This window comes from Marmota flaviventris, chromosome 7 (assembly GCF_047511675.1).
Source record: "Marmota flaviventris isolate mMarFla1 chromosome 7, mMarFla1.hap1, whole genome shotgun sequence".
Lineage (NCBI taxonomy): Eukaryota > Metazoa > Chordata > Mammalia > Rodentia > Sciuridae > Marmota > Marmota flaviventris.
Genome location: NC_092504.1, coordinates 138,927,279 through 138,999,367, shown reverse-complemented (window position 1 = coordinate 138,999,367; position 72,089 = coordinate 138,927,279).

The following is a 72,089-nucleotide window of genomic DNA, read 5'->3' as shown; positions in this document are numbered from 1 at the left end:
TTGGCAACATCCAAGATGTACATGCCCATTGTTGACACTGGACATGCTTTCTGAGATATTTAAACATGACTCTGATGGTCTATAAATTGAATTTATAATGTAATTCTGGATTCTAGAAGTTTTTACATGTAATTTTGTTAAAAATATGCAAATCACCTGGGACTTATTTATATATTTTATACATAATCATTCAAAGTATGTTATTGAGAAGTGTGTGTGGTTTATGAAATTTTGGTATTATGGTAAAGTGGTATATCAAGGAAAAGGTTAAACAGAGACTTCTGCTAAAGTTCTTTGAGTTCTAAGTAACATAAAATAATGAGGTAATGTAACTAGAAAAATTATTAAAAGGTTGTTATTAAATCAAAATGAGGAGCTGATCCACTAGGCTTCAGAAAGTGTAGGAATGTGAGTCATTTTGCAGTCCTTAGGTATAGAACATTCTGTACTTTTCACAGAAGGATCATTTATGCTTGCTTCAGTGACAAGTCAAACCATGTTTTATTGCTCTGTATATTTAAACTCCAAACTCCTGAAAGGATCAGATTATCTGCCTGATTCAGGTGCCAAATGCTAGGCAGGTCATGTATCATAAAGACTACTGCTTATTGGACCATCTTATGGATTGTGTGGATAGTTATTAGATTTGAAAGACTTAGCATAATAATGATAAAGATGACTCTTATGATTTGTATCTGGTTAATCTATAAATCTCTACTGAAAACAGCCTAATACAATTTTGATAGTAGATTTATGCTGAAATCATAATTTTTCTTGCTTCAATTTTTTTCCCTAAGATTTGTAGTATATCACAGTCACTATACAAACCCAAACCTATAAACATTTATTGTTATTCACCATAGAAAGATTTTTAAATAAATAAAGTTAAATTATTAAAATGCATTTTGTTACTGATGTGGCTCAAGCAATGTGTTTTGTTTATTTTTCTAGGTAAAGCAAGTTTAAGCTATTGGAGTAAGCACTTTATGAAATTATCGAAGCAATACTGTCTGAGTGACAATCATGAAATTTAGTTTAACCATCATGAAATGAGTTTGATGTTTGATTGTTTTGTGCTGTGTTTTGGGAGATTCTGATTATACCCATTCAGCTCTCTTTGTTTGACTCTTCAGAGGAATCTCACAAGATGTGTGAAAAATTAGGAATGATAGGTACAAAATATTATTTTAGCACAAATATTTGAAAAACATTGAAGAAGCTTTATGCCTTGGCTTTCATATTTTTAAAAGTCTAAATTTAAACAAAACACTTATTTTCTTAAAAAACTGTTGTGTTGTAGTATAGTCAAAATACATCTGAAGCATAAACTCATCAGAAAATCCTCACTATAATATACCCTAAAGAATGTACCAAAATTATATAGCTAAAATCTCATGAACACCAAATACAATATTTTTAGTAAAGGTCAACATGAAACCTTATTTTGTGCCTCCACTGTCTTCTCCAACTTACAACACACTATATTTTTAAAGTGAAATGGTTTGATTTGAATTGCAAATGTTATCACATATATGGTTTTATTCTTTTCTATGTGGATGAGTGACAGTGGTATATAAGAGTTAACAAACCTTATCCAGTTTTAAATACATTTCTGGTATTGAAAGCTAACAGAGCTGAAAGTTGAATAGAAGAAAGCTCAGCTCCTGTATTCATTCTTTTATTTGTGTTCTGAAAGGGCCTTATGGAGGAAACCTGATAGAAATGTCATGGCATTACTAAACAGATCCAAGTCCAAGGTAGGAAAATAAAAGCTTGGCTTTGCTGCTTCTTTTGTCATTTTATATGCAGTGGATAGTGCTTTCAAAATGAGGGCCCAAGGCTATACATGTCCTTCAATCCCTTAGACCCCGAAAAGTGAGTCCATCCTTCAATGACCTACTGAAAGAAGCCTTTAAGGAAACTCATGTTCCAAGAACACAGATCCCTTGTAAGGATGACAACAGAATGGGGGAAGGGTGGCTAAGTTAAAGAGGCATACATTCTTGCATGCAAGGAATATCCAAAACCACATGAGATGGTCCAGGAAGATCGTCAGCATGACTACATCAGAACAAATATTCTGTAATGTGTTGTTTGGGGATTTACTGGAAGGTAGAGTTTACTCTATATGTGTCAAGTATGGTGAAAATTTGGGCATCACGAGAGCTTACAGTTGTATTGCTAGCATATGACATTCAAATAAGTAAAAACACCACACTTTCTTCTTAGGAGTTCCTAGGAAAATTAGCAACTTATTTATTCTTTGAGGCCACAAAAATATTACAGAATAGAAAGGACTTTGGAGTTGTGAAGTCTTGATTTTATATCTCAACTCACTTTATTTCTAACTTCCTACCTTGAACAGGTTAGTTCACTTCTGTCCTTGATAAGTTAAGGATAACAATAGGGGCTCTGTTGAGCTTTCTAGAGATTAATTGAGATAACATAGGGAAAGCACCAGTACATGTTAAACTCTCAGTAGGAATCATTTCCATTCCCCCAAGGAAATTAATTTGGTTCTAACATAGATGGTCGCATTTCCTTTAAGGTTCTTTTTTTCTTAAATAGATAACAATTGTCAGTTTCTAATTCTGCCATTTAGAAAAATTAAAAATGGTTAACTATTGCTTTTTACAGAAAATATTAAGTAAAAATAAAGATCTGAAGCTCAAGGCTTATACAGTATAGAGAAAGAAATACTGCAAACTTTCTTTAATCAGCGAAGCTTTTAAGGGGCAGAAAAGCCTAATATACATTTGTGCTACAATCTGACAACATCTTAGAAGACAGCATTCTTTTGCCTAATAGTATAGCATTGCCATTGTTAATGGATGAGAAAGTAGTTTAGAGTGCAAAAGTGGAAGATCTGTGGTTTTAACCTAAGGATAAGCAAAAAAATATATGATGTTGGTGTTGTACCTCTAGTGACTTTATTTTTTATTCTGGGAAAATCCTGGGTTACATTTGAAATCCCAGTGATAATATTAATAAGTATTTCTTTGCTTTCAAAAGAGCAATGATATTAAATTATTAGAAGAAAATGTATTTTTTCTTTTAAAGCTCATTTAGGGTAAACCTTTATAAATGATTCAAAATTTAGATGCAATAAAATAAAAACTGATAAAATCAACTACATTAAAAATAGAACTATTATATGGCAAAACACCATGAACAAAATCTAAAGAAAAATTAAAGACTAGAAAAAATACTTATAATAGACATCATAGATAAAGAGTTAATATTAAGAACTTTTAAAAAAGGTAGAAAAAGAAGGAATCCCCAATTGATTAAGATAGCCAAAAAAAGTTACAAAAACTGGTACAAAGCGTCCTTAAATGTATTAAAAGATGCTGAATTTTACTCTTAAAAGCAATGTATATTAAAACTACCCTAACATACCACTTTTGACCTATGAAATTAGTAAAAATTCAAAAGCCTGCCACCACAGTCAAAATCAAGAGTAAACATTCTCATCAGTGTGCCAAGGATATAGCACCAGTATAACTAGGAAGTCACCCCAAGGACATACCTCCACAAATATAAATGATCTGAACAAATTTATTCACTAAAGGATTATTTGTCATAGCAAAATACAGGAAACAAACTAGCATGATAGATTTGAACAGAAACATAAGCAAATAAGCATATAGAATCTCTATAAAACTGCTATGGAATGATTTCCAACATATATTGTTTCATGACAAAAATAGGAATCCAGTAACACCTCATAATTTACTATTTTGTAAGAAAAAAATGTAAGAAAGCAATGTATGTGCCCTTGTATTTTTGTGTAATGAAATCTAGGAAGAATAAACCAGGATAATTAAAATCACCACCCAGAGAAGAAGTAGAGATAATGGGATAATGTTGAGAGTGAGAATAATTTGTATACAGTATTAATTTTTGAACCTTGTCAAAATTTCATGTATTCAAAAATAAAATATATAAAAGGTAAAATAGTGAATCTCAAATTGCATCTTTATACACATATATCAACAACCTAACTTTATTTCAAATAACACACAGGTTGAATTCAAGTAATGATTGGATAGAGTATTCTATGTACATTTAGTGATAAAAATTTAAAGACAAAAATAATTACAAAGGAATTACTTAGTTGTTTTGTTTATTACTGTGGTGTAAGTGTAGTTAATATAAAGTTCTATGTGTAATATAGGATAGATCTCACAAGTAAGTACAATATGTTAGGAATCAGGGTCTCAGTGTGGAAGGAAATTCAAAAATTTAACTTGAAAGAAAAGGAGGAAGCTTGTTGAAGTGTGTGTGTGTGTGTGTGTGTGTGTGTGCATGTGTGTGTGTGTGTATTCTATCTTCCCCGCTCCAAAGTAGACTTTGGAGCAATGAAATACCCTTAGCAATGTATACATCTAGAGCTCAGATTTCACTTTTAAAGTATCATTTCCTATTAAAAAGAACATGGGTCCTTGAAGAAATAGCCATTCAAACTAATAAATAATTAGACTCCATAGCTTCAGTTTGCATTTAAGATACACATTTTAACCTGTGTGACCTTGATAAGCAAAGCATAACTGTGCTACAATTTCCCCCATTATGAAAAGAAGAATCATTGTAACAGTTAATACTTACATAGCTCTTGTTATCTGCCATGTACTTTTCTAATACAATTTCTGCTTTGTATTGACTTCTTATAAGAAAGTTGGTAAAATAAAAAGCAGAAATTATTAATTTAAAATGGTATATTTTATAAAATTAAATAAATTATTAACACAAATTAAAGAAAAATATATTAAATGAATGTCAGTTAATATGTTTGTTCTAGTATATTTCAAAGAGATTGTGCAAATCCAGGATTATATTAATGAAGGAAAATTGCAAAGGAGTTAAATGAAACTTTATATAAAAGAAATTAAAGTAACCAAAATAAGTGGAAAGGACTTAAACTGCCTCAAAAATTAAAGGTAGGCAGTTAAAATTATTTTAATGTCATTTTCATTAAATGAAAAACAACTAAGTAAATTTAAATAAAAAATAAAATAAAAAACAACTAAGTAAATTGAAATAAAAAAAAACTATTAAGTGTTAATGACTTTTTCGAGATTTAGTCAGAATTCTGAACTGCTACAAGTTTCCAAGCAATTCATATGGGAACCTCAAAAATGTATATGATTTTGACTAATTAATTCCTTTGTTACACTCAATAATTATGATTATAAAGATATTTTTCTAAGCATCATATAATCCCAGAAGTATAACCAAACCATAGAATACCATGTAGCCATTATCAGTTACATTAAAGGAAATTACCTTCACTGTATATCTTTACATTATGAAACATTCTATTAGTCTCAAAAATGTAATCTCGTTTTAAATGTGTTTATAATAAAATAAAATTCTATGAATCTATATATCACAAGGTCAAACATTTATCTCTAAGTCACAGAATTTGCATAACTTTTATATTCTTTTTGGACATTTGCCTGAAAGTAATCATTATATTTAGAATTTTTTCATGGTATGGTATGTCTGTTTTTTCTTTCTTGTTTTTTGTTTTGTAGTGCTGGGGACTGAACCCTGGGTGCAGGGTATCATACATGCTAGGTGTGACACTGCCACTTAGTTACATTGAACATTGAACATTGTTTTGTTTTGTTGAGACAGGATCTCTCTTAGTTGCCCAGGCTGGCCTTGAACTTGCCATCCTCCTGTCTCACCTCCCTAGCAGCTGGAACTATGGGCATTTGCCACTGTACCAGCAGTGTTCATTTATTATTATAAGGTATTTAAAACTTTTGATATGAAGACGAAAATGAGACATAAAAACAAATACATGTAATTGTATATTATCTTGGAAGCAAAAATGAGTCCTAAGAAAAGAATACTTAAGACTTTAACACTTTTTATCAGTAATACTATGACCTTATTCAATCACTTTAAGTTGCACTTGTGAGCATCCTTTCAGAGAGCTGTCTCAACTCAGGAAAAGTAACTGAGTAATTTGAAACCAATTTTCAGGTGTATTGAGAGAAAAACTCACTCATTGAGAGGTGTTTTGAGTCAGAGACAACTGTTCCTGAAATTTACAGAGACAATTTAGGAGCCATAATTTTCTAAATTCTAGAATCTCAAACTGTCACTATATTTGCATATTCTAAAATGAAAATTTTATGAATTTTATGAGTAAACAAATTCTGAGTTTTAAAATAAATTTTAAATTATGAGTTTTAAAATAAGAAGAAAATGAGCAAAGAGTCTGATGGAACTGGAAGGCAGATCTGGCCTCATTTAGCAACTCCAGTCATTGTGTAAAATAATTAATGGGGCATAAATGAAAGTTTCTGAAGATATGCAGAGCATATAAATATTTTAAATGTTTATGTATATATAATACATCTACATGTTTCTATGTATTCACTTCCAAATGTGCATAAAGAAGCTTGCTCTACAAGATATCAAGGAGAGACTTAGAAACTTAAAGCAAACAAAGTAGTGTTAAAGAGAAAAAAAATGAAGCCTCTGGCAACCATTGAGTGAAAGGGGAATCTGGGAAGTGGTCATTCAATCATCCAAAAATGAACAGCATCCTATGGTAAGCTGTCTTTCCTATAAATACATTGTTTTTCTTTTCTGATTGAAGTGGTTTTATTAAGAAACTTTTTTTTCACATTTTTATTAAGTCACATATCTTAGGTTGGTGTTTAAAGCAATGAGATGTTTCCACTGAAAAATACCAAAGTTCATGATCAACAGTTCTAAATTCCTAATGTGGCTTCTTCATTAAAAACCTGCTTAGGAATTCTGAGCAGGACGTACTGTAGGTGCCAATAGCAGTTCCATGAGAAGCAAAGAGTCTTGGATGTTGGCTCCATTGCTTTATACCTGGAAGTCTTTGATATTCTATTTTACAGATTCTTTCATGACATGAGGTTTTTTTTCCCCAGATTTTTGTATTACTTTCTGGTTTTCTTAACGTATAGCTCAATATTTCCTTGTAGTCTTCATTATAAAGCCAAAGAGAGTCAAGTATAAGACAAGCAATATCAATTTCAATGTTTTAAATATCCTATATTATTGAAATGCCCCTAAACTCTGTGGTACATTATAACGCTTATAGATTTCAAAATACTACAATATCCAAACCATGAGTCGCAGCAGCTTGGGCAAGTCCAATCAAGGACTGCTGATGATGTTTCAAACTGTATCCAGCTAGAGACATTTTTATTATTATTAAAGCTAGGATGCACTTTCATATTAACCCAGAAAAACAAGATGGCTACAGCCTAAAAACTGACATTTCTTGGTCTGTGAGAAAATGACAAATTTCATCACCAAGAGAGAAAATGCCAGCAAGAATATTCATGGTGACATCTCTCTGTGGAGGAACCCCTACATTACAGCTCTCTGCTTGGTGCTTTGCTGTTCTTAATCCTCCCAACTTGCTGCCCACAGGGAATAACCCATCCTATTCCCGAAGTAGGTAACTCAATTGTGAAGGGGGCACAGGAATCAAAGGTGGATAGTTTTTATTCCAAAGCCCACATTCTTTTATTCTGCATTTTTATCTCTCCAGCAGATGTAAGAGAGATGAGCATGTTGATACTTCCAAGTTTTTGCAAAAAAAAAAAAAAAAAAAAAAGGTAAACAATGACTAAAATAATTAAAGGCAGTTCACATTTTCAGTTAGATTCAGTCCCACTGTGTGTTGTGGTTCAGTTTAGGGCCATGTGCAGCAGTGACCTGAGAAGACAAACCGGCATTTCAGAACTTTTGTGAGAAATCACATATAATTTGATTTCGGACTCTGACTCAAGTACAAAGACAAATCCATTTCACCTTATTCCACAATTTCTATTTTCTTTTTATTAATTAAATGGATATTGTTTTAAGAACCAAGTATTTTTCTGAACTCCTAATGTTTCTGTGAATACCTTTATGGCTTCTACTCTTGACTCAATAATAATTCATGTAACTACTGACTAATGATTACAATTGAAAGGAGGTAAAAATTCTCTTTTAATGTCACTGTAAAATTTGTGTTCTATTAAAAACTTCTTCCAAGCTAAATAAAAATATTTCATGTTATCTGAATATTATTTTCTCTAAATTTGAACGCTACTTTAAAAACTGTCAAAATGAAGATGTTGTCTTATCTTGAAAAATAAATTTAAAAATTATGAAATATTCCATAATATTTTTTCAAAATTCTTTAAGTTTCTATTGTTCTTTTCCATAATCTTATCAAGTTTATCAAAATAAAAATAGTTTTATTATTAATAAATTTTGTTATTACATAACAAAAATAAACCAAGATATCTAGTTTTAGTTTTACTTTTCTTTCTTTTTTTTTTTTCTTGTACCCTGGTATCCATTTCAATAAAAAGTTGCTGAATAAAAACCCTGAAGTCAGTCACAATGTTATAATCTCCTAAAAGTATAAACAGGAGGCATAATAATCCTTTAAAGCACTATCTGTTGGTAGAAATTTTATTTTAGGGTTTTTTTTAATATTTATTTTTTTTTAGTTTTTAGGTGGACACAATATCTTTATATTATTTTTTATGTGGTTCTGAGGATCAAACCCAGTGCTTCGCACATGCCAGTCAAGCATGCTACCACTTGAGCCACCTCCCCTATTTTAGGTTTTGATGGATTAACATTTAGCTTTAAACTTGTAATCTGCTTCATATTTTGAGTGATCATATAGATACTGAACACACATTATGAAAAGCAGGTTCACAATTTCACAGGCTTAAGAAAATTTTAATAAAATCCCTTTACAAAAGATGAACAGCATCCAGGTGATGCTTTTAATACACCACAGGAGATAAAGCAGTCTTTCAGGGCCTCTTTAACACAGGGATTGCAGAAGAAAATCCTCCACAAAGTTCTATCCAATTTTTGACCCATCTGTTAGGAAGCAGATGTTGCCAGGACAGAGCCTCTAGCTTCCTTTGCACACCCTTGCAGTTAGTAACAACACAGTTTGCTACACAGTCACATGGTGGGTGACATATCTGAAATATGTAAATTTTTTGATAGCTCCATTAGCTCTGGAGCAGATCCATTTTCTGGCTCCATAACTCCTAGAGTCAATATAAATTTTATATTGTTCTCAATGCAATTTTGCAACCCTATGACTTGATTTCAGATTCATAATTCATCTTATTTAGACCTTATTGTTAATATTAATTATTTCTATACAAAAAAGAACAACAGCAGCATTATGAATTGTTCCTGATTATCATATGGCCATATTACAAATTTTGATTCTTCTATTTTGTCACAATATTTAAAACATAGTTTTAAATTTCACTTATTTCTGATGTTCTAAATGATAAGCAGATGAACTTGCTTTGTCTACTCTACATCACTTTAAAATGAAGCTGCTGGCCAGGTGCAGTGGCACAAAACTGTAATCCCAGCTACTCTGGAGGCTAAGGCAAGAGGATTGAGAGTTCAAGTTCAAGGTCAGAGTAGGCAATTTAGAGAAACTCTGTCCCAAAAGAAAAACTAAAAATGTCTGGGGATGTAGCTCAGGGTAGAGCACCTCTGGGTGTGTTCCCCAGTCCAAAAATAAAAGGGAAAAATGATGCTGCTCAAAACCAGTGGCTCTGAAGAGATAATCTGATAAGGCAGACCACATGGAATATTCATTAAAACAAGGTTTGTTTCTTCCACATAAAACATGATACTTGAGTCAGTCTTTAAGATGAAAGAAGAATACAAACATTTGCAATATTTCATTCTCCTTGATCAAATTTACATATTAACTTTATTTCAGAGATACAGTTTAATGGTAGATAATAAGAACAGCCTTTTAAAAATAGGGATCCACATTATGGACCAGGAAACTCTCTTGGAAGAAATTTTCCCAAGGGGAAAAAAAAAAAAAGCTTTCACTAAGGTAGATCTGGTAGGAGATATTTAGTATAGATACTGCATCCTGCTAAATATTGGGCAATTTACCTGATCTTTTGGTGACATGGGTTTTTACCAACAAAATAGGAATATCTACTCCATTAGTTTTGTATTGTTATGCAACAAATAACCACAAGTTTGGTAGCTTAAAACAAACACCATTTTTATTATACATTGTCTAGCACATACTAGGTGATGAAAAATGTTGACAATTTATTAATAAAGATTCATATGTGTTTGTGTATTGAATAAAGAAGTAAAAATAGAGTGAATCAGGATAATGCATAAACATGATTCTGTAATACAAGATGAAGTGTGAGATTTCTTTTCTAAAACGGGCACTGCAAAATTTCTCTTAAAGAGTCACACTGTATGGTAAATACTTTAGGCTTCATATGCCATGTGGTCTTTTTCGAAACCACAGAACTCTACTATGGTCAAAACACAAAATCCACCTTAGTAAATACATAATTGGCCAGGGATGGCTGTACTCCAGCAAAATTTGATATGCAAAAGCAGGCAGCAGGTCATCTCTGACCCCCACCCTGCAGTTAGCCCATCCCTGTTATAAGAGACAATAGGAAATGTCTTCCCTAGTTCCTGATTTTATCTGTACAAATTGATCTTTTTTGGAAAGAATAACCCGCTGCAGCATCACCACCACAGGACTGATTATATAAAGCACTGTGGGCTTTGAAATTTACTTCTATCATAATTAGTTTGCAGAAAATGGATTTTGGTAAAAAACAAAATGAGAAATTTCAAAATGTTAGCTTTGCTGTTTTTCTGGCCAGAACTAAATTACCAAATTCCACTGAAGCCACTGTTTTCACAGCCTAGAAGCTATAGATAGAAAGTTGCTCTTTTATACATATATTCCTTGTTATGACAATGATTCACTGTTGGTATATAACATCTAAAGAAGAGCACAGATTACACCAAAGCAGACCTAAAGCCTTCTTTCATTCAAAATTAACATCCTCTTTCCACTTTGCAAAAAGTATTTTATGACCCTAGACCACTTTTCTTCTTGTGAACAAGGCTTTTGTTTTGAACTCCAATTGGACAATGTTATTCAAAATAAAAATTAGTAGCCCAGAAATAGGATCACCTTATTTTATCATTTGATTTATAGTATTTATTGTTTTTATTTTTACATTCAGTTTGATAAATTAAAAACATAATTCTTTCTTAGCAGCTAGCAAAGTAAAAGGCAGAGTGGGGATAACAAAAAATGAAATATTAAAATTAATCTCATCAGATATTTGCAACAGTTTAGTCTATGTTTAGAGAAAAGAGCAAGTAGGGCTAAATTCTACCATGGTTAAAATCACTAAAAACAATATATTTGTTTATTTTTCAGAGATATGTAATACTTGTTAAGACACAAAGATCAAGTTTTTTTTATATGCACAGTTAATGTGAAAAAAAGCAGCTTTATTTAGAAAATTATAGGGGGTCCTAATATTTATGTTGATCCATAAATTGACAAAATGGATTTGGAAACATTTTAATAATAAACCTATCAGATTTTCTTTATGTCCCTTACTTATTCTAAGACAGTTACTCTTACAGTTGCTTGTGTAATTGAAATTCTTCTCGGTTAACTGTGTATAAAGCAGTCTTGCTGTAAGCACCACAGGTCTCAGAGAAAGAGAGACAGTGCTATGGTGTGTGCACTCTGTAGCCTCCTAGAGAAAGGACAGTGGAGAATGGAAAGTAACACAGGCCTGGAAACTGGGAAGCAAAGACCAAAGGTCTAATTTCACTTATTTTTCTACAAACAAAAAATAAGGATACATTTACAACAGCAGCATAAGGGATTTTGAAGACAAAGCAAATTCTGGTCCTGTTAGCTAAAAATCTTCTTGCATTACTGAAACTTTTAGGCATAATTCTCCTGCTGTTTTGTTTTATTTTTACCCCTGATACAAATAAAATGCATCACATGCAGTCTCTCCAGCCCTTCAGCTACTATCTAAATGCTGTAGAGCTACTTTGGAAAACAATGACATGAGCTACACAACCCACCAACTTGCAAGGACTTCTGCTGCAGAATGTTTCTTTTGTTCTAGGCTAAAAATAATGAAATAATGGACTGAGCAGTTTCAAATTGAAGTGAACCATCAGGAGACTGTTTGAAATTAAACAGGAATGGCTGCAAAGGCAGCAGCAGGAAGAGATAAGAGCCCCCCACCTCTGAGACAGCCCTCACACAACAAACCCTTCTTGTTTACATGCCTATTAAAGGTTCCCAGCAGCTGAAATTATCTCACTCAATTTGATTCCCTCCCCATTCTCCATGGCTCATTTACCAATTCCTAGCGGGGCTATTCATGTTCCTTGGGAGAAAGTGAAGGTGAATATTGTATTTACAAAGGCTAAGCCCAGACAAAAAAGGATTTCAGCAATCGCTGCTACCATTCAGATTCCACAATTCCCTTTAAGACTATCTTCTCTTTCTGCAGCTAAGCATTAGAGTTACTTGTTTCAAACTCCCAATGATCAATGTCAAAGGAGGTCAGGGATAAAGCTTGAGATGGGGCAAAGAGGCCAGGTTCCCAGGTCCGAGGTCCCATTTCCAGAAATGAGGCCTGTGAGGAGTAGCATCTACACTTTCCATTAGGTGATAAGTATATTCAGCATATGTAGCACTGTCTCCAACTTTTATCACCTAGTTCTTCCTTAATTGGTAACTTCTTGCACAATAAAATTGGTTTTAATTAATGGAGATTTTGCTTAACCACTAGCACAGCTCTAAGTATGCACATGGTAGTTAAATCAAGAGCAGCTTTTGGCAAAACTATCTAGAATATCAGAAGTGAGAATAATGTGCAAATTTTGGTGTGAATAGTGATGGGAGGGTGTCCAGGGAGGTGCTGAGGAATTGCCGACCTTGTGCTTCCTGAGGGTGTGCTGACATCACAAAGGCACCCCAAAAAAGATCATCCTGGACCCCAGAGTTGGTATATTTCCTGCATTTGTGTTTTGCCTTAATAAAAAGTTTACTTGCAAATTATTTGCTCTTTCTGACTTATATCAAATAATTGTATGATATGCTGGGCAATAAAAAGCATAATTGCAAATTATGTCACCTGCATGTCCCTGTGATTGTGAGAGCAGACATGTCTTTCACTTCTTAAAGTCCTTGCAATATTTTGCTTTTAAGAAGGATGCAGGCTTATGGGTTGTATTTTACTGTTTGATTACAGAATTACTCATCTTTTAAAAAATGATGGTTACATCATGGAAGGTTACAAATAAATCAAGATGTTTTATAAATTATATGTAGCATGTTTTATATGTAACCCAAATCAACATGTTTATAAATAATACATGTACAGTACTATATACACATAAGTGCACATACATATATTTCTCCAAGCATAGATAATTCCAATAATTCTAACTCTGCTCAGATCTTCAGAGGTAGAATTGTAACTGAATATTCTTGCCTTTTATACTTGTTGACATCATTGCTTGGAAGAAATTGTGAACTAAGAAAAAAAAATAAAAAAGCTCCCTGTTCTGATGCTCCTTTTAAATTGGCCTGGGGTTGAGCAAACCATGTCAGATGTTGCTAAAGTTATTCTTCTTGCCATTACTAATGCCAGAAAGTTTGGTTTTACCCAGAGGAACAAGAAGAACAGAAGTCAACATTATTCCTTCACAGCTGCTCCATGTTCTTCTTGTATGTTTGGTGTGTTGAACAACATCAAGTGTTAAAGATATGTGAGAATTTCAATAATTGTTTAAATGTATTTCCTTCAGATTTATGTTAGTTTTACATATAGATTCTTTATGTGACATAGCACATTTAAAAATGTTTATAGTGATTACATCTATTGAAGGGATTATAATTTTTCTCAAAATTACCCATGTGATGCAATTAAAGCTAATAGCCTTCAATTTTGCTTGACCCTCTCTCAGCCATTCAGGCTTGGTTAGAAATTCAGGTATTAAATAGAGCAGAAACAGACATGAAGATTGAAGTCATTACTGAACAAAGACAGCCATCTAGAGACAACTAATGTGCAGATGACCCTTGGGAGGGACTTCACTATAAATCTCAAGGAAACAACAAAATATACAACTTTTCTCCTATAGAGATAATGATGGCTATTGAAATTCTAATTATTTGCAAGGAACTTTTAACTCCTTGATAACAAAAAAATAGTCATTTTTTTAATTGTAAGTCCTACGTATCCTTATATTCTATTTTATTTCTACAACACTTAAATTTTCTCTTAAAGATGACATAAAATTGTTACAATCTTAGAGCTTTTTTTCTTAAATAAAATTAAATTTGCAAAACATGTCCTACCAAATAAAATAATTGCTTGAACTTAAAACGAAGAATGTTTCACTATTTAGTTTATATCTTTGAAAATGGAACATCCAGAATCACCATGACAAAAATGCTGAAAATATACTTGTTAATTGAACACATGTTTATATTTAAAGGAGAATGAAATACACTGAAATCATCTTGGAAGGGAAGCATGAATGAAAATTGAATGTATAGTTCCAAATTTTACTGGAGTGCTGTCATACAACATAAGTATTCACAATGGAACCTCAATTCCAAATTTCCCACTCATATTGATGTTAATTTAGTATATTCATGACAGAAAGAGGGAATCCCTAAAGTCTGCTGGTATTTTCCTGGTGAATACCTCCCCTACTGAGGAGAAGTGTGGTGGTGTTCTCTGACCTATGAGAGGAAAACCATCCATCTCTGTGTTCTGCTTCTGTTTCATAAATTCATGCACATAGCAATGGGGCAGGAGATAGCATATATATTTACCACCACTGAGTGAACAAAACTCAATAAATGTTGTCATTGAATCAATTTGTAAAAATAGTGAGAACCAATTCATAGTTTAAAATGTTGAAGACAGTTAAAATAAAAATAAGCAACATTTATTGAGAGCTCACAAATTTCAGGTATGTGTTGGTTATTTTGCACAGATCACAACTTGCCTTTACAATGAACTATATGAGTTTGGTGCTGCTATTCATCTCATCTCTATGTTAGAAAACTATGGTTAGATTAGATTTACAAGCTATTAACTTTTAGTGTCTGTATTTGAACCCCCACATTCATTCTAACTTTACAACTTGGCTTCAAACAATTTCAAGATGTATGCAGACTTTGCCATAACAAGATTAATATCTGACTATATTTACACAGTCATCAATAGGCATGTTTATGACAATTTTGACCACTTTCATGTTTTTGGTTAAATAAATAAATAACAACAAAGGAATCTGGAGATTATAGAATTCAACCCTGGGCTTGTGCAAACTCTATGAAATAACCCAATATAATATTGTATTTAGCCAGGTGCGGTGGCATGCACCTGTAATCCTAGCTACTCAGGAGGCTGAGGCAGGAGGATCACAAGTGCAGGGGCAGCCTCAGCAACTTAGGGAGACCCTATTTCAAAATAAAAATAAAAAGAGCTAGAGGTGTAATTCGGTGGTTGAGGAATCCTGAGTTCAACCCCCAGTACCACAAAAAAAGTATTTATTTGTCAATTTTTAAATTTTCTTATATGTCAACATTTTTCATTATACTTGTTTAAAAATTTATTTTACAAAAATAATGTATTGAAAATGGGGGGAAAAAACCCCAAACATTTGAAAGTAGTTTCTAGCTCTTAATTCAGTACAAAAAAAATGAATGAGGATATTTAAAACCCAAGTTTTTCAATAATTCCATGAGAGCTAAATTAAAGAAAGAAAACAGCAACAACAGAAACACAAGGAAATGAGTCCTTTAAAAAAAAAAAAAAAGCAGATTGAAAGGAACTACTCGTAAATGCTGCCAAACATCATCTACTATTTTAGTCAGTAAAAAATCAATGAGTTGAGGAGGAAACGAATGGTCATAATGCTAAGATAAGGTTGAGCTTTCATTACTAAGTGTCCATGGAGCTTAGATGGTACCTGAACCAGAAAAGTCACACTAGAGAGTGCTGATGAGGGACGATTTGATTTTAGGTGTTACGCAGCAGTGCATCCTGCTTCACCTTACTTGCTAAAAACTTAGGTACTTTCGTTGACCTGCTATAGATTTTTTCTGCATTTGTTTTTTCAAGATGGAAAATGGTTCTTACAGCAAGTAGCAGTTCTCTCTCACAACCGAATTTGGCAGTTCTTAAAAGGCAATGAGCTGACTTGAAATAGTGGAATACCAATCTGGATAATGTGGATGCAAGCCCTTTGAGTTGGTATGAAATCAAGCATTTATACCACTATTTCTATTCCCATTAAACACTCCCTGGCAGTGGTTAATGTTAAAACAGGACAAAATGTGCTTTGTTTCAGAGGGAAGGATGGAAACCAGCCTCCAGCTCATCATTAACAGGTTCCAGGTTATTTAATTGGCATTTTGTTATGGGAGAGAAAAGTGTGTTGGGCACTGTTTCCTTTAGTATCAGTAGCACAGTGGCTGAGATAGGAAATGGATTTGTCACTTCTGATCACAGACATGCCTGATTTAGTTTAATTAAAAAAACAATGACTTGTAAATGTAAACATCTCAGATTCCTTATGCAGATAAATCTAAAAACTTGCTCAGTATGTTCACACTCTTACTCTGATTTTTCATAGTATACATGACAAAGTTAAGAATGCTTTCAAATAATTAGGCTGTTTCCTATTTCCCATTTGTTAAAACTGATCAAATTAAAATGTGACTTGCTTTCTCAGAATACATGATTTGGTTTTATTTTCCAGTAAAAAAGTAATAAGCATATATATTGATAGTTTCTTGGGTTAATTAGTTTGCTTAATAAATTACAAGGGAATAGAAATGTGGCTCAGTGGTAGAGCACTTGCCTACCATAGGTGAAGCCCTGGTTTCCATCCCCAGCACCACAAAAATAAATAAATAAATCACAAGAAAATTAACTCAGCCTAACCAACTTTTTAACAAAATAATGCGATGCTGAGAACTAAATGGTGGAAAAATGTTAATTTTTAGAAAAAGAGTGCAACAAAAAAAATTGTTATATCCTATAAAGATTTTTATAGTTGTCCAAGTTAGAAGTTGGTTAAGCCCCAAAAAATTCTTATTTAATTGAAGATAAACACAAACATTGTCATGAAACAACTCAGAAAAATCAGTCCTTTTTTATTTAGGAAAAGTTTACCTCCCTACTTACAATAATTTTTTTTTTTAAATCATGTCTCTGAAAACAATTTATTTTCAAATGTTTATTCTTTCTTTGTAAAACCCCAGTTAAATGTCATAGGTCATAATACACTCATAGTCTGTGATACCAAGAATTGGTTATTACCTAGTTGGTGCAAACTAAAAAAATCAGGATCTCTATTTTATTTCACATTATTTTGCACCAGCATTGCAAATGCCCTAGGTCATAAGAGCACCTTTGGTTCTGGGGGTGGGGGGGTGGGACGGGGCTGAAGAAGTGCCACATGGAGATTCAGGCAAGACTCTCAGGTCAAAGGAACCTACAGTGCAAAGGCACTGTGTTGAGAGCCGCAGCTGAGTCAGGATGGCACCTGGCGTTTTGCCAGTGGGGGTGGTTGAGAGGTGACACCAGCGAGCCATTAGGAGAGTTCCTAGAGAGTTCTCATGGGTGGTGTTCGAGTGGGTTCGGAAATAAAGTTCATTCCTGCTTGAATCTACAAGTGGCTTGTGACCTCCCGGTTATTTGTGCCCAGCCAGACTGCAGCAGCACTGGGCAAGAAACCCAGGAGGGAGAAGGAGACCAGTGCAACCTAAGGAAGCCTGGAAGGCAAGGTGAGGAGGCCAAGTGGGCAGAGTGAGGGGCTGGGGGTCACTCAGCCAGCCCTGTGAGAAGTCACGTGAGTGCTTTATGCAGAAGAGTGACATGACCCAAATTTTGAAAGGAACCTTCCATGTTGAGAGTGGATAAGATGGGCAGCAAGACAAGAAACAGGGAAACCAGAGTGGACGTTGCTGATCGTCCTTTCACTCTGCGGACACCCCCTCACAGGGTCAGAACCGGTGCTGGCCGAGCTCACGTCCCTCAGCTGGGCAGTCTCATGGCTTTGCCAGCCTTCCCTTCTTAGTGAAAGTAACGTCAACAATGGCCTTGGCATGCTCTGCGAAGAAGCTGGTAAACCAAGCTCCCAGCCCAGGATCAGCCAGGCTGGTCACTCTCTGGCCACTGAGTCAAGGTGTGGTGACACTATGGCCACTGCCGTAGAGTGCACCCCCCTGCTGTAGTTCTCTGAACCTAACTTTTGTGCCTTAGCTGTTTTCCCCTTGATCTTTGGCACATTTGTTAGGAGACGACTTTATTCCATTCATTCTGCAGACATAGAGACCTGAAATACTCCAAAGTCCTCTATGAAGCTTCGCTCTACTTGACTACAAACTACAGCTTAGTCTCTCCCTCCTACCTGTGGTTTGCTAAAATCGATCTACCTTCGACTGTTATGATGCTTGCACTTTAATTTTCTCTACACCTGGAAAGCATTTTCTTCTCATCCAGGACACTCCATGCTTTTGCAATGCATATAAAAATTTCAAGATTTTCAGAAACAAATAAAAGCTTGACCAATTAGTGTGACTAGTCAAAGAAAAATTCAGCAAGTATGCTATACCACATGGACTATGACAGTTTCGCTTTGGGTCTATTCATGACAGCATGATCAAAATTGTAGAAATCTTTGAAACATTCTTAAAAATAATTTTCTCCTTTAAAACCTTAAATAACAAAAAGTAATTATCCTATGTAAATCACGAATCACTTTCATCAAGCAGATGAAAAGTATCAGAGTTATCATTATTTTTCTTGTCTTAATTGGCAAATAAATGTGAGGTTGTGGTTGTAGGATATTTTACAACCTCCTCTCCTTTCTCGTTCCGAAATATTCTTGGATACAGTTGAAAGAAAATGGCCACATATGGTCCATTAGTTTAAATGAGGTGGGGGAAGAACAAAATGGATTATTAATGATAATGATTCATACTTCCTTTTGCATCTATTTGAGTGGCCTTGATGAGAATTTGGCAGGCCTCACAGTCAAATGAAGTTTAAGGTTAAAGGTCGAAATGTGTCAAATGGATTTTGGGTACAAAAAAGGGAAGCAAAGGAAAACAATCCACATTGGGTTTTAATGGACTTCCTATGTATGCTTTTGATATAAAATTATCTATTAGCAAGTGATATTTCTTATGTGGCTTTACAAGTATTGAAAAAAATTAGCTTTTGGAAATCTTCACTTGAATTCAAGTTTTAGTAGTGTACAAAGGAAATCTAGAGCTTTTCTGGATGTCTGGAGGCTGACACTGTTTCAGTTATTCAGGGAAGAGGAGGGGTGATTGGCATCTAGGTGTCTGTACCTTTTGGACAACCACTTTTAAAAAGAATGTTCTATTGGCCAGGTTCTACGGTGCTCATCTGTAATCATAGCAACTCAGGAGGCTGAGGCAGGAGGATTGCAAATTTGAGGCCAGACTTAGCAATGTGATAAGACCCTGTCTCAAAATAAAAAAATAATAAAAAGGATAGGGGGTGGGTAAAGCACCCCCGAGTTCAATCCCTTGTATCATAATGGTACTAATGACAACAGCCAATTGAATGTGTGCAGACAGCCTTGCAGAAAAGAGGTGTCAATGTCCTTACAGGCCTCACACACTGGACCACATGAAATGATCTGTTCTTTTCTGAACTCAGTCTTTTCATCATCCGGAATGTTTTGTATCCTATGAAAGGTTCTAAAAGGTTGTAAAAGTATTAAATACAAACTCAAAAGAACTTGTGGTTTTCAAATTGTATTGCTGGTTTAGCATCAGAATCCTCAGGTTTCTATGGAGAAGTGAAACGTCATGAAGAACTACTCCCCAGGTTTACAGGAGTGGAAAACCCCTAACTCGGCCACAGCTGCCACTCATATTCCCTTCTCCAGCTCTCACCTGCTCCCAGTGGCAGCCCTGAGGTAGCCCCAGCAAGTCTAGTTCACCTAGGGACTCATTTTGAATCTGTTCTTTAATACCGTATGGAAATGCATACAAAGTTTACAGAATTAAAAACTGTTCTCAACAACTATTATATTTGTACCGGGGATTGAACCCAGAAGTGCTTAACCACTGAGCCATAGCCCCCTTTTAATTTTTTATTTTGAGACAGGGTCTCACTAAGTTGCCTAGGGCCTCTCACTAAGTTGGTGAGGCTGGCCTCAATCTTACAATCCTTCTGCCAGCCTCCTGAGCCCCTGGGATTACAGGTGTGCACTATCATGCCTGGCTAACAATTTTTCTAAAAAACAAAATCACCACCAGATATTATTGGGATATTTTTATAAATATCCTCTTAATTTTTTTTTCACTGTATGTAAAAATACAAGTAAGTGTTCTGTCAGTGAAGAAAACTTGGCTAATAACATGCAACTGTGGTCCTGGACCCAATAAGGCTGATCGAAGATTAATACATGTTTTCAATTTTTGGAGCTGTGAAAATCGCCGTTTGAGTACTATAGATAAAAAGTGTACATTTCATACAGCTGGAGGAAAAAATGGAGTTCTTCAAAAGAGCTAGCAGTGCAAATGGAGTATTTTCCTTATTAAAGTCATGGATTCCTCTTCTAGCTTTGTATTTATATGAGATGGACAAGTTGAACATATCTTACTAAGTAAGAATGCTGAAACACTGGAAATGAAAAAGATATAAGCTGTTCTTAGCTAAGTATGACATTTGGAATTTACACCATAAATTTGTGAGCTTCTTTCCAGTGTAACCGTATTGTGACCAATTTGACAGTAATAGACCCTATTTTCTTCTTGATTCATGGTTGTTACTCCCCCTTGATCAGGAACAAGCTCTCCTGGTAGCAAAACACTAAATGAACCATCCAGAGTCCATCAGTAATTTAAGGTCCAGTTGCACAAGGTCTTGCTCTTAAAAATATTACTATATGAGCACATTATAAAACTGATAGGTAAGCATAACAAATTTACTAACAAATAATTGGATCATGAGTCTTTCTGTGTTGTACTTGTTCCTTATTATATGTAATAATTACTTTCTTTTCCAAATTGAACATCCACAAAAGAAGAATGTCAATCTGTACACTGATGATAATAAATGTTTCAAAGACTTTGGTAACAAAATATAGCATAAAATGTACAATATTGTAAACTATTGACAGCAACATGAGTATAGAAGATAAATTGTAATTGAATCACAGTAATGCACTAACTCTAATGTTTTATTTCTGGCATATTTTCTATGTAGTCTGTTCAAATTTAAAATGGAGTGACATTTGGGACTTTCATGAAGCAAGTCAGCTTCCTTCAAAATATTCACTCTGATTTTCTTAGATACCATAAAGACAAATGTTGGTTAGATGCATTTCCACCTTTTTGTGTGTGTTGAGATTATTCAGGTGCATTCAGCAAGGAAAACAAGAAATAAACCCATAGCCTGTCATGGAAAGTGTAATGTTAGCAGGTGAAAATCTAAAGAACTTCTCATTCACGTTTGTACTGCACTTTCAAAGAGGATGGGAGACCAGTTAGCCTGCCACAGGAATGTGACAAAAGTTCATTGACATCAGCTGGCGCAGGAGGACTTGGCACTCACAGTCAGAGGCAGGCTTAAGTTCTGGTTCAGCTCCACACTGCCTGGGTTTCGGTGAGACACTGAAATCCCTGGAAACTGAGAAAGAGTGGCTTCCTAATCTATCTCAGAGGATTGTGAAGCTCAAAATAATAAAATACATTGATAGACACCAACATGATGGTCCTAGAAAGTGTTAGAGTGTTCACAAAATCAAGGTAATATTTACAGATGGTTCAAAGTGAAGACTTGAAATAAAGCAACTAACAGAAATACATTCTGTTCCCTTTACTGTAAATCACTTATTTAATATGCTACATGTGCCATTATAGCACTCTCTGGTCTGCTGCACACTATTCTAAATGTTTAATACCAATTAATTTATAAATGTGATAGAAGTCTATTTTTATCTTTATTTCACATATGATGGAACTAAGACAGAAAAGTAGGAAAATAACTTGCTAAACACCAGCTTCTGAAGGTTGAGCATCATTAATCTGAAAATCCGAAATTCAAAATGCTCCAAAAATCTTAAGGTTTTTGAGCATCCACAAGATATCACAGGTGGAAAAATCCCACAACTGACATCATTTGATGGATCATAGAGATCTAAATGAGACCAGAGATTCTCCACTTTCGATGGAGGGTGGTGTCTATATAAGCTGCAGGCCTTCTGCAGCTAAGAAAGCCTGTTTCAGTGTTAGCAGGCAATCAGGCAGGAGATGCATTTGGGCGTCAGGTCCAACCAAGGGTTGCAGCTGACAGAGCCAGATTCTTCTTTACTACTGTTGATGAATGTATATCGATAAATCTAAATGGAAGAATGTGTATATGGATGAATGTACATTGATGAATCTATATCAATGAATCTATATCAATGAATCAATATTGATGAATCTTATATCAATGGATTTATTCATTGAATCTATATGTTGATGAATATGTATCTATGAATGTATACTGATGAATCTACATAGTGATGAAGCTATATATCAATGAATCTATATCGATGATTTTATACTGATGAATCTATATATCAATGAATATATATTGATGATTCTATACCGATGAATGTACATTGATAAATCTATATGGATGAATCTCTATTGATGAAATCTATATTGATGAATTAATATCAATTAATCAATAGTAATGAATAGAATACTCACTGCAAATAGATGTTGAGTGGTATGTTGAGTTTTAATGGTGGAATATCCCCTGCAGTGTTGTAGCAGGCCCCAGAAACCCACTGCCAACTTCTTTTTCATCTTGCAAATACAAAGAATGAAATTCACAGACAGTGGAAGACAAGAGTGAAAGAAGTCGGGTTTATTCAAGTGGGAAGAAAAGAGACAGAACTCTTAAACAGTGCAAGGGGACCTGTTAGCAGGTTGCCACTTAAGTGCACTACTCTAGAGGTTTATATAGCTCTTGAGTTACCACTATTGGTCCAAATTTATGAAAATCATTATTTGGGAAAAGCACCAATATTACTGGTACAAATTTATGCTAATCAGGTCTTAAAAAGAGACTAACCCACTTAATTACAGTTATCTCATACTAGACAAAAGAGCCAAAAACATACATTGGAGAAAAGATAGCCTCTTCAACAAACGATGCTGGGAAAATTGGAAATCCATATGCAACAAAAGGAAATTAAGCCCCTATCTCTCACCATGAACAAAACTCAACTCATCATGAACCAAGGACTAGAATTAAACCAGAGACCCTGTGCCTACAAGAAGAAAAAGTAGGCCCAAAACTCCATCATATCAGATTAGGCCCCAACTTTTTTAATACAACTCCTATAGCTCAAGAATTAAAATCAAGAATCAATAAATGGGATGGATTCAGACTAAAAAGCTTCTTCTCAGCAAAAGAAACAATCAGTGTGGTGAATAGAGAAAGCCTACTATTTGGGAACAAATTTTACCACACGCATGTTAGATAGAGCTCTAATCTCTAGGATATATAAAGAACTTAAAAATCTTAACAACAAATAACTCAATCAACAAATGGTCCAAGGAACTGAACAGACACTTCTCAGAAGATGATATACAATGAATCAGCAAACATATTAAAAAAATGTTCAACATATCTAGCAATTAGAAAAATGCAAATCAAAAACAGAACAAAATCATGGCATTTGCAGGTAAATGGATGGAGTTGGAGAAGATAACACTAAATGAAGTTAGCCAATCCCAAAAAACCAAATGCTGAATGTTTTCTCTGATTTAAGGATGCTGATTCATAATGTGGGTTGGGGGGGAGGCATGGGAGGATTAGATTAAGTCTAGATAGGGCAAAGGGGAGGGAGTGGATAAGAGGGGGTATGGGGGCAGGAAAGACAGTGGAATGAGATGGACATCATTATTCTAAGTACATGTATGAAGACACAAATGGTGTGACTGTACTTTGTATACAACCAGAGATATGAAAAATTGTGCTCTATATGTGTAATATGAATTGTAATGCATTCTGCTGTCATATATAAGAAATTAAAATAAAATAAATTTTTTAAAAAGAATGTTAAAAAAAAAAAAACTAAAGTATCAGTGCTATTGGTCATCCCTTGAGTCTGAACTTTCGGGTCTACCCCTACTTCTGTTTTCCCAGTGCTCATAGGCCAGGCTGGGCAATGTAGGGAGACAGATCCATGAGCCCTGGCTCTCATCTGTCCTGGCCTGCCTTGTCTCAGGCCCATGCTGGCCTGGTGGACTCTGCATGGCTGAAACCTATGATCACTACACATGCTCCAGCCCACTAGGGCTGCCACTCCACAGCTCCAGGACAAGGGCATAGCTTCACAAACACAGGCATAGTAAAAATGTGGCAAAAATGACTTTTAGGCAATGCATATATAAAACTATGTGAGTTTTGTGTTTAGACTTGGGTCCTATTCCCAAGATATATCATTTTCATATGCATATATTCCAAAATCTGAAGCTTGCCTAGCCTCAACCATTTTGAAGAAGGGATTGTGAAGCTGTCATAAGTGACTGAGCTAGATTTCAAACATATAGGTTATAACCAAAAATCCCTCCCGTCCCTTCCCTTCAGTTCTCAGGAAATAACATTCAAGCAGAGAGCTGAGGGCAAGGAGAATCAGGACAGAAGAGAAACCACACTCAAATGTTCAGAGACTATTTCTGAGCTGTGAGAACTTGTCGAATCCCCCGAATCTTGACATTTTACTGATCTTAAAAGAGGAGGGGCAGGTATTAGCTCCAACAGGCAAAGAGCTTAGAAGCGCTCCTCTTGTTAAAACTAAAGGAAGATGGACAAAATGAAAATTAATGACTTTTCTTGGACCCACCAGAAAGAAGATGTAGATGAAACTACCACCCTGGGATCTGGAAATTCAGGTTTATGTGGAATGATTCAGCCTGGAACCTTGAACTAGAACACTTACCTGGTAATTTTAAGGAACTGGGGCTAAGTGTGGACTCACTGCAGAGAGGAGACTTCCAGGGACCTGAAGTTCACAGACACTCCCACAGTCCCCTTAGTTATCCCTCCAGGAACACACACAGATGACTACTTGGAAAAGGCTCCTCTGGTTCTGGCAGAAGTGGAATACTGACGGCACATGCTGAGAACTTCCTCTGTAAGAGAGGCCTGCTCACTAAGGAGAAAGACTGTCTTCTCCCAGATGGTGGGAAGGCAGCTCCCCACTCTGGCTCCTCTAGACTTCCTGTTTCACCTCAGGAAAGCAGGAGAAGACAGGAAAAGAAAGAACAGGGGCTAGAGCTCCTAACAAACATAGATTGAAATGCTGAAGTCTTAAAGGGAGCAGAGAGTCAGGGGAAGCAGCATTCCCTGAAGAACGCTAGTGGATGTCATGAAGCACCTGGCAGATTGCCAACAAGATGGCAGTTGAATCTACGTGTCCGTAAGTCTAATTGATCACAAACAACTCAGAAAAAGAGGCATGTGCTTTCCCAAGAGATATGTTTTTCTGTTAAATTTAAACTGAACAAACCTAGATGGGTTCTCTGAGGTCATATGACAGTTTAAGGCTAAAACCAGAGGAGAGCATGTTGACTCAATTACCATGGAGAGTTTTCTTTGGTATGACAGGTATTTTCGCAAGATTTCAGGATTCCACTTAGACATGAGACACACAGTAGGTCACCAGTACACATCATGGCATGACAAACTGATCATACTCAGAATTCACTTACATATACAAGATGAGCTTGTTGACAAAGCTAGAAGACAAATATCAAGAAAATTCTGAAAATATAAACAAGCTCTTTTTCCTGAATATCACCCCTTCTGACCCTGTGTTAATTCAGTCGCTGTGGCCTCCTTGGCTACACACAGGGATGAGAATAATCCCGATTCTTCATGCCATATAACATATAAGGCAGTGGGGTGCCCAGCTGCACTTGGTAAATAGCGACTTCATGACAAAGCAGATTTTGGCTGCTTGTTCAAATCATTCTGAAATTCTAAGCATGTAGGATTTTTTTTCCTGGTAATTCAATCACAATATCTTCAGAAAATTTTCCAGTTATTTTGTAGTGACTAAAAATTCTGTGCAGATAAAATTCTTAAGACAACTTTAAGAAATTAAATTTTGGATGGAAATGGAATGTGTTTTTCAGGACCGCAGATGAAAAAACAAAACCTAAGAACTGATAGGTATTATATTTTAAGATATATGTTTACCCTGAGAAGATCATATTTATCTGGATCATGAAATAAAATTATGGAATTTTTAAGAGGGCCAAATTTAAATTAACAAAATAATCAGAACTTTTTAAGCCTTCCAGCAATTGTCATTAATAGCTGTGTGCAAAAATAAACATTTCTCTGACATATATCTAAGTGCTTGAACGACCTAAAAAGAACCTTTAGCTGCATAATTAGGTTTTAGGTCTTCTAGGAGACCAGAACTGGTAGAGAATGGCTGCACGTTTATATCAACATTCCATATTGAAAGGGTATAAAGTAGTTTTACTGTTGTTTTGTTTATGCTAACAAATTAAATTGTTTATATGGTGTGTCTGAAGTGCTACCGGAATCAAATGTTGGATTGCCCCTCTGGAGTACCAGTTGGGAGACAAGAGTTGGTGGGAAGGAATCTGGTTTATTCCAAGCTGGCCCTTTGGAGAAGACAGAGGGGCTAGTGCCTCAAAGCTCTGTCCACCTGGGCCAAGGCACACAAATGGCTTTTCTGGGCAGGGAGGGTGCAGATTGGTGGGTCTTCACAGGGAGGGCCAGTGTCTTACCCAGGACATCACAGGGCTTCTCACCTCCTGCACCTAGTCACTAAGGAAGGGAAGGGTGTGACAAAGGCCAATGGTTCTGGGACCCTAAAGAAAGGTTTGGCAGTTCAAATCCAGGTGGGGCTTCTTTTTCAAAGGAGTAGGAGGGGCAGAAGCCCCGGGAAGGGAGAGAAAGGAATAATTTCAGGGAGCCTGGTTATGTTAGTGCATTTTGTGCTGCTGCAACAGAATAACCTAGGCTAGGAAATTTATTTAGACATGATTGTGTTTGGTTCACCATCCTGGAAACTGAGAGGTTCAAATTGAAGATCTACAGCTAGTCAGGGCCTTCTGACTGCATCACAACAGGCAGAAGTATCACATGAGCAATTGAGAGCAGGAAAGGGGACAAAATTCATCCCTTAAAGGGGACCCCACTCTCAATGACCTTACTCCTCCAAGAAGAGTGTCAACCATAGTCACTCTTACAGGTCCTATGTTCAGCTGTGCATAGAGGGTTGAAGTCCCAGCACATCAACTTTGGGAGACACATTCAAACCACAGCAGTAATTGCATATGTTTAGATAGATTATGGATGACAGATAGGTGATAGATATGTAATTGATAGATAGATGATTGATATACAGATGATAGAGTGAGATCAACTGACATAATCCTTTTGGCCTGCTTACCCTCCTCACATGACATCCATCCACTTTTCTTTAAGTTTGAGAATAGAACTAGTACTGGAAGCACCTACCCATTACCTGCCTCTTTCACTCCTGTCACAGGTGGAAATCTCAAAGCTACAAGAACTTCCCTGAACAGGATACTAGGTAAGATCCCTGGAAACCACTCCTCTTTTCTGTGATATACTCTTATGTTTCTCTATCATACGTCAAGGAATTTCTTCTCCACCCTTGCCTACCGTGGGCAATTCAGGTTCCACATCTGGCAGATTTCACATTGTGGATCTGAAACCTTGCACTGTCTGCTGTGGGGCCCTATGAACAGCCACCACTTTGACATTGGTTTCGAAACTGACATTTAATTAGTTAATATTAGGTATTTAGGAAAAACAGAATCCCTCATATCTGGCACGTTTGAGATGAATAATTCATACAATCATTGTAAGAGGAAGTTAAATCTGGAAATCATAAAAAAGTGATGCTGTCATAACTTAAATATTTAATTTCACTTAAAACATAGAAATTCTTGCTTATTCTCCATTGTAGGAATAAGAATGAGTGTATTACTTACATTTCTCATCTTTGTTTTGTTTTTGTATCAACTATAAGCAACTATCTTCCATTGGTTTTCTTTAAAGAAAAAACTAGAAATTATAAAAAGAATTGCAAAGCAACTTGAAAGAAGAAGCTTTCTAGCATATTATAATCCTCTCCTTCAGCCATCTTGAACATTTTTACTTTACATCATTACAACTTACCTGTATCTAAATCTTCTAAACAATGCCACTCAATTTTAGAGGTAATTATTTTCATTCACATTCATCTTTCATCACTTATGCAATATTCAATTAAATTCAGTTAACACAACAGATACAAGGAGTGCAAGGTTTTGAAAACACACTACTGACTCAAACTTAGCATATCAATCAAGTGGTGGGAGCAGAAAGGTCAAGATTTCAATGGGCTATGGGGCTCTAATGTTTTGAGTATGGAAGATAGTTGCTTATAGTTGACACAAAAACAAAACAGCATGTTTATAAAGAAAATGAACGACTTCAGTTAATTCAGGAACTGGTTAGGGTAAACCACCTAAACTATTTTGCATTTATCAAAGTTATCCATTTATGTAAAGAGTTAAGAAGGACTTAAGTTGTTTACTACAATATCAGATCTACCAGGGCAGAACTTGATTCATTTTTGAGATTGGAATCAAATGAGAGGGAATGAAATATAGTAGAAAGAAAGCCAGAATAGAAACACACAGAAAAAAATAACATGCTTTAAGTCCCACCCCCATCATAACCAGCCTTAGGGATAATAAAATTAAAATAGTGATCATGTCACAAAGTTGACATGAAAATACAAAGACACAAAAAGAGTCTTTAATCTTCCAATATTATCCATACACATTTATACTTGCTAGCAGCCAACAGTAAATAGCTACTTTTGAATATTTATTATATTAACATAGGTAATAGACAATTTGAAATACAGAATTTTCTACATATTAAAATTCTTCCATGGTAAGGCAAAAATGTAAAGCCAACTTTAAAAGCATAGAATAAAAATATTGTCAGAAATATTTTTAACGAACATTTTGTTACCATCAAATAAGCAAAATAAGCAAAACTCACTCTGCCATTCATCAGTACAAGGGTCTGATTTGGGGCTATTTGGAAATTAAAATTGGATTAACTATTCTATTTTTTTAGTCACAACATTTATGTTATTTCTTTGCCAACCCTCAATTTATGTTCATTCACCATAAAAGGGAGCATTCATTTCCACGGAATTATATATGTTGGTAAACTCCAAGGGAAAAATATCCAGTTAACAGTGTTTCCATTGTAAGTCTTTATCACTTCTCTGCACATCAGATTTCAAAACCAAGACTCATGTTGAAATTGGCAAATAACCAAAGAACTCTCTGTCAATGAAGTGCTCCCATCCGAGGTGATCAATGGCGAGTTCCTAGCTCTACCCCAGGCAGGATGAGAAATGGCTCACTGACATCTGTTCTTAACATCTGGCTCCGTGATTGATGCACCAAAGCAAATGGGATATGCAATTCCATTTTGCTCCTCAAAAATTAGATTTTGTGATCATTTCTGCCTGAATTACATGCCTGTGTGGCATCCACAGAGTGAAAGACTCACTTCAGTGATTCAGGTCTTGATATTACTAAAGACCACACATTCAGGTTCATGCCGGCTTTGCACTTATCCTCTATTAGCAATCACTCCCTTGGCATCCTACACTGTCCCTTTGCCCAGGACAGTTCTTGCACTTCCCCCTTAGATGTCAGTTCCTTCAGGAAGACTTCCGGCCCTCTAGTTGAAGGTCCTTCTGTGGGCTCACTTAAGACTTGTGCTTCCTCTTGTCAGTTGTGACACTACAGAAAATTGTTACTTTGCTTAGTCCTACCAGGCCAGGTGCCCTGGAAGTCCATTTGCTACATTCTTACACACTGGCATGAAGCCTGGGAGGTCATGTGCACTGAAAGCTCTTAATAAAAGAATAATTTTACTCAATTTGTATAAAAACATAGGACTTGTAAAGACCCTAAGCTATTGGCCACTTTGATCAGTCATTAAGTCATGTTTATAAACCAGAGTTAGAGCAAAAGTTAAGGTGTGATTAAGTTATGGCCTGAACGCTCCACAGTTTATTTTCTGAGTACAAAGATGTTGTTAAGCAAAATTGGAACAATGTGATTCACTGAATCATTTAAAAATGTTATATAAATCATTACTAGATGAAAGCACAGATTGAAAAATAATACATAAATGGAAGGAAGACCAGTAAGTAGAGGACAGGAAATAGAGTGAGGGAGAAGGAGAGGGGAAGGGGAAGTACTGTGTGGGGGACTGATTATATGGGAGCAAATTATATTCCATGCATGAATACAATTTTAAAAAATATATCTCTGTTATTTCTTACGTGCCCTTAATTTTTTTTTAGTTTTCTTTACATTTCTTTAGTTGAATGTTCATCTTAATAAAGCTAAATATTTACTGAATAGTTATGTTGAAATATGAAATTGCTATTTCTGAAAGTCAGAACTATTTCACATCATTCAACCTAATTCATGACCACTTTTATCTTCAGTGAATTAATATTTTAAATTTAATTCTTAATCATAAAACTCCACCCAACACCTAGTATTACTGTACTAAACACGAACATATTCAACACTAAAACTCCAAATGGAGTAAGTATTTCTAGTTATCACTGGTAATTAGTCACCTAAATAAGTAGGATTGTCACACAAAGACACCACAACTACTGAACAACTGACCAAAAGGAGTTACAGGAGGTGAAGCTCAAACTGTTCATGAGCCAAGGTACAAAGAACGAACATCCTATAGAAAGCCTTTTAGGTGTGGCTCTTGATAAAGCGCGGGTGCCACGGAAGCCGTCTGTACGTGAGTTGCTTATTTGGAAAGAGCACATCACTTCTCGTTCACATTCATGTTCCCCGTCTCTGTGACTTGGTCCCTGGCTGGACCAAGTGCAGCTGGACCCACAGGTGGAGAAGAGCCTTGGCTCATGGAGGCCTCAAGCTGCCCTGGCTCTAGGCGACAGTGGGCAAGCCTCTTCTCTGCCAAATGGCTTTGCTTTCTATTTTCAACTGCATGTGTGAACACTGGTGCCTCAGCCTGGCCCCTCAGCCTGGCCCCTCCTGCCTTAGGCATCAGACATTTAACAAGGTGTCACCCTGGGTACCATCCAGGGGCACTTTCATATCCTGCCTGGGGAAATGTAGGTCAGAATAACCTTTGTGGAAAGCATTTTGGCACTTCTTATTAACAGCCTTACACACTATCGTTGCACTTTGGCTCAACATATCTACCTTAGAGAAGGAAAATATATCTGTGGGTATGTTTTATATATAAATACATCTATAGGCATAAGTTCACACACACGTGTTTGTATATAATAAATATATATTATGAAAATAAATATAAATATTTGTACATGATTTGTATACAAATATATCTGTAAATATATTTATATAACTAATATACATGTTTGTGTGTATATGGGTCATATAAACATGTGCATATATATCTGCATATGTACAAAGGATTCCCTAAAAAAAAAATGCTCACAGAAGTTTCTTCATACTAATAAAAATGTTAAAATTAAACAAAAATCTCTGAAAATAAAGAAAAAGTTTAAAATTAATCAAGAATATTCACTGAAAATAAATAACTATAAAACTCAGAAAAAAGGTGTAGATTGTAAAGATAAATGGAATTAGGAGACCAAGGCTGGAGGATTGCAAATTTGAGGCCAGCCTGGAAAACTTAGCAAGACCCTTAAAGTAAAATAGAAAGGCTAGGGGTATAGCTCAGTGGTAAAGCATTTGCCTTGCATGCACAAGGCCATGGGTTCAATTACCACTACCACCAAAAATAAATGAATAAAAATAAATAAATAGAATGAAAAATAATTTTAGCTACTTAAAACATACATAGGAAAATATACTGGAAGAAAAGTTCTTCAAAATAATATATGCCCATACCATAATTTGGTATTTCATGTTTTCTTTCTTTATAATCATTTTTCCAAAGATATAAATGGTGATGAAGTGACCACAGTCCAGTGTGGTTTATTTTTGGTCACCCAGTTTTTCCCTACAGAAATAGAGAATGAGAAGGGCACCCCCACATTTACTGGTCTGTTTCTCACAGAGGGTCCATCTGAAGTGGTAGTTGATCCCCATTGGATTATCTGCTCCTGAGCCTCAAATATAAGCAACATGTGGAAGTGAATTATTATTTGCACATTTGCTTTATCTTGCTCAGTGTGGAAAATTACAGCAATACTAGGAACTAAATATCTCTTGTGCTCTGCACTGAAAGACCAGGCCAGAGTTGTTACGTATTCTGTATTACCAACACAAGTTCATAAACAATCATGATTTTCACTCTTTTTTCATATTGTCAAGGAGATAGAAATTACTTTAACAAATCCTTCAGATAATCATGTTAGTGTTATAACCAAAAAGCCATGAATTTAGAACATAAGTAACTTTAACTACCTACTCAACCAGGACCTCATCTGAAGGCTTTCAAACCGCTTCAAGAACACTTTCTGGACTGCATATGTCTGCTCTGTCTCCCATATCTCATATGCAGACTCTGAATTTTTCTTGATTCACTCCAGTAGTGGATTGTATCTGCATATAGCACCCATCTAGTCTGACCTCTTCCCAAGGGCTCCTGGGGTCTCTGACTTCCATAATTTGAAATGACATTTCCACTTACATGGTTTCTTCTTTACTTGAGGCATTACTTTTACATGCAGTGAATTGCTTGTTAATGAATAGAAAAGGAAAATATTGTATATATACAGAATGAAATATTATTCCACCATAAATGATGATTCCGTCATTTGTAATGCCATGAATGAAACTGAAGGATATTATTTTAAGTGAAATATCCTGGCACAGAAGACAAACGCCACATTACCTTGCTTATATGAGGAATATAAAAACTGGATCTCATAGAAGTTGAAAATCAAACAGTAGCCCCCAGAGGCTGGGGAATATAGCAGGCTGGGAGGATGGGAAGGTTCTCAGTTACACTGGGGAGAAAGAAGTTCTGAGGTGCTAATGCACAGTGGGTTGACTATAGATGGTGAAAACAGACTGTATATTTCAAGAAAGCAGTAAGAAAGAGTTTTAAATGTTTCCACCATAAGTGATAAATGATTGGGAATATACACATGTTTACCCTGATCTGAACGTTATACAATATGTACATTTGTTGAAACCATAACATAATATCCCATAAATAGGCACAATTTCATGTCAATTAAAAAAACTAAAAATAATATTAAAGAAGCCAAATGTATTTCTTCTAAGGAAGATTTTAAACTCCTTTGCATAACCTAATAAACAGATTGATTTTCCTCCATGCAAAAATTTTCACTAATAAAATCAACTTAAAGCACACTTAAAAAGAGGTAAAGTTGTATGCTGCCCCGCACAGATGTCCATGTTGAAGTCTCTTTGTTCTCTGGCTGCTGTGTGCTCTCCATATTCCAACCATTTTGCACATGTAGTCTCCTCTTTACAACGAGCATTGGATGAAAGGGTGTGTGCACGAGTCAGTGCCAATCCACTGAAATTATTGGAAAAACAGCTGAGACACATGGCCAACTGATGCTGGGTCAATAAAACTTCTCCATATGTGCAAGGCATCCAAATTTGAAGTTGAAGTTTCTCTTAGGTAAAGATAGAAGTCATGTTCCATTTAGGGCTCAAATTTATTTATTATATTACTAGGGAAATTTTGGTGGGTGCAATATATTTATTTCTTTAGCTATATTACTATGTAATTGACAAAAAATATTCATATCAATGGTATTCAATGTGACGTTTTGATAGATACATTGTGAATGGTTATCACAATCAAATTATTTAACATGTCCCTCACCTCACCCAGTTACATTTTTATGTGCTTAGTGAGAATGTGTAAAATATATTCTCTTAGCAAATTGCAAATGTACAATGCATTATTATCAACAGTGACCCCCCTGGACACTTGGTCTCTAGGACTTAATCAATCTGCATAAATGAAACTTTGTATCCCTTGGTCATGTCCCTATTTCCCCCATCCACCAGCTGCTGACAACTAGCATGGTACTCCCAGCTTCTAAGAGTTTGACATATTTAAAATCCACCTATAAGTGAGATTATATGGTATTTGTGGTTTTGTGCCTGGTTTATTCTAGTTAACATAATGTCCTCCAGGTTTTTCCATGCTGTCAAAAATTACAGACCATCATTCTTTGTAAGGATTATTAATGGTCCATTGAGTGTGTGTTTGTAGATATATGAATTTATAGATTCATAGATAAAATCACAATTTATTTACCCATTCATCTGTCAGTGAACACTTAGGCTAATTCCATATTTTGGCTACTGTGGACACTGCTGCAATGAGCAGGGAGATACTTCTTTAACACACTGATTTCATTTCCTTTGGATATAATACAGAGAAGTGGGATTTGGGGGATATCTACTGTATTTTATTTTTATCATGTACTTTCTGGCATTTATATGTTGTTTGTGAAGTGTCTTTTTCAAGTCCTTTGCCCATTTTTAAATTAGGCAGTTGTTTTCTTACTATTGAATTAGTTCCTTATATATTTGGATATAAATTCTGCATCATAAGTACAGTATCTTGGATTCTTTTATGTTTCCATAACAAAAAAATACCACAAGCTAGATGACTTACAAACAAAAGAACTCTGCTTCTGACAGTCCTGGAGACAAGGAGGTCCGAAACCAAGGTGCCCGCAGGTGGTCTGTCTGCTCAGTGCCCACACTGCAGTTCACAGCGGGCTTTCTCCCTGTCTGCACGGGGTAGGAGGCTGAGGCAGCTCTCTGAGGCTTTCAGAATATGAGTCCATTTATGAACCTTCTGTCCTCATGTCCTAGTCACCTCCAAAGGCCCCACATCCAAATATAATCATATGGATGATCAATTTTCAATATAGGAATCTGGGGCGGGACCCTCAGACCAAAATATTTTGTTTGCAAATATTTTCTCTCATTCCATAGGTTGTCTTTTCATTCTTTTGACAGTTTTCTTTGTAATGTAGACATTTTTAATTTAATACAATTCCATTTTTCCAGCTTTGCTTATGTTGCCTTTGCTTTCAGAGTCTTACACACAGACACACACACACACACACACACACACACACACACACACACACCAGACCCATGTCAAGAAGCTTTTGGTGTAATACAGACATTTAAAGATGAATATCCAAAGATCAGCAACTGAAAAAGCAGGGTTTCAGAGCTATGTTAAATGTACACTACAGGTATACAAGACCAATGTGACTGTGTAAAGTTGTAAGGAGTGACTTTTTATGTGTGAAGTACATTAAAAATGACATCTTTGATTCTAATGGAAAAGAGGATTTTAATCCACATGAAAACTCAACTAAAAGTGCCTGAAAAAATGGAACTGTAAATTTCAATTTCTAGCAAGTTCATGTAAATAAAATACTATTAAAGTGTTTCATCATAGAAACAAAGGACTTATGGAACCTTTTAGATTGTATAAAATGGTAGTAGATTGAATCACATTTGATTTCATATAACATTAAACATAAGAGCTTGAAACTTCGACAATTAACTTTGTAAGGAAAAAGAAGCTAATATGAAACAAAAGAAAGAATAAAATATTTCAAGGCAGTAAATAGTCTTGGAGTTTTGTTCTTGGGAAGGATAAGCCACATAACAGATGCGGCATTTCAAAATAAGATAATATTGATTTCTGAGCACATATTTATAGTCACCAGAACCAATGAATCTCTTGAATGCCCTAACTACCCAAAATAAAATGATCCAAAAGTAATTAACTTAAATCCACCATCTTAATTTCTTCTAAGTCTTATAATTATGACTATGTGTTCATTTGCATAAATATAATCAAGTAGCCTTAGTTAAAATCCTTTAAAATTTTATGTTAAAAACCACCTTAATAATACAAACTCCTAAATAGATTATAAAGTATGCATTATTTTTTTAGCCAATTTGTCTTCTCCTATTTGGTATTTCTTATAATATTACAAAAATAACTTGTAAAATTGGTACATTAAGAATACTGTCTTAGGGGCTGAGGTGTATCTCAGGAGTTGAGTTTTTGCCTTGCATGCCTGAGGTACTAGTTTCGATCCTCAGCACTAAATTAATTAATTAATTAATTAATTAAAGATATTGTGTTCATCTACAACTAAAAAAAAATTTTAAAAAGAATATTGTTTTACTATAAATATACTGATGGAAAACAACAACAAATTACAATGTATCAGTGAAGAAATTAATTACTATAAAAAAACAAATTAAGCAGCTATGGTAAAATAAATTTGTATTTTATCTAATCAGTTGAAAAGATGCCATCAAAAATATTTTTGTATAGTACTTATCACCCTCAAAATTTACCATACTTATGTTTTATTTATTTTGTCTTTCTCCTTTCTTTACTCTTTCATGTAAAGATTCAGTTAGTACAAACTTCTTGAAATTATAAAAGTATTTTGTTTTCAACTGCACTTTTTCATTTAAACTATGTCCTCTGAAACTAAAAATAGGGCTAGAAATACCTTGAAAATTGCAAACATAGTCCAAATTGTTTTAATTTATATAACATCCATAAATTTTGACAAAGAGAATATTTCAAATCTTCATTTTTGCAGTAACATGGCATTTATAGGCTTAATTTTGTATAAAAATCATTTTCCTAGAGAAATATAATGTGATCTTACTTATAGTCAAGACTATTTAGTTAATTAAGAAAAAAGATAGCCATAAGGAGAAAGGATATTATCTAAATATGAAATTATTTCTTTGACAACCAAGGATATCAATATTATGTTTCTAGTAACTCAAAGATAATTTAAAATATTGATTCATTCTATGAATATATTGTTCTACTATTAACTAAACATGCAAATGTTCTACTGTTAACTAGATATGTGAATAATGACCATGAATCTGTTATAAAGATTGTTAATAAATTTCATAATAAACTATGTTAAAATTGCAGTATTTATATAGAATTAAAGTATATGTATATGTCTATATGTGTGTATGTAAAATATGAAATGAATTTATTTAATTTAAAGACATATATGGCATGTAACTATAAAAATCATTAAAAATAAACATTTTACACAAAATGAAATTATTTCAAGGCCAATTACACATGTTAATATTGCCATTATACTGTATCTACAGAATTATATTTTTTAAAACTGTGACTCAATGTCATTCTTAAAATGCCCTTGAAGCTAGGCATACTGGCACAATCTCAGGAGGATAAGGCAGGAGGGTCTCAGTTTAAAGGCCAGCCTGGGAAACTCAGTGAGACCTGGTCCCAAAATAAAAAGGGCTTGGGATATAGCTCAGTGGTAAAGCACCCTTGGGTTCCATCCCCAGTATAACACACACACACGCACACACGCACACGCACACGTGCGCACACACACAAACATAATGCCCACTTTCACATTTTAATGCTAGTGATAAAATATTGTGATATTTTCCCATAAATAAAAATTACCAAGTTGAAGGCAATCAGGAAATGTACAGAACACAGATTTTCCAGAGAAAATAAACAAGCAAGATTGAATAATACCAATATTTGCAATGAAGAAAATACAATTTTATCTGAAACCAAATGAAAATGTACTAAATTAAAATTGATTTTCTTTGGGGCTGGGGATGTGGCTCAAGTGGTAGCACGCTCAAGTGGTAGCATGCGTGAGGCACTGGGTTCGATTCTCAGCACCACATAAATGTAAAATAAAGATATTGTGTCCATCTAGAAAAACTAAAAAATAAATATTAAAAAAATTGATTTTCTTTGTTTTTCTTATCTTCTATATTTAAATTTAATTAAAATAACAACGTTTTGTTTTTTGCAAAAAAATTTCTTGAGAGGAAAAAAATCACTCAAAATTGAATCACCCTAACATACTTCATCTTCATGAATATTCAAAATTATCTGTTTAAGTCCTGCTGGTGGCCATTCTCTTTTCATTTCTCTTATAAATTAACTCATTTCCAAAAAAAAAAAAATCTGCTTTCATAAAAGTACAGTCAGGAGATTTTTATTTCTTTGTGGGTTGTTTTTAAAATTCAACAGCTATAATTTTACATATATATAAATGTGCTTGTAACTTAGTCCTACAAATTCACTTAAAATTCCACTACTCTACCCTGGGACTCGGCATAGTTCCCATTATTCTTCTGGTTTTGTCCATTATAGTTAGACAGCTTACTTGGACCATCTTCCCGACTGACATGACTGTTTTCCAGTGCCCTTCCCTTGCTGATCTACCATCGCCATCTAACTGCTGCCCACTGAAACCACTGCCCTGAGACCTTTCCCTTCCCTACACTTTCCATCAGCACTTTCTGTCCCATTTCCATGTCTCCTTGTCTTGGGACAATTTGGCTCTGAATCTATCTCCGTCTCTCCTTGGTTTAAATAACTGTTCTAGTATTTTATGTGATTTAAGACACTTCACAAAGGTGCAATTTAGGCAGGGCTCGGAGGTAACTACTCATTTCCACTTTGCAATGCTTCACACTTCATTTGAGCTGACTAGCGTGGCTGGGAGCTAAAGCTGTCTGAGGCTGACATCAATTTTTCTCTTGCTTTCTTAGGGTTTCTTTGTGTGCTCCCTGCATGCCTTCTTCCCAATAGGGTAGTCAAACTTCTTAGATGATATCTAGGTCCCAACCAGTGTCCCAAGAGGCCTGAGGGAATGCTGAAGGGATTTCCCAGTGACCTTACTGACAAACATCCAGAAAGTGATTTCTCTTTAGCCTATTGATTACTTACATCACTGTTGTCATCCCATGCTTGAGAAGAAGCAAATTAAACTCTCCTGCATAATCCTAGTGGAGCAAAAGATTTCCAGTCTTCTTTAATCTATCGCAGTGATTGACTCTGGCTTCGGTTTTCAAGCATTCCATCCAGACTGCTCCCACTGCAACAGGAACAGTGAGCTATTATACGATTTAAAGCATATCACTGTATGTATTGCATTATGTGATCGTCAATGTCAGGTACTATTTCACTTTTCTTCAATGTTATGGTGCCTAAGAACTAGTAGTTATTTTTTTTTAAATGTCTCTTTTGAATTAATGATATCAAAAGTAACTGCTTAAGACACAAAAATTGATATTGAAATTCCTCAAAATAAAAGAAACCATTGGTTTCTTGTTACACAAATGAATTTGGAGTCATCTGGGCTTTAATAATCTAGAATCATAATTTTTCCAGTGGAAACTTCCATTATCCATTGACTTTTCTCCATTCCCCATAATTTAGTGACCCAACTGCTTACATTTCCCCCACACAGTGCATTTCCCGCTTCTGTTTCTTTCTAAATTGTAGAACGTATGTCTGGGATTCCCTTTTTTTCTTTTGCTTATGAAATATATTCATTTTTTTACTCTAAATTCAAATGTTATCTTTCTGTGATGATTTCACCTAACAATTCAGTTAACCACTCCTAGTTTTTCTTCCAACATCTCTTATCATGTATTATGCCTCTGCATTTATTTGCTTACTTAACTGCTGTGGAGTCATACTTAACTGCAGGTGTGACTCTGAAAAGGATTCACAGGAGGCATAAAGGATAAACTGACTTGGCTATGAAGCCTGGCAGCAGAGCCAAGCTGATACAGATCTGCCTCTCGTGCTGTTCTACTTCTGGCTGAATTTCAGACTACATTTCCTTTCTAACAAGGCCGTGGACTGGGATGGAATGCTTCTGAAGTGCGGCAGGTGCAGGGCAGCTGATGATCTGGCAGAAGACTGCAAGTCTACAGGTATATCAAAGTCATTGCCAATACAGGGAGCCTGCATGTGGAGGCCAAATTCTGGTGGTCATTATCCTATATTTTGTACTTTGGCTTCTGACCGTATTTTGATCTCACTTGCCAATAAATCCACAACCCTGTCAATGATCTTTACTTCAATATTCTACACATACCTCCTTATTGCTCACCTAATAATTTATATTGGGCACACTCCACATGCAGGGAATTTCTTGGTGAAGAGAGAGAGATTTCCTAGTCAACAGGCTTAAATTTAAGTGGGAGGTATAAAAGACAGTAAGCTAACAAATAGGGTATAGGAAATTATTAAGAACAAAAGGAAAACACTGACAGTGAAGGAGGATGCACGTGGGGCAGGCTGGGTGAGGAACTCCCGAAGACCCAGCCTCTGAGGTCCAGCCTGGCCAGGGAAGGCCTGCGGAAATAACAGTCTGGGCAGAAGCCACAGTGAGTGACACAGGACCTGAGGCAGGAGCAAGCGTGCTACCTTCTGTTGATAGCAGTGACCGGACAGGACGAAAGGAAGTGTACGGGAGTGAAATCAGTCCTTTCAGGACACTGAAAAGAGGTTATGACAGTACAAGGGGAGTCACTTCTGGATCAAGCAAGGGAATGACATGAGCTAACCTTTATTTTTAAAAGACGACGTCGGCAACAATGTGCAGAATGATACAAACATAAAAAAGAAAAAACAAACAAACAAACAGTATTGAAGCCGTGAGCACACAGGCAAACTCCTGCCACCGAGCCTCCAGCCAGCTCACTTCTAATAAATATGACTCTGAACTGTGGGGGATTTTGCTAGAAACCCTACAAGGAATCCTTTCAATTTTTAGTAATAATGACCCTACATCAGGAAGATTTGCTCTCGTAGTGAACTTTAGGACAGAGACCGTGTCAGGGGTGGGGTAGTGTAGTGAACTCAACAAGGAATACATCACATTGCAGAACTACAGGTAAGTAGGTGACTGTAGTTCATGTCACCAGACCAGTTCAGTCACTCAGTGTCTTGTGGTACAGAACTCCATGATCCTACATAAGTACTTGTCTCCCATTTTAATAAAAAAATTTTTCATAAACACTATATTTTGATAAAAAAAATTCCTGAGGTATTCAGGCAGAGATGGGATAAATCTTCTTTCAAAAACCATAAAAATCACGATCCAGGAACATGCCCCTGATTAGAGGTTCAAGCTTCCTGAGCCAATTAGATTTCATTTTCCTGGATGCCCAACCATAAATCCAACCAACTATGCTGAGACTATAACCACAGTCTTACCTTTTAAGCTTGAAATTGGTTTCTGTTTGTGGTAAAACCTAGGCTATTATACTGTAATTATCAGTGAAGATTGTCAGAAGTAACAGAAAGCAACTATATTTATACCCCCAACAAGGAATGGAATATTGAAAAACATCAGATCTCACCAAAATAACAGGAGCCTAGAGCATCAACTTCAGAGGTCAGACCGAAACCAAGGGCTCCTGAAATGAGAGAGCCTTACAGTGGCAGCAAAGGTCACACAGATGGACGATGCTGGCCACCCATCTTCTCACCCTCGTCCAAGCACGAGGTCTGGACAGCCAAGTCAGTGCTTCCTGCTCACCCTGAATCCATGGGAATGGAAAGAAAGAGGAGGGTCCCTCTTTGGTTCCACATAGGAAGTGTCCTAGCTCCTCACCAGGACTACACCCCATATAGTTCTCCTAAAGACCCATCAGAATACTACGGGAAGAAGAGAGCGGTGGGAGATGTGTTAGCCTTCATCGCTGTGACAAAATACTCGAGTAAATAACTTAAAAGGAGGAAAGATTGACTTTGGCTCACAGTTCCAGAGGTTTTCTGTCCATGGTCAGTGGACTCCTTGGCCTTTGGGCCTGTAGCAGGGCAGAATGTCATGGTAGGGCCAAGCTGCTTACCTCATGGCAGCCAGGAAGCAAGAGAAAGAGGGAGGCGGGGTCCCAAAACTCCCCCTTCAAGAACATTTCCCCAGTGACTTAATTCCCTTCCACTAGGCCCCACGTCCTAAAGGTCCACCACTTGCCAACAGGAACACAGGCTGGTGACCAAAACTTCAGCCCATGGGGACATTTACGATTCCAACCATACTAGATAGTATACAACTAAAATATTAAAATCCATCTTTTCTTTATGTGTTGGTTTATTCAATAGATATTTATCAAACTGTGTGCTTGGCAGTCACCGGAAACAGCTCAGAAAAACACTGAGAAAGATTGAAAGAAGGGTAGGTAAGGAAAGTGGACAGAGATTCTTGGATGTTATTAACCCAAAAGGCCCAGTAAGGAGCTTGAATTCCATTCTCAGTTCAATTGTGATTTTATCAAGAGGTAATATTAATTTGCCTTTTTAAAAGACCGATCTGGATCCCAACAGAATGCAAAGGGATCAAGAATGGAAGACTAGTAAGGTGGTAGGCTGCACGCATCATAAACATACTTCAACTAACATGAGAAAGAACTGTTCTGAATTCTATCAAGCAACCCACAGAATCATCCGGAAAGATGGAGGACAGGACAAGGAGACCAGACAGGAATGGAGAAAGGGGAGGCAACAGTAGACACAACCAAAAGGAGATGGAGACGATGGGGTGGGACGCTTTTCCAAATCCCTGTCCAGTCCTCACTCAGTACTCCCAGGGTGGAACTCTCTCCTGGATTCTAGAAGCTTCCATATCATCACAACATTTTCCTCCCACCTTTGTGTATTACTCTCTTCAGATTCACTCCTGAGTGATGTCAACCTGAAGTCTCAACTTTTTTCATATGCCCAAACTCCAATCTTCAAAGAATAGGAAGAAGGAAACTTTTTCCTTTGGTTCCTATAATGAAAATCAGGCGAAGGTCTCCAACCAATTCTACACAGTAGAGAACATCCTAAATCTAAGCAGGGATGTGAAGAGGGAGCATTTCCCTAAACAGACGTCCACAGAGGAAGCTGGTATTGAAGTGTGCGTGATATGGAGAGGGGCCTTGGCTCAGGGTCTTGAAAAGAATGTGATGTCGTGGCTGAGTGCAGGCTGGGAAAGGGGATCAGGAGATCAAATTCCTGCTCTTCACTGACTACCCATGCTGTGATGTTGAGCAACTACCTCGTTCTTCACATTAGTCTTTTTCATTGAAATCATCATCATCATCAAAGCTGTAGTTATCAGGAATCGTAGGAGGATTATTATTAAACTTTATTACATGAAGGTGCTTATCACTGGGTTTGGCAGTCCTGGTAGGGAGCACATCACAAATCTTAGCTGTTCCTCATTAAAGGGTAACAATAAGTGTGCAAAGATGAGTGAAAGGGCAGACATTGGAAGGAGAGCCAGCTGGAGTTGCTCATGGGCTGCTAGGACAGGCAGGGGTAGGGCAGGGGAGGGGACAGCCACAGGTGCAGGGCATTTACTCTCATGAAACAAATCTCCACTCCACCGTCTCCCTGAGTTTGGGTCTTCTGCCCCTGGCATACCAGAACTATTTTGTATAAAAACCTTCCTGTTTCTACCCAGCATGAGTGTGGAACAACCATTTACCCAAACCTTGAGGGCAGTTTCATACCTGCCCCAACATAACAGGATACAACGTTGTTGAACTGACACCTGTTAATTGAGTTCTACACCCGTCTAGTGTCTGTAACAGTGACTCAAACTGGAGGCCCTTCTGCAACTTTCCAGGAGTCCTAGGTTTAACTGATTATCGTCCAGCCCTTCCCAAAGTATAAAAGGGCTGAGGCTTGACAGACACAGTCGAATAGCATGTCTTAACCTTGAATCTTTCCAGTTTTAGCCAAGTATTGCAACATAGTCACAGGCTCCAGAAATTAGGGTATGGATATCTCTGAAGAGCAATATAAAGAAAACAAAAGTAAATAGGCCAAAAATTTTCCTATAAGACTTCAGAATATTCTTTGTTCTGCAGTGATACAGCGTAATACACAAGGGAAAAACTTTCTTGTAGTTTATCCAATTCCGTCTTTGGTCCGCATTTCTTTTTTGCTCTAACATATAATTAGAGGGATAAGTCTCTCGAAACTACAAAGAAACTTTGGAAGTTAGTTGGATAAGTTGATGAGAAAAGACAAGAATCAAATTCACCCATGGAAAATTTCTTAATATGTACCTTAGATAAACGTGTCTCATATATGTTCACAGAAAAAAAGGGAAGGACCACCATTCTGTCAAAGTAGGCCACCTGGAAGAGTTAAAACCCAAACAAAAAGTGTATTCCCTAAGAAGAGTTGAGAATGAATTCTTTTTCATCAAAACTGCAGTCAAAACTAGGATAAAATATTGTAGAACCTTTAGAACTTAGGGAAAATATGATTAAAATTTTAGAAAAAAAATCATCCTCTTTCCTTTGGCTTTTAAAAAGACAATTTTTCAAGATGCATGAATATCTGCCAAACAAAAACAGGAAAAGCAATGGAAATATCCCAGACTTTCCTAAGTTTCATGTGGAGAAGAAGGCTGATAAAAGTTACTATAAAAACAAGACCATCCCAAAAAACCAAAACTAATCAGGACTCCTTCTTATTCTACCAAAATACATTTTCTTTCCTGATTCAGTATCTAATGAAAACTTTACATGGAACAAAATTTTGGCCTCCATTTGTTTCATAAGGACGTTTTGTGAAACCCCTATATTAAGTGCTTCATTCTTCCACTAAAATACTGGAGGGAATACTGGATCGTCATTAATCATATCAAAGCGGTACATTACTCCAAAGCAAAAAAGAATGTTCTTGTAAAGGCAGCATAAAGGCATCTGAGAGTGGAAGCCAAACTAATTATGACATGCTTTGAAGTGTAAGATGTGCAGCAAAGGAGGCTACCAGGATCTCGTCCGAGATGATTTCAAGGGGTAAGCTGTACTTTGGATAAATTGAAGATTTGCTTTGTGGATGTGTGTGGTGGCAGGGGAGGAGAAGGAAGGAATAAAACGTTCTAACCGCAGTCATCTCGATACATACTCTGTTACTGGGGGAGACATTCCTTAAGTGGCCCTACTGCACACATTTACTACCCCTTCAGCTCTCAATAAATGAGCACCAGAGCGATAATGTCTGCTCACAAACTCAAAGTCCAGAGCGAAGATAGAAGCCTTTGAACAAGATCCACATGGATGTAGCACTTCATTCATGACCTTCCACAAATATGTAATCAAATGTTTATTCAATGAGAATGTAAGAAAGATCACTGATGGAAACTTATCCGGGGGGGGTTTGTAGTTGACTTACCACCTTTACAGAGCAATAGGACACATGTGTCATCAATCAGTAGGTTTTCCCCAAAATGCACTTGCTGATATCTTCCCCTAACTTTAGATGCTGACTCACTTTCTTTTTTTAGTACTAGAGATAAACCCACAACCTCATACATTCTAGGTAAGGGCTTTGCCACTGAACTATATCCCCAGAGCTTTTTGTTGAAAATGAGTGTCACTTAAGTGGCCCAGGTTGGCCTCAAACTTTGCGATCCTCCTGCCTCAGCCTCCCAGGGAGCTAGGATTACAGACAAGCAACACTTGCTTCTCTAGCTCTTCATCATTTAATTAAATTAGCCCCCACTTGCATCTCTAGCTCTTCGTCATTTAATTAAATTAGCCAAGGTCCTAGGAAGACAGAGAACCAAAGTCAGATAAATTTGGGGAATTTTACTGAGGAAATTATTTATAAAATCTGAACAAGACAAAGGGAAACCAGAACTCAGGACTAGCAACAGTGAAAGTCACTACCCCAGGGTCTGAAAGGGCCAGGGGAATGGCTGCTACTGGGCCCACAGAAAGCATAGCTGAGCTCTGTGAGAGAAGACCTCCCACCCTGAGCTGGGCCTTCCGTGGAGGAGCACAGCTCTGCCCAGCCCAGGAGCCAAACCCAACTGGAAGCCTAAGGGCAAAGGCCCTGGGTGGCATCGTCTCTGCTTCAAGATCACAGAGCAGAGCAGAGCAGCACACTGGAGTTCTTCTCCCCACCTTCTCAGGTCACCTCCTGGAAGTGTAAAGGCATCAGCACACCTGTCCCCCGGGCATCCCATGTCAGTAGAACCGACCAAAAAGCAGCCAGTTTTTGATGTGCTCTACATATTCCCAGGGATATGTGGCTTTTTTATTTATATTTTTACTAAAGCATGTAGACTTTCCTGTGTAAACATCTAAATATAAGCATTGGTAATGAACACTGTATTTTTTTCATGTGAAAAGTGATAAGACTAGAAAACTTAAACATGTAATAATGTTTTTTCTGGAAGTAAATGTTAGAACCTTAGGGCCTCTAACACACTGAGGGGTAGGGCAGGCATTTTCCCTGAAATAAATCACCATCCTCAGTGTCGGTCAGGACCCCAGCTGGCATGGCTGCTCCTGCGGCCATGATTCTTACTGTCACTACTGGTACTGCTGCTGGTCTCGGTCCACAGAAATCTGAAATTTAGAACATTCTTCTTCCCCAGCAAGACTCCTCTAATTTTCCACCTTGAGAACTGCCATCCAGAAATGTCCAAATAAGGCAATCACCTGCATCAATATCTGTGGAGCTGGTGGCAACCACAGAAGTTCCTACAGCACTGTTCTTGCTGTTGGAGACTCCGGGTTCTGGCACCATTTCCAGGCCTTCTAAGCAAAGACAAAGGCAATGAGGGAAACCGAGTTCATCAGGCAGGTCAGCCCTGGGGGCCGCACCCACGTACCTAAGATCAGGAGAACTAAGGTGCTCCTCTCCATTAGCAAGGAAACAAGATCACAGACTTCAGTTTTGACTGTAACTTAAAACTCCTAAGAAAAGCTGCTGTGGGAAGTGAAAACAAAAATCAGACTTCCTTCTTGTAGAAATAGATGAAGTTCCAGAACTGCAGAAATTCTCACTCTGATGTATACAATGTCGGACTCCATTTTTTTTTAAGATATTAATTTTTTTCTCCTTCTCAAAAATTATTTTTTATTTGTTCTCATCAGTTGTACATGACAGCAGAATGCATTTCGATTCATTGTACACAAATGGAGCACAACTTTTCATTTCTCTGCTTGCACACGATGTAGAGTCGCACCACATGTGCAGTCATACAAGTACCTTGGGTAAAGATATTTGTCTCGTTCCACCATCTTTCTTGCCCCCATGTCCCTTCCTTTCCCTCCCTCCCCTTGGCCCAATCAAAGCCCCTCCATTCCCCCACCCCTTATGATGGATCAGCATCCCCTTATCAGAGAGAACATTCGGCCTTGGGTTTTTGGGGATTGGTTTACTTTGCTTACTCCATTTTTGATGTTGGACTGCTGACAGCTTTTAAGCCTTGCTTCTCCCTCTTTTCAGGGTGCCCCACATCTGGCAGCTGATAAGAAAGCCTGGCTGCTTGCTGCTGTGGCCCCTGATGGACACTCACACTAAAAAAGCTGCAGCTCATGCCAGGGAACTCGGCCGCTCAGGACAGCCCCGCATGGTCTCCTTTTCTGGCTCTTTAGAACTTGCTTGACAGATTTTCCTGCTCTCCCTAGAGACCTAATTACAGCAGCAATAAACATTTTCATATGATTGTCATGCACATGTGTGGTGTCATCGTCATCACATGAATCAAAGCTGGAGTGGGCTCCCCCTCCTACTGGCACAGTGACAGTGACAGTGACGTGGAGGTGAGCTTCCTCCTCCATTTCTAATTAGTGCGAGGCCACAGAGGCTACCTGCAAGCCCCCAGCATCTCCTTTGCCTAGTAGGTGTGACCACCTTTCTATCCATTTAAATTCCTGACCCTGTCTTCCTGTCATACCCTGCCAATTCCCTAAATGCCTTAAGCTCCTGTTAACTATCACAGGTTCAACAGGTCTTACTGTGGGCAAAACGGTCACAAAGCAGAACCTAACAACAGTTTCTGAAGTGAAGAAAATGAAGTCTCTTTGCTCAAAATCAATGGAGGTGTTCCAATGTTTAGGGGTAGCAACAGTAAGATGGGAAGTTTTACCAGGTGGGTTTGCAAACCCACAGACACCTCCCCAGAAATGCCTTCTCCGGGCTCCACCCATTCTAATTACCATCTTTTCCAAAATGCTTGTGACCAAGTGACGTTGTATAAACCTTATTTGTGTGCTCAGGGATCTTGGGTAGCCCAGGTTTTAGTGTCAATTTGTATATGATAAGCCCGAGGTTGAATTGAATATTCGGAAGGCCCCATTTCCTTGAACAATAGGCTAACCTACAGTTGTGATTTGTGTAAGATGATTCTGTTCACTGAAAACTTGTTAGTGGGATTTCAGTTTATTGCAAAGTCACTCAAAGATTTGTCCATCCTTAAAAAATATGGTACTTTACAGAAATTATGAGAATTACAGCAGTTTGGATTTTTCCTTCTTTCATGGAATTTGTAAACAAATTAAGTAAAAATCTACCACACTGAATGAAGAAACGGACCCACTTGAGCAGGCGATGTACTGAGACAAGTGCATGAACTGCAGGGGGGGGCGGTGGGAGGCAGAGTGCAACCCATTCCTTTCAAGTGAAAAGTAGGTTCTTCTTTTTAAAGGATGTCTTTGTTAAATAGCAAATACAGTAAGCTACACACAAACCCTCTGGCTTCTCACCTCATCACTCTCTCCATAACGAGCCTTCATTGCAGATTGCTTTTAGATATGAGCATTTCCAGGGTGTTTGGCTCTACCCCATGGCCCTTACCCGACCCCCAAAAAGTCCTTCTGCACTTCAGATTCAAAGGCAGCATGAATTTCTGCAGAAAGCCAGACCAGCCTAGAGCTAGTAATAGGTTGTTAAGATTTAACGAGGAAAAGTAAGGGACCCATTAGAAGGTTAAAATGGCTTGGCTGGGAGGAGAGAGGGAGGAGACGGAATCCAAAGTTTAAAGAGATTGGAAGTAGCCATGTTAAAAATCATTTTAACAATCAGGTTTAAAAATAGACATTAATAAAATGCTTAATATAATATACTGTGAAAGCAAAAACCAAAATCAAAATCATCAATTGTGTACTGTAAAAGTGAAAATGATGTAAGATAAATTTACATCATCTGGCTAATGCACATTTCCCTGTATTTAGATGTCTATGTGAAAGTCTGTGTACACGTTCACAGAAAATGATTGGCTGTCCCTATTACATAAACGGAACATTTAGTAAAATGTGTAAAAATGTTCATGATGAAGGTTGCCAATGTCATCTCGATTGTCTCTTTAAAAACAAAGGTGAATCTAGATTTTTGGAAGACGTGAAAAATTAAGTACCAGATTGTTAAACCTAAATATTCCTTTTATAGTCTATATGAAGTTAAACAACTTGCTTTCTTTCAAATGTCATTTCTTTATAGACATTCTAGGTCTAAGCATTAATTTTTAACATTTTTTGCACTGTTTGTTTCAGTAAATTATAAAATTAATATGCTTTAGAGACAGTTCATTATAGAGATGCTCAGAACAACTTGCATTTCACTCCGCAGTCTAAAATGTACATGCCATTTTAACATGTAACATTTTAACATGATTCACTAGAGCAAATTTCAAGCTTTTTAGAATACAGCTCTGCAAAATCTAAAAAATGCATGTGGTCACAAAACCACTGCCCTAATGGAGACATGGAACTGTTCCACTATTCCCCAAAGCCAATAGGGCGGAACTTCAGTATCTTGCTTTATTTACTGTCTCTGAATAATAGAGCACATTTAGTTATCAGACAAAGAGATTAAAATCAAATATGACGACTAGACTCTCCAACTCTCTTGAGCTTCATAATAAGCACATGCATGTTCTTCTTCTCTCTCCTCCCCTTGCCCTGAGTCCTTTTGATTCCCTCCCCAAAATGAAATATACCCTTTCCTATTTCTTTCCACTATAAATCAAGATAATACTTTTTATTTTTGCTTTTCTTTTCTTTACATAGACAGCCTCCCGTCTGATTTGTATTAACAGGAAAGACAATCTCTCCAAAATGACATTACCTCACGAGCAAGAATGTAGCACTACACTGGTTCTCAAGACTGGAGAAAGCATGGTTAGGCTAAACTTGGACATCAGCAGTTGGAGGCCCCAATTTGATGTGTCTGGCACCCTTCATTGTCTTGGAGGTGGCACAGCAGATGCTTAAGATCTTTCTCCTGGCAGCAGAGTCCCCAATGAGGTTTTTATATGATTTGCTGAGAAACACCTGGTTTCACAAGTCATTCCTTCTGTCCCCAGGACGTCTGTGTCTGAAGCAACTCTGCCTTCATGAGACCTGCTAGAGGACGTGGGGAAAGCCTGTACAGAAGCAATTCATAAATTTAAAAAGACAGTTTGAAAATCCATTTTCACTTGGTGCATGATAAGATCTCAAACTCCCTGTTTGGTTAGCTGGTAACTGCTTGTTTTTTTGTGTTGTCCTTTTTTTTTTTTTTTTTAAACTACTTTTAAAGTTAGGGATGAGAAAGTTAAGATGTGGACTGTCTTGGAAGTAGTAAAGGATTCTCTTTACCTATGGGGCAAGATGTTTCACGAATGGAGCACATTTCAGTTCACTGGAGTTTACTGTGCATACAACACAGAACAGGCGCTGCCAGCCACTGGACACTGTGGCTTGGGATGCATGAATGTTGAAGAGCACCACGGAACTGGACTGGCTTTCAGGTGTTCTGACCCATATCCATGTTCCACAGCCTATCCATTTTTACATGGAGTATATATATTAAAATTACAATCATTTGTATCAGTTCCTTTTAATACCTTTTAGCTGTGAGGGCAAACTCATTTTGTAGTACCTCAGGCACCAATATCACAACTCTAAGCAAATATACTGCAAAATGCAAAGTTTAGCTGGCTCACTTCCTTTTAATTTCTCAGCCCTACCCAGATATTTTTGGACAGAACCTGTACTTACTTTAACTTCTCATAAGAGTATATAAAACTTCAAGCATTCTTTGCCCCTACTAGAATCCAAGTAATACTTGTGGGATATTCCCTGCAAAAAATTTATACCAATGCTTCTCAAAATTTAGTGTGCATCAGAATTATCTGGAGAGCTTATTAAAACAGATTTCTACATGCCATCTCCAGAGTTTCTAATTCAGTTTCAGGTGTGGCCCAAAGATGCTGCCAATGCTGAGACTGGGACCAACTTTTAAAAACCATTGACTTTCTGATCTCCCTTGTAAATGCATAGTGAGAATTAATATTGTTAAAATAACCATACTGTCAAAAGCAATAAACAGACTCAATGCAATCCCCATTTAAAAAAAAAAAAAAAAAAAACTCAATGACATTCTTTACACTACTAGAAGAAACAGTCCTAAAATTCATTTGGAAGAATAAACGACCTAAAATAGCTAAAGCAATTTAAAGCCAATAAATAAATAAACAATGTTGGAGGCATCACGATACTTGACTTCAAATTATACTACAGAGTTATGGTAACAAAGACTCCATGGTACTGGCATGAAAATGTGTACATAGACCAATGGTGCAGAATAGAAAACAGAGGCAAACTCACACATCTACAGTCATCTGATTCTTGATAAAGTACACTGAACAAAAGACAGACTTTTTAACAAATAGTGCTAGGATAACTAGTTATTCATATGGAGAAGAGTGAAACTAGACCCTTATCTCTCACAAAAAAACAACTGCTGCACAAAAATCAATTCAAAATGGATCAAAGACCTAGGAATTAGATCAGAAACTATGCACTCCTAAAAGAAAATGCAGGGTCAACACTGTGCATATAGGCACAGGCAATGACTTTCTCATTAGGACCCCTCAAGTTCAGGAAATAATGCCACGAGCTAATAAGGGAATGACATCAGAAAACTTCTGCACAACAAAGGAAACAAGAATGTGAAGAGAAAGCCTACAGAATGGGAGAAAAACCTTTGCCAGCTATTCTTGTGAGAGAGGACTAATATCTAGAATATATAAAGAACTAAAAAACATGAAAAAAAAAACTAAATGGGCAAATGAATTAAACAGACAATTCTCAAAAGAAGAAACACAAATGGTCAACAAATGTAAAACACATCAATATCATTAGCAATCAGGCAAATGCAAATCAAAACTACACTGAGATTTTATCTCATACAAGTCAGAATGACAGACATCAAGAATACAAATAATAATCAATATTGGAGAGGCTGTGGAGAAAAGGGAACACTTTTACACTGCTGGTAGGGTTTTAAATTAGTACAGCCACTCTAAAAACCAGGATGGAGTTTCCTCAAATGACCAGGCACAGAACCACTGTAGCATCCAGCTGTACCATTCCTCGGTATCTATCCTGAAGAATCAAAGTACTACTCCAGCGATAATGGGTATACACGTTCATAGCAGCACAATTCATAATAAGCAAACTATGGAATCATTCTAGCTGTCCATCAACAGATGAATGGAAAAAGAAAATGTGGTATATTTATATACACAATTGAGTTTTATTCAGCCATGAAGAAAAATGAAATTATGATATTGGCAGGAAAATGGGTAGAACTCAAGACCATTATTTAAGCGAAATAAGTCAGATTCAGAAGATCAAAGGTTGTAGGGTTTTTTTCATATATGGAAGTTAGAGAGGAAATAGAAATAGAAAGTTGAGGGTGGATCTCATGAGAATCAAAGGGAGATCAGTAATGGAAAGAGACCAAGGGGAGGGGAGGAAGGGGGGTGCTGGGGAAGGATATTGGCCAAATTACATTGTCACATTGTGTGCATGTATGGATATGAACAACAAATCCCATCATATGTACAACTATAGTGCAGCAATAAAAAATGTAGAAAGAAAAAAAAAAAAACACTGACTTCAGATTCTTTCTCCTGATAATTGATGATACTAATTAGCAACATAAAAAGAAATTCCACTTTCTTTTTTTTCTTTCCCCAACCCAGGATGGCCAATCCCTGCTCTACACAGTTTTCTTCCTATCTCTACTAGTGCAATTCAGGTATGACTGGTGCTCAGAGTCAAAACCCTCCTCCCTTCTAAGCTTTTCTAAGCTGCAGAGCTTTAAAACCCCAAAATAGTTTACGAATCTCCAGCAGTTTGCTTACATTCGGCCAATGAGTATATTAAAAGGAAAGGACATGGAAACGCCATTCCTTTCTGGGAAGGAAGGCATGTGGGCACTGGCAGATGGCAGATGGGGGTGGCAGGCTTGTCCATTCCCCCCACAGGGGCTCTGCCCTAGGAGGCCCACCCCATCTCTGTGGCTTCTCTTTGATCCCTGTAGAACGAGTAGTAGGCCCTCACAACTCTTGAGGACTGAATATGTAGCCAGGTGCAGGAGGAAGGAGAAATACACAGAGTTACCCTGGGTTCCCGCAGAGTGATGGTAGTGGTTGGTGATGGGGACCTGGGCCTCATCAGTCCTCTGCAGCCAGTCCCAAGAGTTGGAAAGTGGACCCAGAAGGGTCAAATGGCCAGGGCCACAATGGGCTTGGAGACAGTCAATGGCCCAGTATCTCTCCTGGTGGCATTTAGGACAAGGTCCCAGAGGCTTGCTAGGCTTGGGACATGTATGAGTCCAGTGACCATCTGACTACACCTAAAACAGGGTCTGGGCAGTCCTGAGGGACCCTCTGTGGGCCAGTGGAACCAGGGACAGATGCTGAGGCAGAAGGATGGCTTGAGGGAGCATCTGATATTTCTGCTTCCGGGCCCTCCTGTCTCTCCCGTTATACACCTTAAAGGCCACTCCCTGAACCTCAGCTTGGGGAGTTAAGGGCCCCCTCTTGAGGCATCTTAGTTTGGCCTTAATATCAGGGAAACTCAGGGAGAAAAAGTAGGTCATTGGTAGTGGTCTCCCACCTGGAATCTCAGGAGGCAGATTAGTGTACTGTGACAAAGCCTGGGTCAGGGGTCTCACAATGCTGACGGGTTTCATTCTTAACTTGGAAGACTCCCTGGAGCTTTTCATAATTGATAGCCTTATGGGCCGCCTTTCTAAGTCCTGCCATGAGGCAAGAAATGAGTTGGTTTCTACTAGTTACTCCTCCAGGTGAATCATAATCCCATTTGGGGTCCTGATCAGGGACCACTTCAGTGCCCATCGAATGGGCAGGGGAGGGCTGATGTACCTCATCAGCATGATTTCTATCTTGCTCCCAAACTCACCTGCTCTCCTCGGGCAGGAGGGTGTTAGGCAAGGTCATATGGGCATCGTGGGAGGTTAAATCATATGATTGGGTCAGATATTGGGACTCTTTGATATATGTGGTGGGGCTTGAAGTATAGGACCCAGACCCCTCTTCTATCTGTGAAAGATCTGACAAAGAGAAAGGCACATGAACCTGCTTACACCATCTACCCCAGCACCCTGTGGAGAGGACACAGAGATGCGAGTTGGGTAGCAGCGGCAGCCCATGCGCTTGCGGCAGGAGGAGACAAGGGCGGAGGGGCTGAGGGGACAGTTGCTACAGCGGCTTCATTAGAAACAGAAGGGAAGTAAAAGCTAAGAGGACTTGTGTGGGAGAGCAAGAGTTTCAGAGAAAGGGCTTCGAGAGAGGAGAAGATCTGAACGTATGATATCCCTTTTCCATTTTCCCGAATGCTCACAATAGTTGAAAAGATCCCTGATGATGTTGGGACCTAGAGTGCCCTTAAGCGGCCATTGGGTCTTGGTCCTTAGCTCCTCAGCAGAGCTCATGAAAGTCCTGGCCAGGCCACCAAGATTCTCCACCAGCAAAGCCTTGGACTGGGGAAGTAGCAGGTGAGGACCCCCTTCTCTCAGTCCCCACAAGGCTTCAGCCCCGGGGCCAGTGAATTGCGTGGTGATGACCCTCTTCACTCTCGTCTCCTCTACTCTGGTTTGGCTTAGAGCTGGGGATGCCTGCCTCTAGCCACTCCAGCATGCCAACTCTCCATGGAGAACTCCCAATCCAAAATCCCACCTCCAATCTCTGCGCGCCTGCCTTCCCTCTGTGCCCCCAAGGTGGCCAGCATCCTCCGTGAACACATTCTTTCCCTGATCCCACCTCCTCTCCTCACTCCAGTCTGATAATGGTCCTGAATTTACTTTCCATGTCTCATGGTCTGTTGCTAAGGCACTCAACATCTCCTGGATTTTCATATCCCTTACTATCCTCAGTCCTCTGGCAAGGTGGACATTCAGATTGGACTAAACTCCTTCTCTTGGCTCTTCTTAGATTACAGGCCCTCCCAAAGAAGCCACTCAACGTCTTCCCTTTTGAGCTTCTATATGGGCGGCCTATCTCCCTGCTCAGCTCACCACCCTCTGATTCTCCACTACCTCTTGCTCCTCATCTTTTCTGGCCCCTTCTTGCACACATTAGGAACCTTCTTGGTCAACACAGCGATGCTGTTATGGCAAAGCCTAGTTCTGCCTCTTCCCCTTCTCCCACTCTGTTTCTCCTGGCAACTAACCAAACATTCCCAGCTTGATTCTTAAGCTGCTGTGGCTCTGCAGAATCCAAGGGACCTTAATCTTCTTATGGCCAAAAAAGGCAGACTTTGTCTGAAATGCTGTCTTTATGTCAATCAATCTGATGTGATAAAGGATAAGATAAAACAACTCCAACAGGACCTTGAACAACAGCTCTCCTCTGCTGAAAGACGGCAGCTAAGTAAGCCCCTTCTCCACTGGGCACTTCCTTTCCTGACCCCTCTCCTTGTCTTAGGCCTTCTGTTAATGCTTGCCCCCTGTGTCATTAGATTTATTAAAGACCCGATTCAAAGGATCTCTCACTAAACCATGAACCAGCTTCTGTGACAGGACTTCCAACTCCTCACCCAAACTGGGCCATCCAAAGTCAGCATCGCCCAGTGCCTCCTGACCCTCACCATTGCTTCGATGACACCCCACACCCCTAACAAGGGTCCAGATGCTGACCCTTCCCAGCAGGAAGCAGTTATCAAGATTGATCTACACTCCTATCCCTTCAGGGGCCCAATAACAAAAAAAAAAGGGGGAATGTAAGGTCCTTGCTTAGCATCTGGGTGGCCATCTTAAGTGACAGCCGCCATTTTAAGAAAAGGTTTCCCTTTCCCACCCAAGGGCCTTTCTGAGAAAGGCTCACCACTTCCTCATACCAACCCAACCCTTCACCATCCATATTCTTTTCCAACAAGGACATACCAACCCCATCCTTAATCACCCACATGGCTCTAATTCCTGAGCCACCCCCATAAAAGTCTCCAACCCCAAGTCTGTACTGCTCTCTCCATCTGTGGAGAGATGGCCTTTATTTGTCAGAACCTGCCCCTGCTCTAACATGTAGCTAAGGTAACCTGTCCCAGGAATTGCCCCTCCCTACAGGGAGCTGTAAGGTTGTTAATTAATGGGGCTGTTCCATCCTGCCCTGCCCCCTGCAGCCCACCTGTTTCCACCTTTCAGCCCTCCCACTGAGCATTCCTGGGCCTAGTGGAATAAGCAGGAAGGAGAGACATAAGGGGAAGAGGGCAGGAGAACAAAGGGAGCCTAGGACATATAAAATGGGCAGAACACCTCCTTCTTGGGATACCAGGATACAGCTATGGCCCCCTTCTCCCTCACGGGAGAAGTCTATGTTTCCCCTTTGTAAATAAACCCTGCTTTATATGCCTGCCTTGGCGTGCGTCTCCAATGTTCAGACTTCAACATGTGGGGGAGCAGAACTCGTCACCGTCACGGGTATCCTGAGTCCTAAGGCCTGGGAAGCATGACGGAGGATGATCTAGGATGATGATCAGTCTGAAAGCCGACAGGCTTGCAACCCAAGAAAAAGGAGTATCTCAGTCAAAGTCTGAAGGCCAGGAACGACCAGTGTCTACATCGAGCTGTCCAGCAGGGAGAGCTTTGCTCAATCAGCTTTTTATTCAATTCAGGTCTTTAATTGATGGGATGAGACCTACTCACATTAGGGTGGGTTTATTTAACCTGTCAATTCAAATATTAATTTCATCCAGAAGCACCCACACAGACACCCCTAGAGTGATGTTTGGTCAAATGTCTGGGCACTCCATGGCCCAGTCAAGTTGACACACAAGGAACCATCTCAATACTCAGGCTGTAGCATTTACCCAACTATACTGCCCCAACAGTACTGCCTCCATGGAACTCCCACTACAGTCCCTGGACACATTATTATCCAACCAAGAAGGAGGAGGAAAAGATGGAGGGGGGGGAGGGGAAGGGGAGGAAGGGGAAGTGAAGGAGAAGGAAAAGGAGAGCAGTAGTCGTGGCAGCAGTGGGCAGGGAGGACTGGCAATAAAGGTCCCTGATAAAACCAAATGAAATTCTGAAGGCACGGCTTCTGAGATTCTCAATAATAAAGACACAGCAATGGTGGGAAAGCCACTTGAGCTCAGTTCTGCTGATTAATACATTCTAAGAAGTCATATAAAAAGTTTTCTTAAATTAAAAAGTATTCTCTCTCTCTCTCCTGCTGTTTCCCACAGGATGAGTTTTTAGAATATCTACAAAAGGTTTTGGGCTAATTTTATAATATAAACTATGAGGATGAAAGTGCTTCAGGGAAGGGACCTGCCGAACTTCAAAGGTAAATGACCAGTATTTTCCACTGAAAGGAACATAGTGAGTTCAAAGCTTGAGACAAAGTAAGGAGGGATATAGCCAAAATCAGATTATGAGAAAGAAATGCAGGTTCCTCTATGAGTCTGGGGATTTGAATATTCCAACAATTCCTCATTATGCCTCCACTTTTGGTACCACTGGACTCTCCAAGATTCCTCCTCCTTGGCCTTCTCCTGGGCAGCATTTAACCTCAACTATAATGACCGTCAGTGGTGAGCAGGAGTGGGGCAAACATGGGACCTTAGACACTCTCCAAAAAGCTCAGAGTGGTCCTCTAGCTCTGCATCAAGTAAAGACAGTTTCAAGCGAATCTTACAGGTCAAAATTCATGATACAAATCCTTTACCTTTCAGTAGTAAATCTCCTAAGCTTTAGACTTCACTTCTCATATCTCATCATCTCTTTTCTGGCCTAGATTTTAAAAATCATGAATAAATTTACAATCAATTCTGAAGACATATTGCCAACAGTTCAAAGAGACCAAAACACAAAATAACAATAAAGAAACACACATATTATAAGAGAACTTCTTGCTACAGTGAATTTAGGGGACTCCCATCAAATCCTCAAATATGAAGCCCACGTATGATGCTCACATCATTACAGGGCTCATGCCTGCTAAGGTTGTGTTATTCCAATTGTAACAACTGCAACAGAACACAAGATTTGTGTTCATACCAAAAATAATTCCATGATAAGACTATGATAGCCAGTGGTTCTTTATTCCATCTTTAAAATGTTGCTTTACTTTGGGCTGGTGTAATTCTGTGGTACAGCACTTGCCCAGCAGCCAGGAGGCCCTGGGTTCAATCCCCAGTACCAAAAAAATGTTTTACTTGACTCTCAATAAATAAATTTAACTAAGTTTTAAATAATGTATGATTTTGCATGTCTAATACCCAACATTTCTTTTTTCCCCCTGGGGACTGAACCCAGAGGTGCTCTGCCACTGAGCTACATCCCTAGTCCTTTTTATTTTTTTATATTTTGAGACAGAGCCTGCTAGGTTTCCTTGCTAAGTTGCTGAAGCTGGCTGGCCTTAAACTTGTGATCCTTCTGCCACAGCCTCCCAGTCACTCTAATACATAACATTTCTTGTTTAAAACAAGGGGCTAAAATCGAACCTGTACATTGTTTTTCCAAGGCAAATAGTTGAAACTAACTATTCACCATAACCATATTTGGTCCAAATTATAAAATGTCATAAAAATAAACATTGTTTGATGAAGAGATAGTAAAACATAATGTTGGTATTTGCTTCATTAGGTATTATATATTTCACTATAGATAATGAATACTTTATATTTTTAATAAATGTGAAGAAAATTTTTAAAAAACTAAAATTTGATGTTCTAAAATGTGTGTCTTAAAAAATACTCAGTCTCCTAATTTTCCATTATAAGTCACTTTTCCAAAATTGGGTCTAGGTGTAATTTGAAATAATTTATGACATTTTACTGGAAACACCGTTATTTATTACTTTCCATATAAATAGACTGTAAAATTTTCTAATTTGATCGTACCTTTCTAGTTTTAAATGTGTGTGCTTTCTCTCAAATTTCATCCGTGTCCCCCAAAAAATTTTCCTGTAATAATTTTATTGATCTCTTTCATGATTTTGAAAAGATCAGCCACTCCTCTTTTCCAAGAAAAATATCTTACTCGCTGGGTATTTAATTGTGACTCAGGAATTAAACACTGATGTCAAGTTGCTTGCCTCATCAGAATGGGCCTGTGTGAAACCGGTGGTGGGGGGGTGCTGGAAGGAGCCTCAGGTAGGGCCCTGAACATCCCCAGGTTCTCGCTCCCAGCATGGGCACCTGACTCTCTCAGCAAGGAGGTAACTACCTCCCAGTCCCCTGATAAGGAGAACTGCCCTTGGGGAGCCCAGCTTCCAATGCCCTGGGAGAAGGAGTCCAAGGAAGAATTCCAAGAAGCCTCTGCCTTCCCTCCCAGGGTCCTCCACAGGGCCATGTGTGACCCGGGTGGCATCTCCCCAGGCACCCCAACTGAATTCTTGGCCTGTCTCTGTCCCTATTCCTGCTGGGCATAAGGGTCTGCTCTCAAGTCAGCTACTTGCAGTCACATTGCTGGAGAGAAAGCTTGAAGACTGAGAAAAGAACCCAGGATTCGTCTCTGCGTCTGGGTGGTGTTGGGTGTACGAGGGAAGCAGGCTGCTAAACACTGCCTCACGTGTGTGATGAAAAAGGTGAGAAAGGAGGCTGCAGTGGACCTGAGAAAAGAAAAGGATTTCCTTCCTTCATCCATCTAAGAAGGTTATTAAACTGTTCAAATATTTGCCTCTTTATTTCTTCCTCCTCTAGTTTCAAGAATATTTTCAAGAAAATTAGGTGTTAATTGCTAATTTTTTGGTAGAGTTTTATGATACTCATATTATAAAATAAAAATATATAATGTGTGCTATGGGAAGGAAAGTACTTTCTATATTTTAAGCATAAATTACTTCTCATTAATTTTTATTTTGTAACAATTTAGTTAGCAATTTTATTTTACCAAAATGTTAATATAACAGGTTCATTAACATACACAATTTTACATTTGTTTACAAAAGAATAAAGGAGTTTTCTAAGAAATGTACATTCTGTGAATTTCAGTTGTATTTCTGTAAATATAGTCAAGTAATTGCATTACTTTGCAAATTAAAAACTAGCTGGTTTTGACTCAATATTTATGATTATTTTTAAGAGTCAATTTGATTTAAATTAATTAATTTAAATAATTTATTATATTTTTTGTCAGAAAGTATAACCGTAATGATTTTTGCCTTGTTATATTATTAGGATGTCTTTGTTGATAAAGAGCAATTTAAATTTTAAGTGGATACATGAAGAGAACATAGATCCTACATTGGCCAAATGTACAAAATGATGGATTCTCTTTTCTCTGTATTTAAGTTAGCAAGGTCCTTATTGATTTTGTGAGTACTTGCTCTGGCACAATGATAATGTTTAAGATTTTTCTAATTAAAATTAGATTTATATATTTGTGTTGGGTGTTTAATGATATTTTTTTCTTGCAACTATCCTTTTTATATAAAAAGGGATAAATATTTGCTCTTTTTTATTGGTTCTTTTTAGTTATATATGTCAGCAGAATTGATTTTCAACATAATTATAAAAGCATGGAACATATCTTGTTCTAATTCAGACCCCACCCGACTTCTCCTTCCCCCACCACCCCATCCCTTGACCTGCCATTTACCCATAGTTATTTTTTTAAATTAATTTCTTGTGGATGTACACAATGGTGAAATTCACTGTGGTATATGCATATAGGTACATAGAAAAGTTATGTCAGATTATTCCTCTGTCTCATTTTCCTATCTCTTCTGTTCCTTTCATTACTCTTTGTCTATTCCACCCTCACTGCACTTATTGTGAGTTAGCTTCCACATATCAGAGAAAACATTCAACCTTTGATTTTGGGGATTGGATAATTTCACTTAGCATGATAGTCTCCAGATCCATCCATTTACTGGCAAGTACCATAAAGTCATTTATTTTTATGACTTAGTAATAATCTTTTGTGTAAATATGTTGCATTTTCTTTATCCATTTATCTTTTGAAGGGAACCTAGGTTGATTCCATAGCTTAGCTATTGTGAATTGAGCTGCTATAAACATTGATGTGGCTACATCACTATAATATGCTGATTTTAAATCCTTTGGGTATATATCAAGGGGTGGGATGACTGGGTCAAATGGTGGTTCCATTCCTAGTTTTTGAAGGAATCTCCATACTGCTTTCTAGAATGTGATACCAGTTTGCAGACCCACTAATAATGTATGAATATCCTTTTCCCCACATCCTCGCCAACACTTATTGTTCCTTGTATTCTTGATAATTACCATTCTGACTGGAGTAAGATGAAAGGTTTTAATGTGCATTTCTCCAATTGTTAGAGATGATGAACATTTTTTTTTCATATATTTGTTGGCTGTTCGTATTTTTTCTTTTGAGAAGTGTCTGTTCCTTTGCCCACTTATTGGTCGGGTTATTTGTTTATTTGGTGTTAAGTTTATTGAGTTCTTTGTATATCCTGGAGATTAATGCCCTATCTGAGATGGCAAAGATTTTCTCCCATTCTCCCACTCTTCTTGGTTCACTTGTTTCCTTTGTTGTGAAGAAGCTTTGTAATTTGATACTATCCCATTTATTGATTTCTGATCTTACTTCTTGTGCTTTAGGAGTCTTGTTAGGGAAGTTAGCTCCTGTGTAGACATGTTGGAGTGCTGGGCCTACATTTCCCTCTAGCAGGTGCAGGGTTTCTGATTTAATACCTAGATCTTTGATCCACTTTGAGTTTCATCCAAATTAAAGATAGGGGTTAAATTTCATTCTACTATATATAGATTTCCAGTTTTCCGAGCATCACTGTTGAAGAGACTGTTTTCTCCAATGTCTGTTTTTGGCATCCTTTTCTAGTATGAGATATTTATGTGGGTTTGCTCTGATTTTTAACATATCATAATCAAATGTTTTTTTCTATCTTAAATTTTTCAGTTTAAATTATCAGCATTAAAAACCTGTACTATTATCTGAATTTAATTTGTATATGGCCTCTTCTTGTTAGTATGTAAAATACTGGGACTTTTTTTTTACCACTTTGGTAATTGAATTCTATTTTAATACCTTATTAATTTCTTTCTATTTAAATCATCTTTCACCATTATGAAATTACTAAACGTAATGAGTCCATCTTTAACCTATCCTTGTTATAGGTTTTGTTAATATTTCAAGTTTTCAGTCTTTTTCACAAAATTTGCAAAAGGATTTATCTAATGATATCAATGCAAATTTTTTTAAAATATCTTGTATTGTGTTTAGTGTATGAAAAATCCATATGTCAGCCTCTGTGATACCCACTTTTCTGGCTCTGCTTTGTGAGTTTCATTTCTTTAGCCTTTTGGCCATCTTTTTAAATGTCTATGTCTTGCGCTCTTTTCCCCTTCATCACCACTACTTGAGTCACCAGTGTCACCCCCTTTCCTCCTGATTTTCCGTGTCCTGCTGGAGTCCTGGCTGATAGCCCCCACCCCGGACCCAGTGGCAGGCCTGGTTCAGCCAGTGCCAAACCCACCTCTGCAGCCAGTTCTCACAAAGCAACCTGCACAAGAGACAGGAGACCCCAAACCTGGCAGGATCCAAGGACCCAAGACCAAAGGGAAGCAGCTAAGAGACTTACCTGACTGAAACTGGACGGAATTTCGCCTCTTTTCCATGTTTGAAAAGTTGAGTGTCATACATATAAACACAAAGAAATTAGAAACTTATAAATGAAAAAGTAGAAATAAGCTATCAAGCTCTCAAATCATTGGATATTTGAAGATACTACGGCAAGGCGAAAAGAGATTTTAAAAAGGAAACAGAAGGTCCTAGTCATCATCTTTAATTTTAACCTGATAAGAAGGGATAGTGAATATCCTTTTTAACAGTTCAAGTTTATAAGCAAGACTTTGAAAGGGAAGAGAACATTAAGTTTCTTATGTGTCCTTTTACACAATTATTTTTGGAAATATGTGCTCATGTGTTTTTCCTAATCTCCAAACCGTCAGTTGTCTGTTTAATATTTCCTATTCGTGGTTCACATGAAATGCATTCAGAGGGAACAAGAACATGTTTCCCATTATCTAGCTGTTGTCTGTGTTGATGTACAAAAACTGAAAACATCTTGAATTCCACAAGCTAAGATAATCATGGAGGTCTCATGGTAAAGCATTGTTTTGTCTACTAGAGATAAGTCACAAAACTAATAAATGATTATTAACCAATATCAAAAATAATGTACTCCAAGCCTATACACTGAATCATACACCAAATACAGTTTACAATATATCATATGTTTGAAAGTTAAATGTTTGCATGTGGTGCAATTCAACTTGAAAATTATATATGACTAAAGAGGTAAAGATTGGGAAAAGATGGTCAGCTGACAGTATCTTATAACCAAGTTTCTATTGTGTATGTAAATAGCAGTTAATTCAACACAGACGAGCTAGTACTTAAAGAGAAAGCAACTCTCATTTTGATGTGGGCAACATAAATTCTCTCTGCCTTTGCCTCTAACTGAAGCTGTTTTGGGCTGCCTGCCACTTTGGGGATGCCACTTTCACAAAATTATCAACCAGCATGTCTTCCAGAAGTAACATGGGTAACTTTCTTTAAAATCCGAGTCCACCATTCCAAGGTAGAATCGATTTTAAAAATTTTAAAAAAAAGTCCTAGACACTATCACGCCATTTGTCCACCAATCATGAAATATAATTTTTCTTCCACTCAGCCAGTACCTGCTATTGAGTCGTTTAGAGTCTGAGAGAGTCACTGTTGGTACAATGACATACCGAAGTAAGCAGACGGGCACGCAGGTTCAACATTGCAAGCAGAAAAATAAAAGCTCTTAGAAGCAATTCTTAGGTTAAAAGTAGAAAATAATACAGAGATTTGTAAAATATGGTGGGGAGTAATTTCACTATTCACCTACCTGAAAACAGAATTTCAGTGTATTTCTGAGACCAGTGTAGTTTGTGGGATATGGATGTGTCAGTATTTTAGAGACAGGGAGCTGAGAGAGCTGCCTACTCTCATTTGCAAGTTCCAGGCTCTAAGCTTCCCACATCTACATCTGTATTCACCCTGCTGCATTCGGAGCCCAGGGAGGACTGTCCCATGTGGTAATTCACACAGACACTGTAGCATTACAGTGTTAACCCACATCATCTCCTGTGTGGCTGAAGGACACATACCCTAGGAAAACATTTTTAAAACGTTCTAGTGCAAAATTCATTTTTACAACTTCTTAAACACATTGCATCTCTTGTTCTATAATGACCCTTTTAATTTGGCTTTCCTGCTGAGCCTCCTAAATTCAGAGTAAACAACCATTGAAAAAATAATGAGGTTCAGATTAAAAGTCCACAAACAATAGAATAATTAACTATCTTAATAAAAACTTGGAAATAAGTGCTGACCCAGATGCCGAGGAGCATCAGGTAAACCTAATGAAGACCTGGGGAAAATCCAGCACCAGGCTCAAGGGAGACGCAGCCTACCTACCCCCCTTCCTCTCACCCTGATTTAATCTTCTTTGGAATCAGGCCCCTAGGGTAATTTAAAGTCTGCACTCTGGACTTAATTGCTCTTGTTTCTACAGACTTAATGATTGGAGGGCAGTGGGGGAAGCTGAACTAACATTTAAATGTAGGGAAAGTATTGAGATCATCTCTACTAAAAGGCTGTTTTCATGCACTTTTAATGGTATTAGTAAAACCCCACGTGAAAGAAGAACTAATCTATTGAGGTCAATTTCACTTGCAGAGCCATTAGCCAATGCCGTGATAACATTACAGATACAGAGTTTTCTTCATTATATAGTGTTCTAAATTAATACTTAATTTTATCTATGTTAATAATACAAAGCTAGAGAAAGACCTGAGAAGGATGATGTAAATACTCAAATTTCACTTCAACGAATAAACATTTAAATTGCACAATGCCATGGAATTCTAATTCTATTAGAACAGGTTTAGGAGCAAGAAAGAATTCTCTGATTAGGAACTCCAACTTCTATTTTTCTGAATGAAATTTTTCCATATAAAAAACTCCTGTTACAATTAGTCCTGAGTGATTTGGAAAAAAAAAAAAAAAGTTTAATCTTGAAACAATGCATAAGATAATTTAGGTCAATAAGAGTACTCATGTGCAATATTAGAATAGAAACAGTGAGGACAAGAAGTCCATTACTGGGTCCTAAAGCTTTGGAAAGACTCTTAAATGCCCCAGGGATCCTGTCCTCCTTCAAAGATTAGAAATTCATTATTCTTAAGGCCATATCTAGCATGAAAAGAATTGAGATATTGAATGAAAATCATTACAACACACCTACCACATTAAAGATAACAACATTTTACAGGTGTTTGGGGATTTTAAAAATGGCTCTCATACATTGATTTTGAAAATGTTTGTAGGACCGTATTGAAGAGGATTCTTAATGTTTAGTATACACAAGTTATACATGATGTTTATATATGCATATATAATTACATATGTGCCTAAATGGGTTATATAACTATGAAAGTATTAAACAAGAAAGACCAAATTACTTATAAAACTAGATTATCTGGAATAATAAGATTTGCTGTACTAACAATGAGAAAACTTTCCCTAAATTTAAAAGCATTTTCATAGTTATCTACATGCTATGATTCTGTTTCCTCAAGTGTAGAACAAACATTCTCATGCATGTGATAAAAAATAAAACGTGTAAATTTCCAAGCAAATGAGGCTCTCTCTAAAGAGAAGCAGCAACTTAGCAGGCGAAGCAAGAGGCAGTCTCATGAAAAGAGTGTAGGTTTCAGAACCATATAAAATTATTAAGGTCTTAGAGCTACTTACCCACCCAAGTCTCATCCATTCTTTTCTTTAAATAGTAGGAAGTAAGAGTAGGTTTTTCTTCCAAATAGGACGTGATGGCTCATTTTTCACCAGCACACAGTTCCTCAGCTCCACAAGCCACTGGGCACCATGCAGGAGGTCAGGGACCAGCCAGAAACAGGGCACAAAGTCCACGTCCGCTGTAATTGGCCGGTGCCTGAGCCATGCTAGCTCCTAGGTAGTTAGATATTCTGATTATCATCTATTCTTAACCAATATTGGTGTGATCAACTTTTTATCTTTGGGCAGATTAATTTTTGGATAAGTCAAGATAAAAAGAAAATACTACTACTACTACTACTACTACTACTAATAATAATCAAAGAAATTATAAATTTTTAAAATAATTCTGTAAAAACATCTACACATTTAAGGACCTTCACAGAGGACTCCATATGTGAAATCATAGATGCCACAACATGGGGATGACTCCTCGCCAAAGACCTGTAGTCTGAAGGGTGCCCCTCCGTCCCCTCTGCCGACCACCCCTTCTGGGAAGCCGAGCGGCCAGGGCGCTTCACGAGGCAGGAGAGGAGGGTGGGGCACTGGGCAGAAGGATGTGGGCTCAGACGCATGGGAAGACTGTTTATCACAAATCAATGAAGTTTTTTAAACTTTATATTCAGAACTGCGAACATTTTACCCAGAAACTCAAAAGTTAAGTTACTAGAAAGAGAAAATGGGAAATGAATACTCATATACCCTTTACCTAGATTTACCTACTGTTAACATTTTCTCTATTCAGTATCTCAATCTTCACCAGACCACCCCTTTATACATTTGTCTGCACCTCATGTTCAGTCAGTGTATGTGTACACATATGCACAAAAATTTTCCTGACTTTAAGGTAATTTTCACATTCCCCTTTCCATTACCACTGAAACACTCAATGTGTATTCCTTCAGAATAAAAATGTTCTTGTACATCCACAGCTCCAATTAATTTTTATTATTTCAATTTTAACAGCCAACACCCAAATACTAGCCTATACTAAGCACTACTTGAAACCTGACTCTACCAATTAGTGTCTGCATCCATTTGTGCAAATGACTTAACTGCCTGTGCCTCAGTTTACTAATATGCAAGATCAGAATAATAAAAGTGCCTGCTTCCAGAGGGTGCCAGAACAGCATAAGCATTATCTGTTAACTGTTGAATGCAATTAAGATAAACACAGTTTTCACTGCGCTTGCAGCTAACAGTTATTAGGGCTTTTCCATGACCTCCCTTATTTTATTAGATTCCAAAATTACTTTTTATGCTCATGTTCCTTGTTAATAAGAAGCACTGGAGAAAATTCCTAAAATTCAATGTTCCAAGGCCCATTCCTTTATACAAAGGAATTTTTTCTGACAGTTAATTTATAGTTTTTTTTTCTGACCTTCATCTTCATGTTTTTAAAATGATATGCAATAATTCAAATGCCCACCAGTCATGGTGGCACATACCTATCATCCCAGCAACTTGGGAGACCAAGGATCATAAGTTCAAGCCCAGTTTCAGCAACTTACTGAGGCCCTTTTCTTAAAATAAAAGATAAAAAGGAGTGGAGATGTGGCCAAGTGGGAAAGTGCCCTGGGTTCAATCCCCAGTACCAAAAAAAAAAAAAAAAAAAAAAAAATCACATGTTCCTTTTTAAGTAACTTTGGTGCAAGACTGCATAAATTTGCTAACTATGTTACTATAGAGATAGAAGCCATGAATGTGGCAAGGTACAATGAGAAAGACTTTATGTCAACTTATGACATTCTACAGTTTAGGTCAAAATATCCCCACACACCTCCTTCAAAATCATTATCACTGTTCTTTATAGTATTATTATTAGTATATGTGACTTAAATGCCTTCCTCAGTAGTTAGCAAATATCCAGAAGAGAAGCTTGTTGATCATTAAATATATTGGATATACCTTTCCTCAAGATCTTCTCCTACCAAGATGAGAAAGGGCTAACCAGAATGTGTAATGACTCCAGGCTGGGTGACCTTCCAACACACCGACAGGCTCAAGTTTCTGGAGAATTTGGTAATGCATGGGATTAATTAAGGGAATAAGAAATAGAACAAGAGATGCCCACATTATGTGGCTGGATTTACGACTGGTGCCTCCTCTCAAGACTACAGACAGATATAATATTGCTTAAATAGCCATCGACCCTTTCAAATGGTCAAGTTCAGCAAAAAGCTGAAATAGATGAATAAACCAATGATAGAAATATTGGTTCAGGGGTTTTCTGCACATTAGAGTAATATGAACCCAGGAAGAGAACACATATATTAGGAAAAGTTGGAAAGAAAAATGTCTGTTAGTATTATCTAAACCCAGGCTAATAAAGAAGTAGAATAGATAGAAAATAAGGAAGAAAAAGCAGATTGCAAAGGAGCAGAGGTGGATGGAGAGATGGGTTTGAAGAACAAGACAAGGAGACAAGTTCATCCTCAGCTGGCGGGGCCGAGGACACAGTATTGGGCCACCGAGGAACCAGTCTACCCAGGACTAATGCTCCATTGAAAAGAAATGCCACACAAGAAACGTGTTTGTGTTTTTATAGTTTAGAGTGTCTGTAAAACAGTTCTCATTACATTAATTTCCAGTGGAAAAAGTAATATACCTTTCAAAACACGACATTTGTAAATGCCCGGGAATGTCTAATTTCTGCCATCCTCATAATGTCGTGTAATAAAGATGAAAAAGAGGCCTTTACAAGATGTTTAGAAATAGAATAAGCAGTAGGGAGAAAATTTCCTTTTCCTTTTAAACAAATTTGAAAATGGGCATGCTCCCAAGTAATAAAAGAATGTTTACTTCCACCAGAACTCTCCTGAAGACAGCATTGGCAGCCCCCGGCCATCTCACAAGCAAGGCCTTGTCCAGGAACGCTGCATGCCAATCAATGCTGCTGATAAGAGGCACAGGAAGGCCTGTGTGCAGATAAGCACACTGCACTCAAAAATATTACCAAGCACACTTTATCCACAAAAGAGGCACTTCTACTTAAAAGGAAGTAAATTGATCCAAAGCAGCCTGATTAGTATCAGTGATTCATGGACAAATAGGAATTAGGGACTCTGTGAAAGAAAAGAGCTGGGACTTTCTATTCATTCATCCCCTGTGTCATTTAGCAGTAGCCGTCAAGTCAGGAAATTAAGAGAGACCCATGATTGAGGGGGCATGAGTGACCGAGTGAGCTTGCCAGCTCAGCTACAGGCTGCACATTCCCTTCATTAGACTAATGTCCACGAGCATCGACTGCTGCAGGAGGCTACGGTGGACTTAAGGTGGAGTTAAATGACACGGGGCAGAAAACCAGCCCTCTGGGTTTTAGGCCCCGTCTTTCCTTGAGTCTGTGTGTGACCCTAACTGCAAATCTCACTGGGCCTTTCTACCAGCCCACGTCGGAGACCACAAAAGTTCTTCCACAGAATGTAGGGCTCCTCCAAAAACAGTCCCTTTATCCAAGAAGTCTTTATAAGCAACACATTTGCTACTCAAAGGGGACAGTGCCATTAGGGCCTTCATCCTGAGCTTACAAACTGTGGGATCCTGTGATGGCCACATTTGAACCATCTGTTGCCTTCTCAGGTAGCAAAACAGCAGAGGCTGGTGGAAGGGAGAAGTTCAGGGCCTCAGTGCTTTCCTTTTCGGTAGGGTAGAACTGTCCCCCAGACCAGTAAGCTTTGGATCTATGTGCTTTCATTATAAAGCTCAGCTCCTTGCAATCAGTGCTAAGATATTGTCCACACAGTCAGAATTGTGTTAAAATCCCATTGATTAAATTTGCACTGAGTCAGCATGCAATTAGAAATGTCAAGACACAAGTTTTTCTTCAGTTTCTCTTCAATGCACTTTTGAAGTTTGAGAACCCACTCTTTTCCTCCCAGCTCAGATACTCAGACTGCTCTCCCACCCCCCACCTCAGCCTGTCTCTCTCCAATCTCTCAGTTTCCTGCTCCTATTGCATGGAATATGTGTGTTCTGAGTCCGGTTCCCTCTCAATCTGATTCTCTATTGGAAACAGTCAGCTCAGCCAAACTCATCCAGGCTCATGGATTCATGAATGAGATTCTTGGGGAAATGTGAAATCATTTTAGAATAAGCTTCAAGAAGCAGAGCCAACTCAAAGTGGAGACTAGAACATGAAAAAGTGTCCGGGGTTTGGGAATCCAGTTGTTCAGGTTCTGTGGGCCATGGGGGGACGTTGGCATCTTGCTCACATCTTGTCACGTATTCAGTCACCTCTTACCTGTAAGACTTTCCCCTGTTGGGCTTCATAATGTTCATGGTGTGACCTTTTTCTTGATACTTTTTGGTTAGGGAATTTGACTAGTCACAGCAAGCTTTCCTGTTTTCTTGATAGTCCTAAATACACAGAATCTGAATTTTCATCCTCAAAGTGGACTTTTATGTCTGTAGTTCTCTTTTATCTTATTTATTAATTCATTAGCTTAATTAACTTAATAGTAGCTAGGTTTGCCTAATCTGTGTTCTTATTAAACTAAGAGAAGAACAAATTAGGAAAAGAACAGATACATACTATTTCTAGCCAGCAATAAATCATCTCTAGAGAGGTTAACAAGGAATCGTAAGCGATCTTCACAATCAGATATTAAACGAATTTACAGGAGAAGGCCAGTACATCAGCCATACCGATGCCTCATGACTGTAGACCTGTAGACTTGACCAATAAGTTTGGTTATTAAATATTCATCATTTTCCCACATTTTTGGTGGTGCATTGTAGTTGTACATACTGATGGGATTTGTTGTTGTGTATTCGAATGTGCACACAATACACAATATAACAACATAATTTGGCCTCAATCACTTGATTTCAAGTTCCCTGGGTCTTATTCAGGGATTTCCAGGCCCATCGCTGTGCATGCAGTTCTTCACCATCTGCTCAAAGCTGACCAACGGTCTCATTCTCCCACTTGAAACCCATTAACGTGAGCCTTGAGCGTCCTCCTGGTCTAGGCCCAGCCTGTTTCCCCAGCCCCTGGCTTTCTCTGCCCTCCTTTAGCTTCCTCCAGCTCCCCATCTCTCAGCCCTGCTCCTTCCCCTTGTGTTACCTTCTTACCTGTTTTTCTCTTCATTTACCTCCTCACCTGCTCCTCACCTGATCTTCTCTTCATTTGCCTCCTCTCCTGCTTCTCGCTGTCCCTGGGACAGTCTCTGAAGGAGTCTGTCGGTTTCACATAGTACTTTGTCTAGTTAAGGGTGACTTGAACTTTCAGTTCTGAATGGGTAGCACCTCTTTCAGGAAGCCTTCCAGGCCCCTCAGGGGACTGGACGCTCCCCAGCATCCTCTGCCTGCCCTCTGGGCACTTTCCTGGACTACTGCAATTGCCCTTCACCCGCACGTCCTGTGTTCTAGGCAACCTGAAAGGAGGGCCACGTCTGCACATGCTGCTTTGCTTCTCAGCACTGAGCATCATGGAGTCAAAACAAATGCTGAACAAATGAACAAGTGAGATGAATTACAATTTGCTTACTTTTCCCTGAATTTTAGCCATTTTAGGACTACATATACAGACATATATACATCCATTGCAATACCATATGCATTCTTACCTGTTGACTCATATGTGTACATGCATACATACGTATAAGTGCAATCAAAGCAAATGTATAAGCACACACACACATGTGCACACCCACTAAATACACATACACTGACACATGTGAATGAGAAAGAAACGTCAACTCTTTACCTAGGCCTTACAAAAGCTGTGGTTTATTTTGCATGCAGTTGTGGCCTTTTTGTTTTATGGCTTCCATCATGACCAAAGCAAAATGAAGCTATAAAACAGTCTTGGGTATATTTATTTTTCTAGAGAAGAAGTTTTAATTAAAAAATACAACTTGCCTCAAAGAATGGAAATACAATTTTGTGGAAGTTTGATCCCATGATATATTTTAAATTAAAAAATCAGTTTGCAGACATCCTTTATAAGTTGTTTGATCCTCCCAAGCTAGAAAAGAGATGGCACAGGAACATGCAATGGGCAAGAAGAAAATGAGCAGCGATCTGCTCCACTTGCCTCAGTTCAGAGCTCTTCATGAAGCTGCTGGAGAAGAAGGCCCTTGTGCAGAGTGGGATATCCACCGTGTCCCTTCCTCCCTGTGTCACGAGACGGCCCCTTTGGAAAGTACTCATCAGGGCCAAAAGATCACTGTTCCAAAATTGATTTTTAAAAAAATGCTTTAATATTTCTCCCTTCTATAATGTTACGTGCATGCTGTAGGTTTGGACCTTTTTTTGAAATACTTTTGCAAAGGAAAATTACCAACCCCACAAACTGTTTGTGAGAGGATTCGAAGTGCCAACTGAAACAGGAACGTAATGACCTAGTGAAACTGCATTATCTGTCAAGTTTCGAGAGCTTATTCAGGTGCTTGTTTAAACCCTTGGAACCTGCAGGGA